The sequence below is a fragment of the Mesocricetus auratus genome, unplaced genomic scaffold (genome assembly GCF_017639785.1).
Source record: "Mesocricetus auratus isolate SY011 unplaced genomic scaffold, BCM_Maur_2.0 Super-Scaffold_100021, whole genome shotgun sequence".
In the NCBI taxonomy this organism is placed as follows: Eukaryota; Metazoa; Chordata; class Mammalia; order Rodentia; family Cricetidae; genus Mesocricetus; species Mesocricetus auratus.
Window position 1 is genome coordinate 21,356,113 of NW_024429202.1, and position 72,089 is coordinate 21,428,201.

Genomic DNA, 72,089 nt, shown 5'->3' on the forward strand with positions numbered 1-72,089 from the left:
TATTTAACAATGTGGTAACCAAAATAATTAATGATACACTATGAAAATATTAATAGCATACTAGATTTAAGTATTAGCTCCTGAAATAATATGTGTATGGGAAAATTTCCTGAGTATACTCCCCAATCTTTCAAAATCATTCTCTACTCTTTATCCTTAGTTCCATGATTACTATATATACTTTTACAATATAAATTTATATGCAAGTTTTCACCTGCTACAAGGAAGAATATTTTCTTTTTCTATATTAATTTATGAATTTTTGGTTAGAGGAGTTATACAAGCTCAAAGAACAGTATTTTTCATGATAGATATACAAATTGATTGCTTGATATATTTTCAGTTTTGTGGTACATAAAATTACAATTGGAATGGATTCCAAGAAAAACATGCCTTTAATTATTTAATATATATCACCAGGTTAATGTCTCAAAGTTACTATATACCTTTTAACTTTTACAATGTTCTAATTTAATTACTGAACCTAAAATTTGATTCATAAAGTGACACTATGATATAAGTATTTTGATCATTGAAAATTTCTATATCAAGTGACTAACTTATTTAACATATAAATTAATATTTTAAATTTCTTATTTTTACCTTTAAGTACTTCTTAGGATAACACAAAACATGATCTGTAGACAGTGGCTTTAAAAGTTGTCTTTTATTGGAAACACTGTATATGTATTCCAACAGTGATCCTAGACACACTTTGAATTTTACTCTTTTATTTTCTGACTGCCCATTTGATTGGCTTAATAAAAGGTCTATAATTTCGTTAACATTGATTGAGGTATATTTTAAAAATAGAACCACACTTAGAAATCCTAGTGTTCTCTTGGACAAAATGGGGTGAGGAGGAGTGAAGGAGAGAGAGCAGGGAGAAGAAGATGATGCAGAGAAAGAGAACAGAAATGAAGGGAGAGAAGAGGCAGAGTATAAAAGAGTCAATCAGCCCATGGAAATACACAGTTGTTAATTATAAAGGCCATTTAGCCCAGTATGGAAAGAGACTTGAATCAGCTTCTACCGGTTTGTGTTGGGGGAACTAGCAATTACAGGGACAAGGAAAGAATCCTCAGATCGGCAAAGAGTTTAAGAATAATCAAGAGTCAGCAATGAACCTCTGGAACATAATGTTTAGTGAATTGTTCTGCTTACAATCACCTGGAGTTTGGAAAACTATATTGCTTATATTAGAGATGCTACACCTCTTTTTCATTTTGACCCCTTTTGAAATTTGTAGTTTTCCCTGCCATCTGCCTGGGCCCTGATGAGTGTGTGAACCCCCAAATAACACACAAGACACTGTATTAATTATGAAGTTGTTGGCCGTTTGCTTGGTTTCTTACTGGGCAGCTCTGACTTAAGTATTTAAGCCATAATTGCTAGTCTAAATATTTCCATGTCGCTTTCTGAAGGAAGGTCCAGGTGTTTTACTTCTCCTGTGTCCTACATGGTGACTCTGTGTCTCTCTTTCCAAGAATCCTCCTCCACTCCTAGTACTACCTGTCTTGCTTCCTTATCAGCCAACAGTGCTTTATTCAAAAACCAATAAGATAAACATATACACAGAAGGACTTCCCCCATCACCCTTTTACTCTAGAAATGTCTACATTTCTCCAGCTATAAAGGCTCAGGGGATAGCTATACAAACCAAGACATTGATTATAATGAAATCTTGTTAGTGAAAGGGGTTAACTTCTTTATTCTAAATTTTTGGTAAACACTTGTTGCTGCAGGATGTAAAATACCTTCATTATATTCCAGATTTGGTCAATATTGGTGGATGTTTCCTTCCCGCACACCAGTTCCCAAATAACCTACAGGAGACTTATTATTTATAAATGCTCTTCTGTATAGCACAGGTCTTATAACTCAAATTAACCCATTTCTATTAATCTGTGTATTGCCACATAGCTGGTGGCTTTACCTGTCTTCCAGCATGTCCTATTCCCTCTGTGTCTCCTGGCAACACTCCTGACTCTTCCCTTCATCTTCCAAGAATTCTCTGTGTGTCAGGTTGTCTCACCTAAACTTTACTGACCAACTATTGCTCAATCATCTTTTTTGTTACTTTGTTTATCAAAACATGGTTTGTTTGTGTAGCATCACTGGATGTCCTGTAACTCTCTTTATAGCCCAGTCTTGCCTCGAAGTCATAGAGATCCACCTACCTCTGCCTCCCAATTGATGGGATTAAAGGTAGGTATCACCTTTCCAGCAGTCCAATCAGGTTGGTCTTTATAAAGAATAAGAGTAGTACGTATTTACAATGTACAAAGATTTTTCCACAGCAGGTCAATTTTTAAAACTATTTATAAATGGTACATCTGTGTGTGGGAATGTGCAAGAAATGGAAATTATTCTGAAATACCTCATATAGTCATATTATTATTGATTCACTCCACTTAGTTCTCAGTATTCATGTGGGAGACTAAAATGATCTAACCCTTTCTATTGGTCTCTGATTGATTGCACTACAACCATGGGAGTCAACCCATTCACACACATACAAAAATATGGAAATCACAAAATAATATATAACAAAATAATCTATAATGTATATATATAAAGTACATTTAGATATAGAATATATATGAATATAATTATTCTCTACAAACATTTATGAGTATTATAAATATAAGTATATTTATAGGTATGCCTTTCATTTAATAATGGAAGATTTTGCAGATGGATTATACTCTGTCTCTGTTCAGGGGTCACACAGTTTGAGCCTGTTACTTTAGTTCTCTTTAATCCTATTCAAAAGCTGTTACGAACCTCTCAAGCAAACACCTTTCCTCAAGTATTAGTCTCATATTTCTCCAAAGATAGAGCACCTAAGTGATTTGAAATCTTATTTAAAATGTCCTATTCAGCCATAGGCTTTGGCTTTTATTGAAACATAAATATAAAATTGTACCAGGGAGCATTGATAAGCTCTGTTAAGCACAAGACTGAGCCATGTCTAGTTGTAAAATAAAGTATTCACTTCTAGTATCTATCTGTGTGAAAATTGCTATTTGATTTGATACCTGGAAATTTTGATGTAAATAATATGAAGATTGGTTTCTCCCAGTCTCAGCTATCCAGAGTGGGTTACAGTTTAAACATTTTAACAATTTATTTTAAATCAATGGAATATGTATGTATATACACAGAATCTAAATAACTTGTTGAATAACAGATGATTTATAACAAAAATATCTTCACATCATGAATACAAATTCACTAATTATATATAACTGTAGTTTTACCCCATTAGTGCTAAATTAGCATACTGAGTGTACTTATTTATATTCCATATGTGTTAAATAAAACTTTTTTAGTCAAGTTTATTTTGCTTGGTCATAACTAATTTTATAGCATATGTCTGAAGAGAAAATGTTTATTAAGTGTGATACTATTTCACAAAAGAGACATAAATGAGCACACATTCAAAGAAAAATATCAGAGAACACAAAGTCAGGTATTTCCGTGTGTACGAAAATTATTCCAGGCTCCTTAGGTGTTTTGGAGTCAAAATTTCTTGGACGTTTCTAGCTGTAGTTCAAATGTCAATAATTTTGATTACTTTATATTGTAAGAATGAAAGACAGTTATAATTATGTTGAATGGGCAGAGAGGTCAAAGATGTCATTTCCATGCTTCTGGCTATTTGTTTGTATTTAAAGTGGTACATTTAAATTTAGTGAAAAGAGGTCTGCTTCAAGCTAGAGATAGAGCAGAGGCTCAGAATGCATCTTCCCATGGACACAGGGATCTTTCCATTTCATGTGATTGCACAACTTACAAAAATGAAAGCAACTGAAACAGTCCTCTTGAGCTGTTCAGATAACAAAGCTAGCTATATTGGTCCCGCATCTCTCTCTGCTTTCCTTTGGAACATCATTCTTACCACTTAGAGAATCTGTACATTTCTTTTAACTCCACTTATCTTATTCTCCCAGTATACTTTTCTGTCTGTAATAGCCTCCTAACTGTGTCCTTGGTAATGTTTCTTATTTGGTTATTTTTTTCTCTAATCCTTCAATCTTCATATTGCAGATAGTGTTCTCTGAAATAATTCGATATATGTTCTTTTTGCTATAATTAGATTCAATCATGACCCATCTTTCTGAAAAAAACTCATGCATGCACTTTGGAATACACTGAATGTCAACTTGTATAGAAGCACAGTGTCCGCATCACAGCTGCAGTGCTGCCATTGCTTCGAAGGCAATGCTTCTTCAGCACATTTTTATGGGCAAACAGTGTGCTGGAAGTTAGTGCAAATGTTATATTCTAAATCTGACATAAAAGCAATTTAGCAAAGATACAAAACTATAATTTTATACCAAATCTAAGACACGTGACCATTGAGTAAAATCCCTCTTCTAAAGCTGTACATTGTGATTTTCTTATATGACTTGTATTAAAGGAGGGAATATTCATTCTGACACATTATGCTACATACAATTAAGAATTAAAAGTAATTTCAATAGAGATTATAAATTGTTAATGACCTGCTAAAATTTTTCTCTCTCCAAATTTTTGAGATAGATAGATAGAGTGATAGATGGGAAAATTTTACAAAAATTTGTTATGCATAAAGTAGTATTGTACTGCTTTAAGAAAAATCTAAGATGGCAGGCAATAGTGGTTTACACATTTAATCCCAGCACTTGGAGAAAGGTGAATCTCTGTGAGTTTAAGTCTGCCTGGTCTGGGTTATATCACAGAAAAAAACTTGTCTAGAAAAATCAACAAAAACAACAAAAAGAAAACCTAAAAATAATTACAATGACTAATAAATAAATACTAACCACAAGTAACTTAATATTAAAATTTTTGAAATGGTAGGATACAACAATAGAATTTATTTGCATGCTGCATAAAGTAGAAATGAACAGTCTTTGTTAGAGGTAATATGAACACTTTGACCAACACAGAAAGGCAAACATGAATTGGAGAAGAAATTATGTATAAAACAAAAGCTGTTAATTCCTCCTAAATTTTTAGAGAACAAATGAAACTAAATACGTTAGAAAATAGTAATTACACAAACAATCTTGTTTTTCTCCTAGAAAAAAATTTGCCTCATCATTTTAAAATAAATTTTATTTTAGTTTTGACTCTGAAAAGCTAGGTCATCCCTACTAATATTCGAACCAAGATTATAAGAGCCAGAAGAAGTGGTGAATGCAAGGCAGTTACACATAAAACCTATAGTGAAGAGGACAGTATAGATATGCCTAACAGATATACAAGTTAGATACAACTCTAGCATGATGGTGGTGGTGTGGGAATAAAGTTTTATTTACTTCTGGTTAAAAAGAAGCCTTTTGAAACAAGATGGTCGTGCACATTTTAAGTTCATTAGGACTTCTCAGTTTCAAGTATTTCACACAGGTAATAAAATTGATGAAGTATTTTGTGTTAAACAAAATTCAAAAGGATTTCCTAATGAATCAATAGAATTCCTGCTTTAATAATATGTCATTACCTAATGATATAATTTTAACTCTAAATATTCAGTTAATAATGAAAATATCTTGGTTATTTAAAATAAATGAATCTAATGATTTCACAGTTGGCTAAGCCATTGAATATGGAATCTTGGACAGAAGTGAGTGTCATTTCTTGATCTCTACATAGTTATATCCGTGATATTTGAGAATGTACCTGTCATTTTCCAGCTTCCAATTCTGTCTTTAATTCTTTAGCTTAAGGTGCATTAGGTCTTCTTTTATAAAAGAAAAAGCCAACAGGGGAAGGATAAGACAGAAACAGAGAAGTGTGTACAAAATATATTGTCTTAGTTAGGGTTTCTATGGCAGTGATGGGACATCATGACCACGTAATTTTTTTATATTTATTATTTTTCATCTTACATACAAACCTCAGTTGCCTTCCCTCCACTTCCCCTGACCTACTACTTCCCCAATTTCCCTCCACTCCTCAAAGGGAGTCAAAGTCTGGCATAAAAGGTTGAGGAAGGTGCCGGGCAGTGGTGGCGCACGCCTTTAATCCCACCACTCGGGAGGCAGAGGTAGGCAGATCTTTGTGAGTTCGAGGCCAGGCTGGACCGACAGCTTCCAAAACAATACAGAGAAACCCTGTCTCATAAAACCAAAAAAAAAAAAGGTTGAGGAAGGAACAAGCCCCACTCACCACAACCCCTCACACAGGATCAAGGCTGAGCAAGGTATCCCACCATAGGGAATGGGCGCCAAAAAGCCAATTAATGCCCCTGGTGACACTGTTAGGCTCTTCAACCCAAACAGATCAAGCCAGATAACTGACATCTCCATTCAGTGGGTCTAGTTAGGTCCTGTGCAGGTTCCCCAACTGTCAGTCCAGAGTCCTTGAGCCTTAACTCTCAGCTGTCTCTGGTTTTCCCCATCATGATCTTGATGCTTCCCACACCTTTCTTGTATGATCCCTCCTCCCTCTCTTCACCCGAACTCCGGGAGCTTAGTCCAGTTCTTAGCTATGGATCACTGAATCTGCTTCAATAAGTTACTGGATTATGTTCCATAAGGACTACTAAAGTATTCAGGCACCCTCTCCACTATTGCTAGAAGTCTTACTTGAGGTCCTCATTATGGATTCCTGGGAATTGCCCTAGCACGAGTTTTCTCCCTAACACAATAATGGCTACCTCTATCAAGATATCTTTCATTGTTCTCTCCCTCCATCCCTCGAAATGGGCACAGGAGACTGAAAGACCTCGGCATCAAAGCGCCGGGCACTGAACCGAACCCTCTGCCCAAGAACCGGGGCCAGACCACTGGCTGCAAATGCAAGAGGTGATTTATTGAGTACAAAGGCGCCTGCGGATGCTACTGCAACTTGGGTGCAGAGCATACCGGGCTTGTAGGGAGCACAATATTTATAGAGTTTTAATGGTTACATAAGTATCAGCATAGCAACAGGCATTTCATTGGCTCATCTTGGGGGCAGGGGTAGTTCCCACGGACTAAGTTTCCTGGTATTACCTAATGAAAGACCCTGGCATGCTTCAGCAATTATTATCCGGGTCCCATGACTACTATGGAGATCATAGACACAACTGGGGGCAGGGGTAGTTGCCAAGGACTAGGTGTCCTGTTATTGCCACATAAAAGACCCTGGCACGCTTCAGCAATTATTATCTGGATCCCATGACTGCTCTGGTGACCGCAGATCCTGTTTGACATCCTGCCAGCTGGGCGAGGCACCTGGTCTGGGTTTTTTTTTTTTTCATTAGGCAATGGCCTGGCCTTGCTTTTCTTTTTCTAGGGGGTCCTGGGTAGGGGTCTTTCAGAGACCACTTCATAAATACAAGCATCAGTTAATAAATTGGACCTCCTGAAACTGAGAAGCTTCTATAAGGTAAATGACATGATCAATAAGACAAAAATGGAAGCCTACATAATGGGGAAAACCATTCATCAAATCCACATTAGACAGAGGGCTCATCTCCAAAATACAAGAAGAACTCAAGAAACTAGACAACAAAATATTAAATAATCCAATTTTAAGAATGCAGTGCAAATCTAAACTGCATTCTAAATACAAGAAACTCAAATGGCCAAATATATTCAAGGAATTGTTCAACATCCTTAGCAATTAGGGAAATGCAAATCAATATAACCCCAAGATGCCATCTTACACCTGACAGAATGACTAAGATCAAAGACACTGATGGCAGCATATGTTGGAGAGGATGTAGTTTCAGGGGAACACTCCTCCACTACTGCCATGAATGAAAACTTGTACTTTGGAAATCAGTGTTTCGATTTTTCAGAAAATTGGGGATCAATCTACCTCAAAACCCAGCAATACCACTCTAAGGCATATACACAAGGAAATTTCAAAAACTATGTTCATAATAGCATTATTTGTAATAGTCAGAACCTGGAAACAACCTAGATGTCCCTCAATCAAAGAAAAGGTGTGGTACATTTACACAATGGAGTACTACTCTCAGTGATTAACAACAAGAACAAAAAAGATAATATCAGGAAATTTGCAGGCAATTGGATAGAACTAGAAAAACAAAGTCCTGGAGGAGGTAACCCACACCCAGAAAGACAAACACCATATGAACTTGCTCAAAAGTAGATATTAGACGTAAAGGAATGAGTAGCCAGCCTATAATCCATAACCTTAGAGAAGCTGGATAAAAAGGGGGATCCTAAGAGGAACACACAGGGAAGCCCCCAGGAAATGGAAATAATCAAGTTCTCCCAGGTAAAATGTGAGGGACTAAAAGAGGGGTCATGGTTGGGAATATGAGGGAATGAGAAGGCCATGAAAATTCTTCTTTTCTCAAAATATTTTTATTTAAATTAAAACCATTCTTTTTTTTTCTTTTTTTGGTTTTACGAGACAGGGTTTCTCTGTATTATTTTGGAGGCTGTCGGTCCAGCCTAGCCTCGAACTTACGGAGATCCGCCTGCCTCTGCCTCCAGAGTGCTGGGATTAAAGGGGTGTGCCACCACCGCCCAGCCTTAGAACCATTCTTGCTTCACATGTTGATTCCAGATCATTCTCCCACCCCTCCTCCTTTGTTCCTCTACCAGTCCCCTACCCCACCCACCCCTCACCCAATCCCCACACCATTCCCCTGAGAGGGTAGGCCTTCCAAGGGGGATCTCCAGAGCATGACAATTCTTATAAAGCGAACATTTAATTGAGGTGGCTCAATTACAGTTTGATAGGTTCAGTCAATTATGGCAGGGGACATAACAGTGTTCAGGCAGATTTGATGCTGGAATTCAGAGTCCTTACATCTTGACTCAGAGGCCACAGGAATTCTACTGACTCACTGGGCCTTATCCTGCATATATGCAACTTTAAAGCCTAGTGACACACATTCTTCATAAGGTGTGGCCAAGATTAAAGGTGTGCCCTCCTTCCTCAATGTCTGGATTAAAGGCATGTGTCATCCAGCCTTCTCCAAGAGGAACTCACTTCCTCCAACGAGGTTATAACTCCTAATAATGCCACTCCCTATGCATATATGGGGGCCAAATACATTCAAACTACCATATATATCAATATCTTTAGTCACATAACAGTGTGTCATTCGCATTAAATTCCTTAAAAAGTAAACTGTGAGATGATGTGGACCAATAAATGTTTCCACCAAAATTGATCTGTGGTGGAAACTTTATGGTGTGCGTTGCAATTCCAAAGTCCTTTCCCTGTTTTACCAATCAAATTATGTGTAAAGTTTGATGTGGAAATGTTATTTGATTTAACATGGGCACTTGTGAATCCTGATTTTAAGAATATTGCAATCTTCTTTAAATTTCATTTTCTTGCCCTTACCTGGAAGAACAGAATGGCAAGGGCTTCAGACTATAACGAAACCTTGATGCTGGATCCCTGCCTGATTAGAAGTGACTGGCCAGCTGGAGACTCTGTCATTGGAGAATGCTTTGCTTGTTTGTTTCATTGTTGGCTTGCTTGATTTGAGACAGCATCTCACTTCATTGCTCTGACTGATCTGTTCACTATGTGGATCTAGCTTGCCTTGAACTCCCACTGATCTTTTTGCCCTGTGGCAGTGACTGTTCCCAAGACAACCACTAGTTAAATGTAGCTTAAAATTAATTCATTTCCCAATGTTCCTTTTTAGACAAGTCCTTTTTTGGATTACACCCAGAGATGTCATCACTTATATGAAAGAAAAGTCAACTCAGTGATTTTTATAATGGTATCTTCGGTTTTGAGGATTTGTGTGTGTGTGTGTGTGTGTGTGTGTGTGTGTGTGTGTGTGTGTGTGCATGTGTGTGCTTATGTGCTCAGATTATCTCCTTCTTTTCTTCCTGTCTACTCATGTTGAAGACTACTGCTTTTCTTTCTATTTTTCAGCCTCAGTCTACCTTTTGACCAAAAGGAGTTTAATTTCAGTTATTATTTCTAATAAAACCTAGTCAAACCTGTAGATATCCAATTCAGATATTTTTCCTACCTGTAAATTTCAAGTGCCATATAAGCTGTGGGGTTCACAATTATTCTGAACATGCTTATTGATACTTTGTAGAAATCCATGGAAGCCCAAAGTAAGATATTTTAATATTAAAGTCTTTGTCTAGTCAGATATATTCTCTTTTTCTATCTCACTGCATATGAAGATTTTCACTTAAAAATTGATGCTATTTTTTACAACAAGCACTCCTGCATCTTATGTGCCATCTTGGCAGGACTGTGTGTGTATTAGTCAACCACTAACCATGTAAGCATACACTGAGCAGAAGCCAACTCTGTCTATTCAAGGAGACAAGTACTTCTAGCACTTTTTCATGCTGAGCCTTTGCTATGACTTTAGTTTATTGATCACAGTGTTGCTTCATCTCTTCAGTACCAACATTAGCCAAGGCTTCAAGCTCTTTTAATGGCAGTTACACCATTTGCAAAGCTTTTATTTACGCAATTCCAAAACTTCCTCTCCAATTTTAATGATATTTCAAGGATATGACTTTCATCAAAGTCATTTGTGATAATCTTCCATTCATAAAATGAAAACCTTTGAAAACTGACTCAAGATTTTAATTTTATCGACATGAGTTATGTAGCCCAGTTTTGCTTTGGTCTTTGTGCAGGTATCCCAGATGACCTGTCTTTTACCAAGAAATAATGTTTCTCCAGGATTATTTCAGTTTTTCTAGACAAGTCAGTATTAACGTGTTTTTGACCCAGAAAAGATGATCAGAAATAAAAACCCTTTTTGGGTCAAAGATCTACAAGATCACCAACAGTGTAGTTTGTGGTAACCAAGTAAAACAGGATGACAGACATCGAGATTTTTCCATATTTAAGTAATAATTCAAATCTGTTTATATTAAATTAAATATTAATACTATACATTTTTCATCCTTCTTGTGATCAATAAACTCCCTCAGCTTCCTAATGACAATGATATTGAGGCTGACTACATAGGTTTATCACATTCCATAGACTGCTACCCACTTGTAAAAGGAGGTTTTTCTCCCAACTGTTAGTTCCTGTTTGGCCAATGGCTCAGGCATGTTACTGACTAGATTTCACAATTAATTTAACCCATTTCTATTTTTCCATATTTCACCATGTGGCTTGTAGCTTCTTCCCTCACATCCTGCTTCTCAGGCATCTCCCTGGCTCTGCCTTCTTTCTCAATGTAATTCTGTTTGTATTTTGACTGGTTCAATTCTTCCTGGTCCTTGGCCAAATCAGCTTTATTCATCAACCAACATGACAACACATATTTGCAGCATACAGAATAATATCAACATATATATATCTACCCCATATTATAACATTAAATGATCACATAATTTATAATTTTGTTATATTTTTAAATTATTCTCTCAATAATATTCTTCAATACATAAACACTATTATTTTTTCCATTCTGCAGATTTGTTTCTATTTACTAAACTACTTCTAACAATAAGTTTGGCCATTTCAATTTCAATTATTATATATTCTGTCTCAAGATTGATAGTTCTATATGTTCTAAAGTAGTGCTTGATTGCATCTGATCTTTGTGTTGTCAAAACTTATATATTTCATAAATTCAGAAAGCTTATGTTTCTTTGGATTGAAAAAATTTAAACATAAATTCACCATTAAGTAAATCATCTACTCTAAAACATCTCATTTTGCTAAGGGTTAATTTTGCATTATAGTAACTTCTCTTAGCTCACACAACACAATTTACAAGTAGTTGTAATAATCAGAAGAAGAAATGTGTACATATTATGCTCAGTAGATTTTTGATGTTAATGAACATATACATATTTGCTATATAAGTTACAAACATTAATAAAGTACTATAAGCAACATAGTATACTGAAATATCTAAGTTATAAGAGTATAAAATAAAATTGGAATACAGTAGGAAAGCCTAGAATTATTAGAAATAAAAATTTAATGTGGAACAAATATTTATAAACACGCTAGTATCAAAAGTTGTGTAAACGATTGAAATTTCATTGCAAACATTAGAATCATGTTTGAGTAGAATAGAAAATATCATCTAAAACAGTGGTTCTCTACCTTCTTAGCGCCATGACCCTTTATGCAGTTTCACATATTGTGGTGACCCCCAACCATGAAATTATTTTCAATGCTATTTCATAATTGTAATTTTGTTATTATTATGAATTGTAATGTAAGTATCTGCATTTCACAGTGGTCGTACATGACCACTATCAAAGAACCGTTCAACCACCCAATGAGTCATGACCCACAGGTTGAGAACCACTGATCTAGAAATCTATCACCCTGAAAGCCAGAATACCAATTTTTAAGCAAAATTTTTGTAACTACATAGGATTTGTCAAGAAACAACAGAAAAGGTGTCAGCTAATTCTGAGGATATTTATTAAGGTGTCTATGGATAAACACTGCTCATGTACACAAAAACATTTCATTCAAAATTATTGAATTTCAAAGGCAATCATTAGTACTCATGGAGCTCTCTATGTAGGTAATATATAAAGCTCTTTTTGGAGTATAATATGAGGAAGGAACTAGCTTTCCCCTTAATAATGTATTATTCAGTCTATAGAAGTACAATATGCAAATATAAGTCCCATGACTAAGGCATAATGGAAGTAAAGCTACTCAGAAGGGATAAATATAGTGAGTAGTTTCCCAAGTCTTACTTTGAATGAGTTTGAGGTCAACTATATATAGCTATATGGAAATACAAATTAAAAATAATAGGAAAAATTATAATACTAAAATTTAAAGTTGTTTTCATTCATGGAATATAAATTTTTAACATAAATAAAGCTGTATATACGTATAAGGAATGCTATTTGTCTTGACAATTTTAAAGATGCCAAAATTAGGCATGGTTGTTTTGTCTATGATATGTTCTCTGTGGAAGTAAAATTAGAAGGATCAGAGTAGTGTAATTTTACTACAAGCCTATGTGCCATGAAACTCTGACAGAAGTCAATCAAGCAAAAAGATCCAAAAGCCCAATTAATTCAATAAATACAGATAAGTTAGTTGAAGAGAATTGGGAAAATGGTGAAGAAATGATTTTTTGATTCATTTTTGTAGACAGGTGTAGAAAATTACAAAGTTCAAATCACATGAGTAATAAAAAAGGTTTTCTTGAAATTCTCATAAGCTTTCAGACATAATCACCCCCAATATGCCAACTCTTTCCAGATTTGCTGTCCTTCCTCATTCAGAATGATTGCAGTTCCAACCATTAACCTGATTATTTCATAATTCTTTTATATATATGTATGTATATATATATATATTATTTTTAAATTTAAATTAGAAACAAGTTTGCTTCACATGTCAATTCCAGGTCCCTCTCCATTTCCCTCTCCTCTTCCCGTGCCCTCCCACCAACCCCCCAATATCCCCTCATTTCCCCAGGGAGGGTGAGGCCCTCCATGGGGGTTCCATAATCTGTCATTTCATCCAGGGCAGGGCCTAGACCCTTCCCCAAGAGTCCAGGATGAGAGTGCATATCTCATTGTTGGATGGGTGCCCAAAGTCCATTTGTATACCCAGGATAAATGCTGACCCAAGGATCAATAGATTACCTAGGCCTCCTCACTGATACCCACATTCAGGGGGTCTTGATCAGTCCCATGCTGGATTCCCAGGCATCAGTCTGGGATTCAAGAGCTAACCCTTGTCAGGTCAGCTGTTTCTGGGGGTTAAACCAGCCCAGTCTTAACCCCTTTAGTCATCAGTCCTCCCTGTCTGTCACTGGATTTCTTGAGTTCAGCTCAGTGCTTGGCCGTGTGAGTCTGCCTCTACTTCCATCATAATCCTTATTTATCAGTAGCTGAGTAATTGACCTAGGAAAACTGTTTTCAGTATTTAAGGCTCTTATTTGTTCCGTGTAATAGTTGCAAAACTTATGGTGCACCCTTGTTGTAACTTCTACCTGAGTATTCTGACTGAGAAGATTGAATAGGGCTAGAATTTAGGTATATAATCAGTTTTATCATGTCACTGACACTGATGACCTTTGAAGTTTCCATTACTCACAAACTCCAAAGAGTTTTCTCATCGATGACTTTAAACTATGAATAGTTTAAATAGTCATACAGGAAGAAACTGTATGTTTTCATCCTAATGAAATAAGATTTGCTGTATAAGGTATAGTTGGTCCATCTAATACACATACAAGAAAATCTAAAACCAAGTACTTGTACATGCTTATGGGTTGGATAAAAGTACATGTCTTTTCATTTGTGATTTCTCATTGAAATGACAATATCATGATTGATTCTGAATGTTTGATGGCTACAGTAGTAATATTTTTTTAATTCATGGATTAGAGGGATTAATGTATTGCTATAGCATTTCATTTTCATTTTAAATATTTTTTGAAATTCTTTGGGTGAGAAATCATGTAACTCAGAATATTGTATTATGTATTAGAAAAACATCTCAATTTTCTGTTGGAAAATCATTTGATTTGTTATAACTCTAGGTTGTAACTGGAATTTCTTATGCAAGTTACTCACAATTTTTATCTTCAACTGAAAATAATTGTAGTCATCTGTCAGCATCTCTCTATAGCATAGCAGAATAAGCTGTTTATTTCTTTGTGCTTTCTTGGACTACAGATTTGATTCCGAGGTTATGTTTAAGTGTTTTGGGCATGGGTAATTACTCTCATTTAACAATATTTTTTGGTAGTCTCATATTTTAAAAAAATTGATTCACTATAACATTTAACCAATATTTAGTTTCATTTTTAATTATATTTTGTTCAATCGATGTAGTTACATAGAGAAATATGCAATAAGATAACATAATGACAACTCACATTATTATCAACAATGTATTACAAATTGTACATTTATATATATATGACTTACTGCTTTGTCTCTTTAAATTTGATTTATTATTTATATTATGACAATTTTATTTGTTGTAATTAGGGGTAGAGTGTGCTATTTAAATAGATCTACAACACACAAAATGAACAAATCCGTGTACCTATAATTTCTATCTCATTAACAATAATTTGAAAACTTTAAATAATGTAAAATAATTCTGTACGTCATTACTATTTGCAAGAGGCTTAATAATTCACATTTTTATGATAAAATGTAAGTTATTCCTAAATTGTCTCCTATCAATTATATACATTTCAGATAGAATGAAGATGTGGATTGAACATATTCCTGTAGTTAATTTCATAGCTTCAAATATATGTAGATTATGAAAATATTTATAGTAGTTCATAGCAGTAAATTTTTAATTTTTCTCATACTTATTCATTGACATTGAAGTGTCTTGCTAAAGCCACATTTTCAGTCTTTAGTAGATGCTATAGTGATTTTCCTCTCTTGCACTCTGTTTTATTTCCATCCTTGTCCTTCCCAATAAGGGAAAAGTTCTGCTAATGTACTATTTGTTGTTTTCTGAGATTTAAATTCTTATAATGCAAGTGATACAACTGGAGTTTGGGCACCCAGTAGATTTCCACACATAGTAGGCAGTCAACAAATAGTTATGAAATAAATTTACTGGCCAGGCTAGGTGGCTCAGCATGTAAAAGTACTTTATATGTATGTCTGGTGATCTGAGTTTGATACCCAAAAGACATTTAAAGCTTGAAGGAGAAAAACAACCTTTTATAGTTCTCTGCCTTCACACTTTTTGTGAACTTGAACTAGAGAAGTACCTGAATGAGTTCAATTTCACACAAAGCAGGGAGGCAACACTGACTACTCCCAAACCTAAATATTTGTTGAGGTCTTGGCGTCTGTTATGAAGAAAACTTAATAAGGAATCATACTGCGGTGACTGAAGGGATTATCAGAGAAAGATTTTTTCCCATAGAGGTAACAAAGAAAGACCTCATTATATATTTCATTTATAAATAATTTCAAAGATAAATTAATTTATTTTGTCTTATAATTTTCTCAGCTATATAGAAGACATTAAACAGTTTTTGATATATGGAGGAATGATCAAGTTTTAGGGCTACATGCTGGTGATAGAGCATTAGCAAAACATGTTTACACCCCTGAAATCACCCCAAAATAAACAACATTGTTGGTTTTATCTGAATATTCACCATTCCAATTTTGTATATATATATATATATATATATAAAAGAAAACATACATTTTACTTTCCTAAATAATTTTAAGTACCCAGTAATACCTATTGTTGTTGAAGGGGTGATGAATCTCACTGAGGTCTCCAAACTAGGAAATATAGTATAATTTACCGTGATAATATTTGGACTAAAAATAAGAACACAATTTAGTCATACGAACATATTTTCTCCTTCAGTTCTAAGAGTGTAACTTCTAGTGTGTTTATCTAGAATTCTAAATAATAGGAAAATTGATGCAGGTGATACATACTTTATAGGGCAATATTCACAAGTTATTATTTATTTTGCAAATAAATGGAATGCTTTAAGGATTCTTCTGTGTATAAATTAAGCATATAATGCATGTTCAGTTTCTAAATGTGTCTTGCTGGATGAGTCTATAGGAAGTCACAAGACAGGAGAAAGACAGGTCAGCAATAAGTATGTAGATGGTCAGTGATCATATATGAAATAAAGGGTGTTGTGTCAGTACAAAGTTTCACTATGCTCTGGAGACACCAGAGAATCACAAAGCAATTAGCCAATAATGTTAAAAAGTTATGGCTAATTTAACTAATGTTTAATGGTGCCTAGGAAAGCTGTCAGAGTTGATGAGACCAAAGATATTTTGTGCAGGAACAGACATTACTGATAGGGTCCGTCTCTCCTTTTAGAGTTTAATCAGTTTTTAAAATAATAGCTTTTCATTACAATCGCATGCAAAAATATGGTTTTGATTTTAATCTATTCAAAGTTTAAAATGGAAGGAATAAATTTGTCCATCACTGTTATATATTTCACAGATCATATTTATAGAACCCCTAAAATGTATTCATTTCTATGACTCTTAATATATATAGAGCACTGGCGAATATAGATAAGAGTCTACTATTTTATTATTTTATACAATACAAGCATATACATGCAATGATTTTACGTGTTTTTTTATGAATAGCAGTGAAGTAGAAGTAAATTAGCCAATGTTGGAAATGAAATGAAAGGATTACAGAGAACATAAATTTTCAAAATTGTTTCTCTGAAGAGTAAGAGCAAACAATGTTTTCCAAACAAAAGTTTTGAAGTTCCTAGCTAAAGGGCAATGCACATTTCTGTATGGGCTTCATGTTTTATTCATTAAGTGGTTTGAGCTTGTAGGAGAAATGGAGTTTTCTCACACAGCTTTTGTTATAGATCTTTACTCCGGGAAAACTCAGCTTCCTACTGTGAGAAATTTCACTACTTTTGAAAGTACAGAGTTTAAGTAATGCATGAGGGAGTGGACTGATGTACCCAGTAGAAGGACAACATCCTGTACAAAGAGCTGAAAAAAGAAAGCTGGAAAGAATGCACCAGTCACGTCATCTCAGCATAGTATCAGAGGATTCTTGTTCACTGACAAAGTTTTCACCAAACTCTTGCATCCACTCAAAGAATCTGGAAGATAATCTTCATAAATGTGTTTTAGGTGACAATATTGGGAAGAAATCCTACTGTTGATGCTGAGGTAGAAAAATCAGGAGCGCAAGGTCAATGTGATAGTCTCTCCAAGTTTTGTTTTGTTTTCAGTATCCATGTGATGTGTGTAGGACGATGTTTGGGATCTGGTTCTCTATCCACTTTATTTTCTTCCTGTTTCTGTTTCTACCCAGTTTTCTACAGGCTAGTTGTCCCATGAAATGACCTCCTGGCAATTTTCATGCCTTTGTCTCCTGGATTCCCATAGGAATTATGGGATTCCAGACACATGTGTCCATGTTTTACTGCCACTTCTAACAGCTAAAACTTCTTCCTTTGTGGGTAGTCAAGAGTGGTTAATGTCCACTCATAAATTACCATGGGGATCTGTGCAAGTGATTTCCAGCTATGCAATCTCTCCCATGCAAATGTGGCCTATGTAAATCAGGGCATTCCTGGTTGATCAATGATTCCATTCGTGCCTGCCTTCATTTGCACAGCAGGAGTTGCATGCTGGGAAACTTCATGCAAATGGCTCACACTAACTGTGCAAGCAATTCTCAAAAATGGAAACCGCTGCATCCCATTTGCTCTCCACTGCTAGTGGCACGTTTTTAACTGTCAAAGCTCATGTCCATTATGGTATACTAAATAAATATTTCTTTCTATATAACGGCCTAAAGGTTGAAACCATCCACCACTGCCCATCTCTATCCTCACTGCATTAGTGATTCATCTAATTATTCATATAACTACATGAATAATATATACATAATCTCAAACAGTACAGTGACAGATGATCATATACTAACAAGACTCTGGGCCATCTAGCTAGGTCCTGACACTCCAGGTAGTGTCTGGTTTGGGCTCACACTCTTGACATGGGTCCTAGGCTAGACCAGTCATTGGATGACCACTCCCCAAATCTGTGAATTCCTTGTCTCAGGACATTCCATAGGCAGGACAGACTCTAGGTAGAAGGTATTGTGGCTGGGTTGGCGTTCTATCCATCCACTGGAAGTTTTTCCTGGTCACAGGAGATTGTCAACTCAGACTAGATATCCTCTGCTGCTAGGAGGTGTAGTAGAGGTCGTCCTTACATTTTTCTGGGAGTTTGCCATGTCTCAGGTTTCTACCTGACCCTTTTCCATTTATTTATGTACTTTCCTCCACAAGTGACCTACTCCAACCACAGAATGTCTTCAATTTTCCCTTCCCAGGGAGAAATGACTGTCCTTCCCCCTTGAGACTTCATTGTTACCCAGCCTCTCTGGGTCTGTGAATATCCATTTATAAGCCAGCTAATACCATGTTTGTGTTTCTGTGTTTGGGCTACTTCATTTAGGATAATGTTTTAAGTTTCATCCATTAGCCTTCAAATTTCATGATGACATTGTTTATAACAGCTAAGCTATACTCCACTTTCGATTGAGGGACATCTAAATTCTCTCCAGGTTATGGCTATTACTAAATATTTGAGCAAGTGTTCTTGTGGTATAACTGAGCATTTTGCTGGCTCATGATGTATATAAATTCCTGATTTTTTGAGGAACGGTCTTATTGATATCCAAAGTGACTGCAGAAGTTCTCATTCCCACCATCAATGCAGGAGTGTTCTCCTTGTTCTACATCTTTTCCAGCATAAGCTATCACTTGTGTTTCTAATATTAGCTATACTGGCAGGTGTAAGATGTAATCATCTTCAACATATCCTTAAGTGTTCCTTGGCCATATGAGATTCTTCGGTTGATAATTCTCTTTTTATATCTGTACCTTATTTAATTGAATTATTTGACTTGTTGATATCTAGTTTCTTTAGTTGTTATTGTATTTTGGGAATCTGCCTTCTGTCATCTGTGGTGTTGTTGAAGATCTTTTCCAATTCTGTAGAATGACATTTTCTCTTAATGATGACATCCTTTGCCTTACAGAAGCTTTTCAGTTTCATGTGGTCCCATCTATTAACTGTCAGTCTTATTGTCTTTACTGTTGGTGTTCTGCTCAGAAAGTTGTTTCCTGCACCAATCAATATATTCAAGGTTATTTACAACTCCCTTCTATCAGGCTCAGTGTATCTGGATTTATGTTGAAGTGTTTGATCTACTTGAACTTGAGTTTTGTACAGGATGATAGACATGGATCAATTTGCATTCTTCTACTAGATGACATCCATTTAGACCAGCAGCATTTGTTGAAGACACTTTCTGTTTTCCATAGGTGTGTAGATTTATATCTGTATCTTTGATTTGATTCCATTAATCCACCCTTCTGTTTTTATGACAATGACATACATTTTTATTACTATAGCTTTATAGTGGAACTTAAAATCAGGATTGGTGATACCTCTTGAACTTCTTTTGTACAGAATTGATTTAGGTGTTCTGAATTTATTTTTTCCATATGAAGTTGAGTATTGTTTTTTCAAGCTCTGTAAATAATTGTGTTGGAATTTTAACTGGAATTGCTTTGAACCTAAAGATGTCTTTTGTTAAGATGGGCATTTTTGCTATATTAATCCTTCTGGCACATGAACATTGGGGATCATCCCATCTTTTGATATCTTCTTCAGTTTTGTTTTTCCTCAAAGACTTGAGGTTTTTGTCATACAGTTCTTCCACTTGCTTGATTCCAGTTACATGAAGGTATTTTATATTATTTGAGACTTGATACTATTGTAAAGTATATGGATTCTCTGATTTCTTTCTCAGCACATTTATTATTTGTATATAGAAGGGCTCCTGATTTTTTAGTTAACCTTGTATACAGCCACTTGACTGAATGTGTTTATTACCTGTAGGAGTACATTGGTAGAGTTTGGGGGGTTGCTTAAGTATATAATCATATCATCTCCAAAAAAATATACTTTGACTTCTTCCTTTCCAATTTTTTCACCTAGATTTCTTTTGTTGTCTTATTGCTCTAACTAGAACTTCAAGCACTACAATGGATAAGTAAGGAGAGCATGGACAACCTTGTTTTGTTACTGATTTTAGTGGAATGGCTTTAAATTACTTTTCGTTTAATATGATGCTGGAAATCAACTTCCTGTACATTGTTTTATTATGTTTAGGTATGTCCTTTGTGTCTCTGTTCTCTCCAAGATATCAGTCCAGGTCTTTCTGGATTTTAGTGTCTCCATTGAGAAGTATGATGGGATTCTACTAGGTTTTCCTTTATTTTACTTGAACTTTTCCATTGCCCCTTTTAATATTCTTTCTTTCTTTTATATATTTACTATTTTGATTATTATTGGAAGAGGGTATTTTCATTTCTGATATAACTATTTGATATTTTGTAAGCATCTTGTACCTTTTATAAGCATGCCCTTATTTTCTTTGGGAAAATTTTCTGTGATTTTGTTATATTATTCTCTGGGTTTTTGAGCTGAGTTTCTCTTTATTCTTAGGCTATTGTTCTTATGTTTGTTTTTTTCATAGTGTCCAAAATTTCCTCAATATTTTGGGTAGGAGGAACTGCAGCCAGCCTACCCAAGATGCAGTTGACTTGAACCCAGTACTCATGCTAGTTACACATATGGTTTCTCCAACAGTTTTGTGTTAAGAATTTTTTAAATTTAGCGTTTTCTTTGACTGATGAATCTATTATGTCTAGAGTACTTGGCATTCTCTCTTCCATCACTTGTAATCTGCTGGTGATGCTTGCATTTGTTTTTCCTGTTAGTTTAGCCAGATTTTTTCCATTTCCAGTATTTCCTCCAAATATTTTTACTTTATTGCTTCATTTCCATTTTTGAGACATTAACAGTTTACTTTATCTGTTTGTTTGACCTTCCTTGACTTTCTTTTAGTGATTTATTGATTTCTTCCAACTATTTTTATTCATCTTTTCCTAAATTTCTTTAAGGGATTTGTTCACCTCCTCTTTAAGGACCTCTATCATTTTCATCAAGTAATTTTTAAGGTTGCTTTATTGTGCTTTAGTTGTGTTGTACTTTTTGTTTAGGAGTTTTTGGAGAATACCTGGGCTCAGGTAATGCCATATTGGCTTTTCTGTTATTGATTTTGTTCTTACATAGGGATTTTAAGTATCTGGATTTAGGGATGATTATAGGTCCAGGTGTTGATTTCTGCATTTGTCTTGGATGGATGGCTGTTTTATTCCTTGGTTTATCTTCCTTCTCTGGTCTTCTGGCATAAATGGACAGGGATTATGCTGACTGGTATGTCTTCAGGCCCAGTATCATATTTGCTCTGTGGTTTGGGAGTATGGAGTCCCTAAATCCTCTGGTACAGCTGACAACTTCTTGCAACTTTGTTGATAAGGTACAAATCCCAGAAAGGGGTACATTCTGGGGTAACTAGGTCTATTCTGACCTCTGGTGTCCCTAGGACCAGCCTAGTCTCAAGTAAAGATGCTGGTGCTGTAGACCTAGATTCAGCCTGTACTCCAGTAAAGCTGAAGTCTTCTTCTAAACTTGTAGACCTGGGGTTGCTGAAGTCTTCGACTTGGACATAGAGCAGAGTGGGGGAGGGCAGGCAGTGTGCAGTCTGGAGTTTTTGAGTGGGATTTAAAGGAGGTTTGTTGGTGGTAGGTGGGTAGTGTCTTACCTGGGGCTGGAGTCAAGTGGAGGGGGTGCATTCTGGGTGATGGGGCAAGTTTCAAGGGGTGTTAGCTGGACTTGGGTATTGTCTTACTGGGGGTTCGTAGATTCTGTCTGGCCTCTGGTAAAGCCAAATCCTTCTTCCAAAGTACTAGGCCATGTTATGGTGCCAGGGGATGGAGGTACAGACTGCTATTTTTGGACAGGCTTAAAGGGGATTTACTGGGCAATGGGCAGTGTTTTCTCTGGGATTCCTGAGATCACTCTGGCCTCTGATATAGCTATTGGGGCCTGTGGGCCTTAGTGTGGAGCCCAGAGGAGAGAGTATAATTCAGGGTTGCTGTGTGAACTTTAAGGAGTATAGGATAGTAACAGGCAGTGTTTCATCTGGTGTTCCTAGGTCTTGGGTGGCCTCTGGTAAAGCTGGTCTTCTTCAGAACTTGTAGATAAGTATATGGAGCCAGGGGTGCAGGATTCGGGGTGGAGTGGGGCAGTGTGTGCAGTCTGGGATTGTTGGGCAGTCATAAAGAGGTTTTGTGGGTGGTGGACAGTGCCTTTTCTGGAGTTCCTAGGACTATTCTATCCTCAGATACAGCTGTTTGGGCTATGGGTCCTAGTATGGAGCTCAGGAGAGAGGGTCCTTTTGTCTCTTGTTAGAAAAAAAAGTCAACTAAAGAATAACAATAAAAGGAACTTGAATAGGATAAACAAAACAACAGACAAAAAGGGAGTTAAAAAAAGCAAAACAAGCATCCATATCCTCAGAGACATAGATTTTATGTACACGAATATCATAAAAATCACAAAACTGGAATCCATAATATATATGTAAAGGATATCTAAGATTAAAAATAGTGTCATGATTAAACGTTATGAGACAAAGACCTTCTAAAGGTATCATTGAGTTTATATTGTGTTTCCCTTCTACTGTTGGGGATGGGACATGCCCTTAAGCATAGTTTGTATCCTCAGTGAGATTCAGTTATAGAGAACTAATGTTTCATTTCAGGTGCTTATTGTTGGGAAATGTCATTCTGTAAATCTGTCTCTCTTATTGGTTGTTAAATAAAGCACTGTTGGAAAATAGGGAAGCAAGATAGGTAGGACTAGGAGTCATGGAGGATTCTAAGAAAGAGAGGCAGAGAGAGACACCATGTAGCTGCCAGAGGAGTAAGAGGTCCGGTCCCTTACTCCGGTAAGAGAAATAATTAGATTAACAATTATGGGTTAAATACTTAAGTCAGAGATAGCCAGTAAGAAACCAAGCAAATGGCCCACAGCTTTTAATTAATATAGTGTCCTGTGTGTTATTTGGGGGTTCAGACAACGCAGTAGTGCCCAGGTGACTGGCGAGGAAAAAACTATACAGTTTATGAGTTAGAGATAGCTTCTGGGTAAGTAATGGAGGATTAAGTCTACTGCTCTTGTCAGCACTGGGACTCCATTTGGTGCAGACCCTTGCAGGAGATATTATACACCAAATATACAAGACTTTTAATCACAGCAGGACCAACACATCTGAAGTCACAGAGACTTTGGCAACATTCTTCATGTTTTTGAGACAAAGGACCTTCAAGATACATTAACAGAGCTGCTTTGGTGGTTAAATAACACCCTAGTCTACAGGATTTATGCTACCTTGAATGATAAAGTTTCTCCTGAGGTTTAAGACCCCCTGCTTTACCCTGTTAACTTGAGGTTAGATCATGGGTCTGTAATTTTAAGACACTGCTCAAACTGAGTGGCCAGATATCAGAGCCTCAAGAAATCAGACCTGTGTCCCTTTATCCCTTCAGTGTATCATTTAGTTCTCTCTCTCTCTCTCACTCTCTCTCTCTCTCTCTCTCTCTCTCTCTCTCTCTCTTTCTCTCTCTCTGATAGAGAGTTTAAAACCTCTGGGCTGTTTGGGGTGTTATTACTTCACAGTCTCTAATTTATTGTCCTACCTTATACCTTGCTCCTCCAGGCTTTTGCTACATAGCCTATCCCAGGTTAAGTCATGTGGTGAGGAATACACCTCCAACCCTTGAAGGGATGTATAACTCAAATACTTTCTGTGGAGAATTTATCTGAAGGTACTTCTCTTGTTCTCCCACAGTCATCCTGTTCCCAAAGGCTCTCCTCTCTCTCTCTCTCTCTCTCTCTCTCTCTCTCTCTCTCTCTCTCTCTCTCTCTCTCTCTCTCTCTCTCTCACTGTCACTCTTCAGTAAAGACTCTCTCTGTGTTATAAATGGGAATCTCTTTCTACTGTTAAGGCCACATTTTGTCATTTATGATGTACTGTCCTTTTCAATACTTTCTCACTTCAAGGCTCAGTCATGGCTACGATGATTCTGAGGCCCTTTAGACAAAGCTCTGTTCCTGAGTGAATTGCCACAGCCCTCTCTTAGCTCTGTTATTTCTAACACAGAAGAGAGGTATTTATCTAGGTATAAGAAATCTCTCAAGGTAAAGTAAGTGTGCTTCTCCAAGGCCATTCTGTACTCAAGGAATTCTATTGTTTTGGATGCATTTTGATATCTACTAGGAATAAAGGTGAAAGAACCCACTGTTTTGCAAAGTGCTTGATTTTCTACTTGTCTCATTAAATCTTTGTTGGTTGAATGACTTTGACTGTCATGAAGAATATTACTTAAGATTATATAGAAAGACAAAAATTATGGGGCATAGGAAGAGCCCTATATCATCTGGTTTAGTTGAAGCATCCTGCCAGCTTAGAAGCAAGAATTCAGAGCTGGTTAACATAAGCTTTGAATTTGAAAGCACACATGAAATACAGTTTCTTTACATATAGAGATATATATTCTGTTTTAAAATAGCATTGAATTGTCCCAAAGTCTGAATGCTTATTCTCATTTGTTTCTCTTGATATCCTCTGTGAATGTGACTTTTGTTTTCCTACTTGCATTCCTGTGCCTAATCCTTCTATTTATTCATTGTAACATCTGTCTGAAAAACACTTAGGTGACCTTCAAAGAAGCTATCTCCTGTAACAGAAGTAAATACCTGACAACCATTGTCTCCTCAATGGGGACTTTTCAGAACCACCTGTAAAAAATTATAAGCAATACAGTAAACAGACCACATCTTTCCAAGAGTGCTTCCTGGGTTATGCATACTTATTCTTATTCTTCCTGTTCTTCCTGCATTGAAACCTGGACCTCAGGTCAGTTCTTCAAAGGCAGTTTCTGTGTGTGTGTGTGTGTGTGTGTGTATGTGTGTGTGTGTGTGTGTGTGTGTGTGTGTGAGTGTGCAAGCATGCTTTGGGATCCTGTTATCTGTTTCTGTTTTCACTTAAGTCAAAATGAATTAACCTTATGTATATATATATCAACATTAATCATATCTTTAATTGAAACCTAAGATACGGGTGGCCAAATCAAGCTTTGGGTAGGAGGATGGTTACAGGGTCAAAGGCAATTCTGGTGTAAGAATGTTTACTCTATGTAATCCTTGAGGTGGTTCTGCAGTGTTCCATGCTGAGGTGTGAACAGGTAATAATGTTTTGAGTCTAGTGAAAATTTTGGGTACCAAAGTGTTTTCTATCACAGATGAGTCACTGTATTCTAGAATGAGCAGAAACAACACAAATTTTGATATATAATGTAAATATTTCACAAAGGAAGAAGTAAAGTTAAAACTGTGCTGAAATTTGCGGTTTTCTTCTTGTCATGATTTCTCCTTGAATGCAGATGGTGACAATCTGATTGCATAAGTTACTTGTCAGTTGATGGAGAAAAAAAATGACTTTTACTGAGCTTTCATGTGATTCTGAAACACAAAGTTTTCCCCCCATTTTAAACACTAAATAATTCTGGAGATGAATTTTATAAGCTGAACAGAAAAGTTAAACTGAACTTAATTCTCTTAGCAGTTTTATTATTCAATGTTATCTTAACAGAAAACTCTTCCAAAATAAGACATGCAGAGCAACACATGAACAGTAGAGACCCATAAATATACATGTAGGGACAATAAAGATGACTTGGCAGAAGTCAGGATACATGGGAAATACAGGTTTGTAGGACGTCATGCAGACCATCACTTAGATCTAAAAAATGGATCTGGAGAACACTAGGTACTATAGGTCCTTGTTACCTATGAAAAATCAAAGCAATCTCTCAGTGAGGGTACCTGGGATGCTGGGATGCTGTTATTAATTCCCTTGGTGAACCTTAACTACTAGGGACAACAAACTTCTTATATAATTTTGCATCCCATGCTGATTCTTAATGAAATAGTCTGAATAATCAGTAAGATAATCATTCCTAGAAGCACACACCCCAGGGAAGGCATAGGAAAAGAGATAGCACAGATAGGAAAACCGTAAGCCCCAGACATGCCAGGACTGTGATTGTTGATGCTAAGCTCAGCCCACTCTTAATCTTAAAGGAGTATTCTTATTTCCTTGCTTCCCGAATTAAATACTACGCAGCTTATTCTGATACTGTATGTCATCTGAATTCTTTCCTCGCAACAGAAACTAGACTGCTTCTGGGATCAAATTGAGGCCTAGACAAAGTGGATCACTAACTCTTATACATCCTCATATTGGTCTCTATTGCAAAGGAATTTGATATGCTGTCAGAATTGTGTGAAATCACTTTCTGAAATTCATGTTACACCTGTGTCTGGGGCTAGATTTCATGTTTTTTCATTTGTTTGTTTATTTAACCAGTCCATGATTCCTAAGGAAATTCTAATACCTTGTGGACTCCTTCAATCCTGATTGTGGTAAGAAGGGACGCGGGTATCTCTTTGGAATATCTTCATTCTTGATGGAAAGATTTTCATATTTCCAAAGCAGGTTTATTGTAGGCTTGGAAATCATTGTTGCTGATGCAAATGAACACTTAAGATATCCTGCAGCTGATAAACACTTTCAGCAAAGTCACAGGAAACAAGACCAACTCAAGAAAATCATTAGCCCTACTATATACAGACAATAAATGGGCTGAGAGAGAAATCAGAGAAACATCGCCCTTTACAATAGCCACAAACAACATAAAATACCTTGGGATAATGCTATCCAAACAAGTGAAAGTCCTGTATCGCAAGAACTTTGAGTCTTTAAAGAAAGAAATCAAAGAAGACACCAGAATTTGAAAAGATCTCCTATGTTCTTGGATAGGTAGGTTCAACATAGTAAACATGGCAATCTTACCAAAAGCAATATACAGATTTAACTTAATCCCTATTAAAATACCAGCACAACTCTTCACAGACCTTGACAAAACAATAATCAACTTTACATGGAAAAACAAAAGACCCAGGATTTCCAAAACAACCCTGTTCAACAAGGAACATCTGGAGGCATCACCATCCCTGACTTCAAGCTCTATTGAAGAGCTGTAATCCTCAAAAACAGCTTGGTATTGGCACAAAAACAGACAGATAGACCAAGGGAATCAAATTGAGCATCCCGACATTAACCCATACACGTATGAACAACTGATCTTTGACAATGAAGCTAAAAGGTTACAATGGAAAAAAGAAAGCATCTTCAACAAATGGTGCTGGCATAAATGGATGCTGGCATTTAGAAGAGTGCATGCATTTAGAAGATCCATGTCTATTGCCATGCACAAAACTTAAATCAAAATAGTTCAAAGACCTCAACATAAATCCAGCCACACTGAACCTGTTAGAAGAGAAAGTGGGAGGCACTCTTGAACGAAATGGTGTAGGTGACTGCTTCCTGAACATAACTCCAGTATCACAGACACTAAGATTGAAAATTAATAAATGGGACTTCCTGAAATGGAGAAGCTTCTTAAGACAAAGGACATTGTCAGCAAGACAAAAAGGCAAACTACAGATTGGGAAAAGTTTCACTAATCGCACATCTGACAGAGGGCTGATCTCCAAAATTACAAAGAACTCAAGAAACAAGTCTCCAAAACACCAAAGAATTCAATCAAAATTGGAGTACAGAACTAAATAGAGAATTCTCAGTAGAGGAGTCTAAAATGGCTGAGAGAAACTTAAGAAAGTGCTCAACATCTCCAGCCATCCGGGAAATGCAAAACAAAACGTCACTGAGATACCATCTCACTCCTGTCAGAATGGCTAAAATCAAAGATTCCAAAGACAGTTTATGCTGAAGAGGATATGGAAAATGGGGAACACTCCTCCACTGTTAGTGGAACTGTCAACTCGTACAGCCACTTTGGCTAAAGAGTGGATAGAGAAAATGTAGTACATTTACACAATGGAGTACTATTCAGTGGAAAAAAAACAATGGAATCTTGAAATTTGTAGGCAAATGGATGGCACTAGAAGAGACCATCCTGAGTGAGGTAACCCAGTCACAAAAAGAGAATCACAGTATGTACTCACTCATGTATGGATTTTAGACATGAATCAGGGGAGTGCCATCATACAATCCCACTGCCAGAGAGTCTGGGAAACAGAACCTTCATCCAACAACTGATGAAAGCAGAGGCAGATACCCACAGAAAAACACTGATCTGAACTTCTGGTATCCAGTGTCAGAATGGGAGAAATGATGGTAAAAGGAATTAAGACTGGGCTGGTTTAACCCACAGAAAACATTGACCTGAAGAAGGGGGAGCTCAGATTGTTGGTTGTGTGGAAAGCATGGGACTGACCGAGAGAGTGGGTGTCAGTGAGGAGGCCTAGGTAATCTATGGGACCTTGGGTAGATTTATACCTGGCATACAAATAGACTTTGAATGCCCATGCCACAATATGGGATACTCTCTCAGCCTGGACTCTTGGGGAAGGCCTAGGCCCCGCCCTGGTCGAAATTACAGTCACTGGAGATCCTCCATGGAGGACCTTACTCACCCTGAGGATTGGAGTAGAGATTGGGTGGGGGATTGTGGGACCTGGTGGGGAGGGAGGGGAGGAGGAGAGGGAGAGGGAGCTAGGATTGACATGTGAAACAAGCTTGTTTCTAACTTAAATAAGAAAGATTTTAAAAAGATATCCTTAATAATGACAAGGCTTCATCTACTCTAACATATATTAGGATTAAAAACAAAAGTAAAGTAGAAAAATGGGGGCACCATTACCTAGACTACTACAGACCCACTATAGACAGAGGTTTAAAAAATAAAGTATTTTCAAATCAAGCATCAGTCCTGAGGTAGAATGTGGTTAAGCATGCCTTGTGTAATGTCAGTTGCCAGGGAATGCATTCTAATTTTATTTAATTAGTCATGGAACATTTTGCTTGTTTTCATCTAACATTGTACAGAACTATTCACCCAGAATTATTTACTCTTTAATTACTACATTTTATCCTGTAACCTTTCATAGTAGGTTTGACAAACATACTTTGTGCAGGGACCCACAGTAAACATTTTCTGTTTAGTGGAACATACTTTCCATTGCAACTACTATTCTCTGTCACTGTGGTGTGAAAGTAATAATCATTAATGAAAATAGAATGTGTGGCTGTGTCCAAATAAAACTTATTTATAAAAACAGGACATTAGCTAGACATGGCCTGCAAGTTAAGTTCTCCAACCTCTGTTTGAGTGGAAATGGAGGCCTTGAAAAAACATTTTGTCCACAGTATGTACTCACTTTTATGTGGATATTAGATGTAAAGCAAAATATAGCCAGGCTATAATCCACAAACCCAGAGAAGCTAGGTAAATAGGGAGGCCTGGGGAGGGCTTGAGGAAGGGAAAACAGTTAAGATCTCCTGGACAAACTGGAAGTGGGGTTAGAAGGATGGGATGGAGGATGGGAATATGAGGGATCAAGAAGACCAAGTTGGGGGAGGGATGGAGGCATAGAGCAACGAAAGTGACACCTTGATATAGGGAACCATTATAGCATGGAGAAACCTGGTGCTAGAGAAATTCTCAGGACTCCACAAGGATGACCCCAGATAAGACTCCTAGCAATCGCAAAGGTGGAGATGGTATCTGAACTTTCATTCCTCTTTAATCAGATTACTGACTACCCTAATTGTCATCATATCACCTATATCCAGTAACTGACAGAATCAGATGCAGTGCTGTGATCCTGTAGTTTAGTTGAAGAGAGGGAGGAAGGATCATATGAACAAGGGGTATCAAGAGCATGATGGGGAAGCTCACAGAGCCAGCTGACCTGAGTTAGTAGGAACTCATGGACTATGAACTGACATCTGGGAAAACTGGATGGGAGCAAACTAGGCCCTCTGAATATCTGTGGCTTGAACTGTTGGGGGCTCAGCTGGCAGTTGCAACAGGACCTATGCCAGGTGCATGAACTGATGTTTTCATTTGAGCACAAGTTACATGAGTCTTTAAGAGTCTAGTTCACCAGTACTGGCATTGTCTAGGGAAAATCCATTATATGCATCTTCTTACAGTTGCTCAGATTTTTGAAGGGGTATGTGATCCATCTCAAGTCAGTAGCTTCCATAAGAATCAGAGAGGACTTCATATAGTATCTGATTCTTCTGCAATTGAGTATTAGTAGGGATTTATGAGGCTTTAAGCAAAGAAAGGCCTAGAAGTGAGACACTGATTAGAACTTCCTGGAACAACAGTAAGAAGGGAAAATGAGCCTGTCCTCCCTCTTACCCACTTTCATCATTTCATGGTCCTCATTGTGGATAGACTTAGTGTACAGCAGAGAGAAAAAGTAAGGCAAAACCTCATGCAAGCATTCAGAACTAAGGTATGCCTGACAGGGTAGAAATTAACCCCAGGAAATGTGTGTGTGTGTGTGTGTGTGTGTGTGTGTGTGTGTGTGTGTGAACGTGCACTCATGCAAGCATGCTAATATGTGTGCGTATGTGCTCATGAGTGTGTGTAGATGTGAAGGAAAGGCAATAACAAAAGGCTACTAAGAGAGTATATTACTCCCATTACTCTGCCTGTGTCCATTTTCCTTCAGTGGTAAGGGGCCCCAAGATTTGGATTGTAATTGCAATAGAAAATATCTGTCTACTACAAAGAAAACACAACTCCAGGCTTCCTGATCATCTGTTAACTGGAATCTTGCATTTGAGAACCATCTCTTCTCATTTCCCCTCAGGAGGAACCTAACTAGAATAGTAGTAAGACAAAACCAAGAGAACAATGCCCAAGAATACATTCTCAAACATTCAATATCACCATAGCATACGGAAGAGGGTCACTAAAAAGTTCAGCTAAAAAGAGAAAGAGCAAAATGTTGGGTAGGTAGGGAATAGGAAGAATCTGGGTGTAATTGGGAGATGGGAAAATAAGATCAAAATACATAGTATTAAAATTAAATTAAAAAATAAAGATAAGTTTCTTAATACTAAACAAGAACTAATATTATGCAGTGGAAAACATCTTCATTGTCAGCCTTAATTGGAACTGGCAAAGAAGGAAATTCAATGGGTAATAAAAGACTGTCATACCCCAAATTTTACACCTTTGGATGTCTTTCATGAACATATCATTTAAAGATGAAACAGCTTTTATGAATATACCTTAGTAAGTCTGAGAAATATGTATTTTGAAGCTCTGCAGTCATTTTTTAATGCTATTTTGATTCTTTGAGTTTAACAATGCTATGAATTTTCTAGGTATTTTGAAACAGGCTGAAAACCAAGGTTTCTCAATGTATCTCAAATTTTTCTTCATAGTACTTCTATTCTATTTCTTTAGTTAACCAAGTCTCAGGTTTCACAATCACCAAGATAGGAAAACAGCATAATATAATGAAATTGTAATCATTTGTGCCTACCACCAAAAATAATTGGTATCTTAGCACCTGAAATATATACAAATTAATATTTTGTTATAAATATTTATTGTAATGATTTTGTTTCTCAATACCAAAATATCTGGAGTGGGCATGCTTTTATTAAAAATCTGTCTCAATCTGTTTATCAAGCTATTTATCACCCATTTAATGCACTAACATAATTTTGGGTTTCATTATTTTTAAATTTTTATATTTTTTATTTGATTATTTACTGATTTTGGTTTTTGAGACAGGGTTTCTCTGGGTAGCTTTGGAGCTTGTTCTGGCAGTCACTCTGCTGACCAGGTCTGCCTCTAACCCTCACATAACCACCTGCTTCTTCCTCCCAAGTTCTGGGATTAAAAGTGTGTGCCACCACTGCCTAGTACTAACATAATGTTAATTATTAGGATGTCATATAAATTTAAGATGAAAAATGCTAATGTTAAATTAAAAGAAAATAAAAGAGTTATTCTGGTATTATAATGTGACAATGAAAATAGAACACACAGTCATGAAAGCACAGTTTATAAATGTTTTCATTTTGCTAAAGAAAATTCAAAGAAATCAACCAAATTGCTAAAGTTGACTCTATACACACACACACGTAACCCTTGGTGTGTGCCATCATTGTTCCAATGTGCATAACATATTACTCATCTTTAACAAACCTATTGACAGCTCAGAATAATTCAGAAGAATGCTGCCAAATTATGACAATTTTTTCAGAATATTTGTTTTCTACTTTGATTTGTTAGCAAAATAGGGATTGTAAATGCATATTAACTACAGCACTGACAATTCTTCCATTAAGCGCTTTTGGAAGCTACAAAAACAACACATTATTGAATATGTGTGAGCTAAGAAAATGAAGTACATTTGTATTGCAGACTATGTAAAAATGAACCAGCAAGATAGTTCAGTGAGTCACGGAATCTGCTGCTAAGGCTAATAACATTAATTTAATCCACGGCTGCCACAAAGTAGAAGGAAGGAAGTGGTTCTCTAAGATTTTCTCTCACTTCCATATAAATGCCATGGTATGTACATGAATACACACACACACAGAGACACACACATACACACACACACACACACACACATATATATGTATACATATATTCACATATACATGCATACATTAAAATAAATAAATGTAGCAAAAAATTTAATATTAAGAAAAGTGAATTCAACTTTGTGTGGAATAAATATTAGTGTCCAAGTTACTCATGGTAATGAAAGGTATCCTTAATACTGTGGCTATTACTAAGAATTAGTGGGAGAGTATTGCAATCACATTATGCATCACATGCTTAACTTACTGGATTGTTTGAACACATTTGTATAAATTTGCTGATGAGTTTACATTTCAGAATCTCAGATGAGGAATACGGGAAATCCCACAGGTTGAATACAGATCTCTAATTCTGTTAATTCATTGAAATGTCCAGGAAAATAATTTGGAATGTCCACAATTGCCCATGGCATATCTGCTCAGAATGATCGTGTAAATTTTTCAGTCATGAAAACTTGATGTATTTTCATTGGCATCTAAGCAAATGTTCCAGAAAACTGGAAAGAAATGTACAGAATAGAAAACTACAGTGAGCTATAGCTACTTCATTATTAATATTTGAAAAATATGAATACAAATTTGCATATTCTGTCTTTTGAAGTATTCATACATATCATACACCTTAGAATACATTTTCACAAATTGGAATAGTCTTAAAATTTATGTTGCTAGTCAATTTTCTAATAATAGATATGCAAAGGATGTGAAAAACGATCCTAGAAATTTGTGTCTTGTTCTTTTAGCTTTCTTTTGAGAATTCTGTGTCAAACTGTATTGGCAAAGTTCAGTGACTCTCCTATGTACTGAAATCGCCAGTTTTCTAAGTAAATAAAGCATACATTGAAGATACTCTTAGTGACTGACATCTTAGGAAAAGGACTTTCTTCTAAATACTCTTCCTCTACACAACTGACTACGAGGTACAGGGAGTTAACTAGTGTTCCATGTTCTATTCCCAAATGCCAAGATCCCCTTCATAATGGAAACTGGACCACAGGTATTCACATGTTACAAATGTATGGTCTATTACTGATATGCTTGCTATTAAAATTGGACGAGACTGACAAATTAAAACCTTTATCTCTTTTTGGGTAAACTCGAATTTGTATGCTTCATAGCTTGTTTGTCCCTTAACATCGGTCTTGGTCTCTGGAAATGGGAGATTCAGATATGTTTAACTTTGTAGAAAGATGATAGAGATTAATGAGAAGGGATAGAATGAAAATCATTGTCAAAGATAGTGATCTGATATGAAACAACCATTACTATTATTGCATATTTTTATTTTAGTGGAGAAATAGCTATGCTGAATAACTAACCAACCCTAAACCACTCCAAACAAAATAAGACTATTTGCTGACTATTTGTATTAGGAATATGTCTACCTTTAAGTGTAGTGTTAATCTTTATTATGCATCAAGAATAAAATTCACTACTACCAAATAAGAAGAAATGTCAAAGTATGATATATATTTTTAAATTTATCATTTTATTCATACAGGTAGGCCAACATGTGTGTATGTGCACTACATGTATGTCTCATACCTATGGAGACCAGAGAGGGTGCTTAAATTCCTGGAAATAACATTAAAGATGGTTGTAAGCACTTATGTCAGTGTGAGTGCTGGAAATAAAACCTTGGTCCTCTTCAAGAGGACCACTCTTAACTGATAGATACCTCTCCAACCCCACCAAGTACAATATCTTCAAGTATACATTCGGTACATTTTCCATATGTACACCACAATTGTACCCTCTATGTGTTTACTTTTTACATGTAGATACTAATTTACAAGGGCTCAAAAGGAACATTATGTATCTTACTAAGTATAGTGATACATTTCTTAATAATACATGTAAAAGTCATTTTAATAATTCTGAATGTATGTTTTTTTCTATACAATTTATTTAATTTGAAAGCTAAAACCATACGTACTTACTACCTCATTACATTCATTCTCTACTTTCTGGTGATATTTTGTTTCAGGTATTTATTTTGTGGCACAAAGCTTGTGTTCTCAAACAAGATGCATGCAGTCAGGATGAATCACGTGTTAATATATTCTGTATTTATATTACCAATATTTAAATTACCATATGTGTATATTTATCCTAATCAATTTTAAGCCTTTACTTGTCTAAAACACAATTTATGATTAGCAAGCTCCATGCCTGGAGATAACTTATTGTGTACCAAGTGTCTAAGTGAAACTCAAAGGAACAAATTTCTTTTTTAATAATATTAAGATGATAAATGTTACATAAGGAAAGTAATTTTAAAAATATAAAGGGGACAGGTATGGTGACACAAAACTTTGATACAAGCACTCAAGAGGAACTACAAGTTCATATCTATGATATCAAGACTAACCTGATCTTGTGGTCTATTCAAAATATTTCAAGGCATCCAAGGCTAAATAGACTGTCTTCAAATGTGTGTGTGTTTGTGTGTATGTGTGTGTGTGTGTTAAACAAAGTACAGCAGAGTATATCATCCCCAAATTTTAAATATAAAACAAAATATTCTCTATCTCATTCAAATACAGTTTAAAATATAATATTATTATGTCTTTCACTGAAAGAGAAATTGTTATAGTACTGTATAAAATGGATTTATTCATTTTAGTTATAGAGGAAAATACCAATGGTTATATTTTGAAGAAATAGAAATAAAATTGATCATTATTAAGGTATTACATTTTAATTTGCTCAAAATTATGACTTTGGCTAAGTTTATACATATGTATTTTAGAGAAGGTGTTAAACTCATATTAATTCTGAAAATAATTTCAAATTTTCATCGATTGACAAATTAAAGTAGTTATAAATTTAACACAGTTCTTTTGAAAATGTACATTAAGAGCTATCAAGTGCTTTGGCTCATTAAATTCACTGTACCAACATTTGTTATTTGGAGATAATGTAGGCAAAGAAGCTAACTAAGTGAACATATTTGCAGTAGCATGATTTATAATAGCTAAAATCTGGAACACTAAGATATTTGTTGAAATGTATTTTATATGAATTAATAATTACATAGTTAAAAAGCAATTCTGAAGTCTGCCGAATAAGGAAACCTGGCATGATCCATGAATATAATCTTTAAAATTATACTATTATACTTATGCTATGTAAATATGCACAAATCTAGATGAATGGGACAGAGAGGTGAAAGCATTGATTTATTGGGTCATTGCTTTCTTTTCCTCTTGCAATAATACATTGCAAATATCAGCAGAGATAAGATGTGTTTGAGGCTTATATTTTACCAAGATCTATATTTATATTATGCCATGATATTGGTACTCAGCTCAAGATTCATACTAAAATTATAACTGGCAACAGCTTATTTCTTTCTTTCTTAACATTATGTATAACAGTCAAGCATTTTCAATTTCTGGAGATTTAGATTAGGTGAAATACAGCCTATAGTTTGGCCATCATTTTCTGGTTGGAAAATCAGGCCTCACAGAGATTTACTATATTGCTCCACATCACATAGCAGTTATGTGGCTGAAATGATATGTGAATCAAGTCATATCTAATTTCAAAGTCCTCAATTCATCTACCAGGAGGAAATGTGTAATAAATAAATCTGTCTATTAGACACTGTAGAGTTTTCTATGAGGAAGTAATGTAGGGCCTGTCAACACGTATCTACAGCAGAATAGTTTTTCTACAGAGCAAAAAGTTCCTCTCAGCACACACCTCACTATAGACATTGACTTATTCCCTTTAAGCATATTTTTGCAAATCTTTTGAAGGAAAAGAAAAAGACAATCTTCACATCACATGAACTTTATTCATTTAATTCACTTTAAATTTTTCATGCTTGTATTCACTACTTCAGTAAATATTTTAACACTCAAATAATGACATTTTAAAATACAAAATATATTGAGTTTTCAATAAACTAATAATATATTTTATTAAACAATGATTTTTTTTTATGTTGTTTGTTTTAAGCTGACTTCAAAGTTACTTGGCATGCTTTGTTTTAATCATCCACTTCTGAGGCCTAATTTTAAGGCATTTGAGGCACTCATTAAGCATACAAACAAAAAAACAAACAAACAAAAACCAAGCGAAAACAACAAGGGCAAGTACAAAAACTCAGTGGTGGATGGTGGAAGACAGAGGACTGATGGACAGAGGCAAGAGCAGAGCAGCGAAGTAAGGTGCAGATTTGGCGAGATGACCTAGTACTTAAGAGAACTGACTGCTCAAGAGGACACAAGTCAAATTTTCTGCACTCATGTGACAGCTGACAACCATCTGTCACTACAGTTCCTTGGGATCCAACACCATCTCCTCTTCTTTGGGGCATAAACTGTGAATGTGTTGTGCAGACACACATACAAAACCCACATACCTAAAAAATTAAAAAAAAATAAAACCCCTGGCAGAGTCAACTTTTCTCAAGGGAGAGGGGGTGAAAAACGTTCACTGTGGAAATTCTAAGTCACAACAGAATTATTTTTTTCTTGAAAAGAATAAAGTTATCTTATTCTGCAAGCTGAATAGTGAATTATTTATTGCTGGCTTTCAGCATATTAACCAGGGTTCATATGAAATGTCTCATATCAGAACATAGGGAAATGTTTTATTCTCTATGCAAACTTGAGTATATTCCATTTTTCTTTTCTCAGATGCTGTGGATTTACTAAATAGTGTGAGTCATAGGATGTGGATTCAGGGAACAAACTTGTGTCCTTTGGCAAAAGCAGATAGTGTTCTAACTGCCAAGCAAATCTCTCCAGAACTTGTGATTTCTTTCATATATATTCAATTTTTAAAACTGCATACCTGCAATATCTCAACTTCAAATATCATGGTTACATTAATTATGGAACAGATAACAAAACACATTATTTAGAATTCAGATGTTTGTTTAGTGATTAACATTAAAGTCTATTTCTTCTTGACTCTTGACTACAAGTGTTCCTTATTCTGTATAATTCTGGCTAGCTCCCAGACTGAAGGAGTAAAAGACTTCTTGTATCTGGAGTTAGACTGTTGTGGATAATGGAAAAGTCCTAGGGATTTTGTATGAGGGGCAATACAGTTGTCATGACATGTGACAAGTTCCCAGAACCTACAAAAGGCAGATACCAATGTTCCTACCTTAATTAACATTACCTTTGTATTTGAAATATTCATGTCCTTCTCCATACACACTGTCTCAGTTTCTCCTCCTCCATCCCATTTCCATTCAACGATTTTCCATTATGCTTCCATGCATGATGAAATACATGATGTGTGTATGTGTGTGAATATATATATAGTATTCTTCCCACCAGCCACTTGAACCCTGCCACTGTCTCAGCCCCCAAATAACACACAAAACACTATATTAATTATGAAGTTGTTGGCCATTTGCTTGGTTTCTTATTGACTAGCAGTGAATTAATTTTTAACCCATAACTGCTAATCTGAATATTTCCACATGGTCTCTTACGAGGGAAAAGGGTCTGGAACTTTTACTCCTCCTGCATCCTACATGGTGACTTCCTGTGCTTCTCTTTCCCAGAATCCTCCTCAACTCCTAATCCCACCTATCTTGGTACCCTGTTGTCCAACAGTGCTTTATTTGCATATACACAGAAGGACTTCCCCCCTTAATCTCCATTTTTCGGTACAAATAAACAGAAAGGTGTTAACTTTAACATAGTAAAATATAAAAAAGGCAGTTATTAAGCAGGAACTATAAATGCAATATCTACTCTTTTAACATTTAGCAAGATTTAAAGAAAATATCATCTATCCGATCTTTGTGTGTCTGAAGTCTTATATGCAGCTTATCTTTTATCATAACTAAGGAAAACTGTAATTATAACTATCTGTCTTCAACTCCATCAAAGATCACAGAAGGATAATATGTAAACACTAGGATTGACAGAGACATCTTACTACCTGAACACTCACCTGAAGTTCCTCTGTAACATTGGGTCATCCATCTTCAGCCCACAGGCCAGAGTGTGTCTGGAAGACTTCTCAGCAAAGCAGGAAATTTTAAACTGCCCCCTTGCATTGGCAGCTTATAAGTCAGTCCTTTCTCTGTGCCCTTCAGAATGTCTGGCAGACTCTTCCATGAAGCAGGAAATCTACAGGAATGCTCAAGATCAGCAGTCATTTTCCTATGGGTCCTGCATGTCCAGTTTTAACAACAACTGTCAAACAGTCCAGACAAAATCAGTTTCTTGCCCAAATGACTAACCTTGCCATGTTAAAAGCAAACTCCATAACTAGTTTCTTCGATGTCCATCTCCCTCTCAGACATAAATGGTGTGTCAGGAGAAATTGTGTCTCACTGTCATGAAAAAACCTAAACCATTTAAATGTCATATATTCTGCAGATATTTGAAAGGTTTGAAGAATATCTATCCATCTCAAATATATCTCTGTAAATTTAGAAAACCTAACTAACCTAACTACAAGTTCTGACTAAGTAATTATCTATAGTCTGTGCTTAATTATACATCACATTTTTATGTTTTTATTTAAATTAGAAACATACATGCTTCAAATGTCAATCCCAATTCTCTCCCATGCCTAAGAGTAGAATTGCTGGGTATTCTGTTAGACTGATTTCCAAAGTGGCTGTACAAGTTTGTGCTCCCACCAGCAATGGATAAGTGTTCCCCTTTTTCCCCATCCTCTCCAGCATAAGCTGTCATTGGTGTTTTTGATTTGAGCTATACTGACAGGATTAAGATGATATCTCAGGGTTGTTTGATTTGCATTTCCCTAATGACTAAGGATGTTGAGCACTTTCTTAAGTGTCTCTCAGCCATTTTAGATTATTCTACTGAGAATTCTCTATTTAGTACAGTCCCCTAATTTTTAATTGGGTCCTTTGTGTTTTGGAGATTAGCTTCTTGTGTTCTTTGTAAATTTTGGAGATTAGCCCTCTGTCAGATGTGGGGTTAGTGAATATCTTTTCCCAGTCTGCGGGTTGTCATTTTGTCTTGCTGACTGTGTCCTTTGCCTTACAGAGTGCCTTAATTTCAGGATGTCCCATTTGTTAATTGTCAATCTTAGTGTTTGTGCTACTTGTGTTGAGTTCAGGAAGTGGTCTCCTGTACCAATTCATTCAATGGTACCTCCCACTATCTCTTCTAATAGGTTCAATGTGGCTGGATTGATGATGATGTCTTTGATCCATTTGGAAATAAGTTTTATGCATGGCAATAATCATGGATCTATCTGCAGTCTTCTACATTCCAATATCCAGTTATGCCAGCACCATTTGTTGAAGATGCTATCTTTGTCGAAAATCAGCTGTTCTTAGGTTTGTGGATTAATCTCAGAATGTTGAATCCAATTCCATTGGTCTACCTGTTTATTTTTGTGCCAATACCAAGCTGTTTCCAGGACTATAGCTCTACAATAGAGCACGTCAGGAATGGTGATGCTTCCAGATGTTGCTTTGTTGAGCAGGGCTGTCTTGGATATCCTGGGTTTTTTTGTTTTTCCATGTAAAGCTGAGAATTGTTTTTCAAGGTCTGTGAAGAATTGTGCTGGAATTTTGATGGGGATTGCATTGAGTCTGTAGATTGCTTCTGGCAGGATTGCCATTTTTATTACATTGATACTACCTATCCAAGAGCATGGGAGCTCTTTCCATTTTCTGGTGTCTTCTTTAATTTCCTTAAAGACTCAATGTTCTTTTGATACACATCTTTCACTTATTTGGTTAGTGCTACCCCAAGATATTTTATGTCATGTGTGGCAATTGTAAAGGGTGATGTTACTCTGATTTCTTTCTCAGTCCTCTTACCGTCTCTATATTTTAGGGTTAATGATTTTCTTGAATTGATCTTGTATCCTGCCACATTGCTGAAGGTGTTAATCATCTGTAAGTGTTCCCTGGTAGAGCTCTTGGCATCACTGATGTAAATTGTCATATTCATCACATTTTTAAAAGATCACTATAAACACAATTCTTAAACAAGAAGAAAAATACATGTATCACAAATTTGTTTTAAGTTTCTATTAATAAATGAATATACATACCAATACAAAGTATTCTTAATTATATCATATTCCCTTTTATTCCTCTTAGAAAGAGATTTACTGTGATCATTACTATTTATAAGTAACCCAATTTAAATGAAAACAAAATTTTATAATCAATATTTGGGAATTTTGGCTTTGTTTAGTCCAAACCGCTTCCTGCTTGATGGGGGCGCTGTCCATACCATGGGGATCTTGACAAAACACAGAAACCTGGTCAAGTCCTTGTTTTTGTAGTCTGGATGGCTGTATCATCCCAGATGTTTCAAATGCTAGACTGCTTCAGGAGGTCTTGCTTCATCAAACCACAGAAGTCTGGAAGGAATCCATAACTTTCCAATTTCTGCAGAAACAAATAGAATCTTTTTTCCCAAGTAACCTATTCTTATACTTAAAATTTGAAGTCAAGGCCTTTTCAAAAGATAAAAGTTGGATTAATTCAGCAGCATTTATAATCAAGTATATTTCAGCAGTTGTTCCTTTATTAGCAATTGAACAACTGAAAAACACAGCAGCATACAGTATCCAGACTCTCTGTGTATTTTCCATCTTTATGTAGCTTAAATTACTCCATATCTTTTACTTTATTTTTTCTCTGAGACAGGGTTTCTCTGTGGAAATCCACCTGCCTCTGCCTCTGGAATGCTGGGATTAAAGGTGGGTGCCACAACACCCAACTACACTCTTTGTTGTTGGTTTTTTTTTTTTTTGCATCTCATTTCTTTTTCTCTCCCAAGTCTACCTATATTTTTATTTCATCTGAATCTGACTTTAACTGTAAAGCTTTACATTTTTCTGGCCACCTGTCTTATATAGGCTAAAGAAAATTGCAAAAATTAAAGTGGAAATATCTTCTGGATTCCCAACAAGGCAGGCATAATTTTGCCTTGTGCACACTGCCTTAGTCTGTGCCGACATCAAGCAAATTTTGCTGGCTTGGAGATGTGGTCACTGCTACTACCAACTGCTCATACACACCAATCATGTTTGGTCATGGGGCCTCTTAAAAGAGCCCTGAGGTTTTGCAGCTTATGCTAAGTCAGGAAGTCTACTTTAGGGGAGCTACATGAGTCAGCTTGTTTCTAGCAAAACAGAGCCCACCCCAGAAAATACTGCTACCGAGAAGCCATGCTTGTCTCTGTTCTTTTGTTTCTAAAATCCCTTTTAAGCTTTTGTCATTTTACGTGGAAATTCATATCCCGCAATGACACCTTATGTAATGTGTATTCTTCCCACCAGCCACATGGGTCCTGCCTCTGTCTCAGTCCCCAAATAACACACAAAGCACTATATTAATTATTAAGCTGTTGGCCATTTGCTTGGTTTCATATTGGCTAGCTATGAAATAATTTTTAACCCATAACTGCTAATCTGAATATTTCCACGTGTTCTCTTACCAGAGAAAAGTTCTGGACCTCTTATTCTTCCTGCATCCTACATCGTGACTCCCTGTGCCTCTCTTTCCCAGAATCCTCCTCATCTCCTAGTCCCACCTATCTTGCTTCCCCATAGGTCAACAGTGCTATATTTACATATACACAGAAGGACTTTCCCCATATATGTATGTATGTATGTATGTATGTATGGTGAGTGTGTGTGTGTGTGTGTGTGTGTAGGCCAGGAATTTACATCATTGTCTTCCCCTATTGCTGTCCACTTTACTTTTTGGGAGACTGTTTCACAGTATGTGAAGTATATTAATGTATCTGAAAGAAATGGTGATCAAGCTAAAAGTAATCCATTTGTCTCTGTTTCCTCATCACTGAGGTTAGAAACACTTATCGCCACAGAATAAATATTTTAACATAGAATTAAGGGAGAGAATTCAAATTCTCTTGCTTATAGTACATTGGTCCATCTCCCAAGTCTCTGAAATATGAAATATATTGATACATATCTGCAAGTAAATAAAACCATGTAATCTTTTATGTTTCTGTTGCTGTCCTCTGTCAGTACTGTCTCTCCCCAACTCATTTTAGAACCAGTCCCCTAACTCACTCATCTTTCTGCTTTCCCTCTATATAGCACCCCCTTTATTTGAATAAAACTTCTGTGGACTTACTCACCCATCTTTCCACAATATCTACACTGCAACCATTATTCCTTGTCACCTTGTCACACATTCTGTGTGTCTCATGAATTCCTGTAGGACATGTGTTTTAAAACTGAGATACAATTTATTCAGCATTTTGCTTCATTTTCTCCTCATAAATTTTTATAACTTTAAAAAATGCACACTTGTCTCTCAGTAAGAGATACTGAAATGTAAGAGGAACAAATGGATTTAAATGTGAAGTAAATACGTTCAGAGAGAACCAGCTGCCTGGAGTTCCAGGTAAGTTAAAGGTTATGAATCTCTGCTGAAGGATTTTGTAGTTGCAGCTGGCCATAGAAAGAGGTTATGGAAAGAGAGTCAATGAGCAAATATGAAGATGGATTTACAGTGCCTGTAGGGTTCGGGTAACAGTTTTCTATTGAGTCTGTAACAAATCACTACAAATGTAGTGGCTTAGAAACACAAATTTTTTATTTTATAGGTACATAAGTCTTACACAGGTTTCACTTGGCTTAAATTAGGGTGCCAGGAGGGCTATGCTCTCTAGGATGTGTCACCTTTGAACTAGCTGTGTGGCATTATTCCATTTACCACAATGCTGCAAGGATTCAAAGGAATTATTTATGGTACAAAAACCCTCTGGCAAAGCTAAGCTTCCTATATGTCAAGGAAGAATTATGGTTGGGATATACTCTGGCCTGAAACCTAACAAAAATATAAGCTTAGACATGAAATTGAAAAGGTAAAATTAACCACAGCCTTTTCTTTGTTTTGTTTCACTTCTTCTTGTAGCAGAAGAAATTTATCACTGCATGTTTTTCACATTCTTTCTGTTAGAACACGGCATATAGTGTATTTATAGTTTTGAATGAGATTAGAAGAGTCTTGGAGAAAGAAAAAATGAGAAAGCATAAATATATCATACATATTTCTCTATCAAATACTGTACTCCATAAACAAAATAAAGGTAGTAACATTACATTAGTCTCATTATATAGCTCTGTTATTGCTAATTCCATAAATCTGGTCAGTGGAAAACTTCCATTTGTTCTTTATTAAAAAAATTCTATTTGTGAATGAACATTCTGCCTTGATTTATGTATGTGCATCAGATCCATGCCCTGCGCTTTCAGATTTCAGAATCCTGGAAATGGAGTTATAGATGGTTGTGAGCCCCTATGTATGTAATAAGAACCAAAACCAGGTGCCCTCCTATGGCAAAAAGAGCTTTTAAACTCTGAACCATCTATCCTTTACATTTTTCTTTGTTCTGAATTTAAGAAAGCATAAATTTAATGAATATCTCTGGTTATTTATAACAAGCCCATTGCATTCAAATTGAGTGATTTTCAGAATTTTCTTTGACTCACAATTTAATGCCTTCAGGACACCAACCCACAGCCATGATATAACTTTGACTCTAATATAAATCCATTATCAATAGTCCTTAAATGTTAATTGGTAGCCAATTTCCTATGGTGGGACATCATGCTCAGTCTTAATTTGTGGGAGAGTGGTCAGCCTCTACCCCAATTCCTTGTGCCAGACTCTGTTGACTCCTTATGGGAGCCCTTAACTATAAGGAAGAGTGGATCTGGGGGTGGGGTAGATGGGGAAGTGAAGGAGCGTGGAAGGAGGCAAGCAGGAGTAGAAGGAGAGATGGGAGGAAGAACTGTGGGGGGATTGCAAAATGAAATAAAAAATTAAATTAATGGAAAAAATAAGTGGTAAAATTTAATAGTTTACATCTTCAGTAAACAGAAAGCTTATTTGAAATCTGGAGTGAAAGAATATAGGATAAACAGAGTTTTAATCTAACATTTAAAGAAATGTCCTGCGAATATGTTCGGACATTCTTAATTGTTTTCCCAGAATTTCACAATCTGAAAAGGAAAATGTGAATAAATTATTCACTAAAGTGCAATGTTGATAAATTTGATGTCTATTATTTAAACTAACTTTTCTCACAACCTTAAAACAATCTTTTGTGGCACATAGTATTTTTTCGCAAATACTTGTTTTCACTTGTTTATGACAATACCATGAAGTTGATATAAAATGCCACCTCATACACTTTGTGATACTGGAAGGAACATATCTCAGAGCTGGGAACTCATTGATATTAAATTGGCCTCCAGTCTCTCCACTCACCCTCCTCCATTTCTGTGAGAATCTTTCTTGAGCGTTCACCCACAGGTTGCTGACTCTCTCTCTGCCTGCCCCATGGCACCTATGAGAGGAAAGATAAACCCTGACTTTCTGTATACAACATAGCTCTCTTTTCCAACATTGTGAAGGATTGCCATTTCACTCATTCATTGTGGTCAATGGCAAATCAACTAACCAAATACAGTTTTTGTAAAGTTACTTTTTAATACGAGGCAAATATTTTATTTGAGTTGAGGGGACACAGGTATTATGTATGTGGTTAACAACTGCCTTCCTGATGTGTTCGGGAAAAAAAATTTGCCTTGTACTCAACCATTGTCTCTGGCTCTTGCGGTTTTTCTACACCAGTTCCTGTTTTGAATCCAGGCCCTAGGAGGGGTGTGATATAGCTGATCTTTTTTAGGGTTCAGCTTTCTGCACTTTTTTGTTTTCTGTACTTTGGCTAGTTGTGAGATTTTATGTAAAATGTTACCTACAGCAAATAGAATATTCTACAAATATCAGCTGACGTAGTAACCTATGGGTACAATGATAAATCATTAAGAAATATTTTTTATATCATGCTGAGTTACAGAAAAAAAATAGTAGCAAGTTCCTCACTAAGCTCTATCACATACATGGAGCTTGACATAAATCAGAAAGTGGTTGGTTATTCCCATGGTATTCATGTCACTATTGCAACAGTCAACCTGTCTCGCTAGGCTAGATTTTATTATACATCTTATATTCCCAGTTGTGTTAGCTTGATTACCAGTTACATTCTCAGGAAGTGTGCATAGTGTCTCCCAACATTATTAGGAAAGCTAGCCAGTAGGGATGAAGGTTCCAGGAAAATTCTTGAGCTCTCTATGTTCTGTGGCCTTGAAAATAGCCTGAACTGTTTACACATCTAGAAGCCTCCCAATCAAAATAAGCAAATTAATGTGAAGTGGGCTTTATATTTGTGTGGCATCTGCTAGAGTCAGTATTGCCTTTTTATATAGTAATTCCTTTTTAAACCATTTGTACATGAAATGTGTGTGTGTAATGTTCTGTATAAGTAATTTCACACATGACTCTTTTAAAATTCTTGGATGTTATTTATCTCTCTCAGTATTCCTGCCTATACTCTGACTTCCACCAATCACCCAAGTTTTACCCACTCTGCTCCATTATTTCATTACAGTAGCACGGCAAGTTGAGAAGCTCCCAGCAGTTGATAGCTTCTGGGAATCAGAAAGTCAGTTTTCTTAAAGAATGTAGCTTTGGGTAGGTTCCCAGTGTTCCAATGTAAGGTCACACATTCAAGAATATGTAACTGGCAAACTAAGCAATAATGGAGAGACTACATTAATACACCCTCCTTGATGATAGAGTTGATGACTACCTTATATGCCATCCTAGAACCTTCATCCAGGGACTGATGGAAGCAGAGACAGATACCCACAGCTAAACACTGAACTGAACTCCTGGAACCTACTGACAGAGATGGAGGAGTGATGAGCAAAGGGTTCAAGACCGTGCTGGTGAAACCTAGAAAGACAGCTGACTGGATAAGGGGGAGCTCTTGAATCCCAGACTGATGGCTAAGAGGCCAACAGGGGACTGATCCAGACTCCATGAATGGAGTCTCAGTGAGGAGGCCACAGAAATCACTAGGGCCTTGGGTAGTAAGTAGATCAGTGTTTACCATGGTATATGAATGACATTTGGGAGCCCATTCCAAATACAAGGATGCTCTCTCAGCATGGACACATGGGGAAGGAAGGGCCTAGGTCCTGCCCTGGATGAGATGACAGACTTTAGAGATTCCCCCAAAAAGGGCCTCACCCTCCCTGGGGAATAATGTGGGGATTGGCTAAGGGGTGGGGGGGGTGCTCATTGAGGGACAAAGGAGGAGGGATGGGAGAGGGAGCTGGGATTGACATGTGAAGCATTCGTGTTTGTAATTTAATTTAAAACATATATTAAGGAAAAAAAGATTATATGGTCAACACAAATTGGGCTTGATAAGTTTAAAAAACATAATGATGACAGAAATGTGTGACTAGGGAAGGTGTGTCAATCTCTAGAGAGATATGAGAGGAAAGCAGATATTTACAAAAGGAATTGTATGGACTTCTTTAAAAAATATATGAAAATGAAGTGCAGTTTTACCAAAAACTTTTGTCTCTCATATTCATCAACAATACCTGCCATGTAGATTTACAATGCCATGTTGTGTCAGCAATGAAGTTGGAAGCTTGCCAATCATCTGTAATTGTTGTATATTATCATTGTTATTATTATTAAGTTTATTCATTTGTTTTAAAACCTGAGTCTAGTTTTACCTCTCTTCTCTCTCCCATACCCCTTGCCACCCCATAATCCACTCATCATCTATTTCTGTTCATAAAGTTGCAAAGCTTCCAAGGGTGTCAACCAAGCATGGCATATTAAATTAAGGAAGGACTAAACTCCTCCCCTTTTAATAAATCTAGGCAAGGCAACCAAGTAGCAGCAGTAGATTGCTGGAAGCCAGCCAAAGAATCAGGACAGGTCTTGCTTCCACCACTAGAAATCACACATGTACATCAAGCTACACAATTGTTACACATAAGAAGATGGCCTAGGTTAGTTCCATGTAGTCTTCCTAGCTGTTAGTCCAGAGTCTGTGAGCTCCTAAGATCCCAGGTTAGCTGTTTTTGTGGGTTTTCTTGTGATGACTTTGACACCCCTCTCCCCCTGCTCATACAATCCTTGCTTCCTCTCTTCCAAAGGATTCCCCAAGCTCTTATAAAACAGCTTTTCCTCAGAATGTAAAAGGATATGCAGTCTCATGTGACATTCAAAATATATTCATTTCACATTTCTATTTGGATTGAAAAAAACATTTTAGGCATGACTCTATACAACATAGTCTTCTTCAGTAATAAATTAAAGAGGGGTCATCATTTAGCATATCAAAGAGAGTGACATAGTACATTAAGTAAAGAAAAAGAAATTTATTTATGAACTTTTTTTCGAGAGAGTGTCTAAGAAATGTAAGTAAAAGAGACCAAATGTCAATAGGTGGTTGTTAAGTATTGAGTGAAAAAAGATAAAGGGGAAAATTATAATGTTCACAAACAAATTACAAAATACACACATTTGGGGATGCTTATGTACAACATAATTACAAGAGTAAATGCTGCTTTGTGTACTGCATGCCAGGAGAGCAAATATAGTTTACACAAAACAAATAACTTTGGGCTAAACTGGATTTGGTAAGTAACCTCATTTTGGTAATAATTTCATAGAATGTTGTTACAAAATCACCATGTGATACTAGTTGGCAAGCCTGTGTTAAGTGGGGGAATTCTAATAAGACTACATGGAAAATAAGATATACAGGTAATCTACAGGTGTTGAGAGACAAGAAATCAGTCTACTCCAGCCAAGAGGCCCCTAAGGATGTAGCCATAATTAAGGAGGAAGTAGTCTTGAATTTGAAAGGGTTGAGAGAGGCACTGATGAGTTGGTGAGTAGAGACTAAGGGGAAAAATGATATAAATATAATACAGTGCCCATGTATATAACTTTCAAAATATTTGATTATCATAAAATCATCAAACCTGACACAGTAGCACATGCCTTTAACTCCAAAACTTGGGAGGCAGAGGCAGGTGGATCTCTGTGAGTTTGAGGCCAGTCTGGTATACAAAAGTGAGTTCTAGGATACCTAGGACTGTTACTCAGTTTTTCCCTGTATGGAAAAAACAAAAACAAAACAAACAAAAAAATAATCAAAAAACATATCATATGTTTTTCCATTTTTTATGTCTCAATTAAGATAAAGTGTATAATATAAAATGTCTTTATATTATTAAAATCATAGTAATTTTAATTGATAATCAATTAATTGATTCTGAAACTGTTGTAACTACATTCAGCAAGCCTTCGTTCTTATAAAGTCATACTTCTAACAATTGTATAATTTTTGATAGTGTAGTAGTAAACTTCTCTTTTCAGTATAGTGTTATTTTTTTCTTTGGACAGACCTATCCATTACTATTTTACTACATGCCACTATCACTATCCTATTTTCAAACATTGAAATTATGGTGCTGTAAGTACGAAGTCATCATGTGTCAAAGTGAATAAGCCAATGAGAAGAGGGAGCTACTTCCAAGAAGACATGATAATAGCATGTTACAAATTAGAAAGATCAAAAAATCACACCCATGCCGGGTGTTGGTGGATCACGCCTTTAATGCCAGCACTTGGGAGGTAGAGGCAGGCAGATCTCTGTGAGTTCGAGGCCAGCCTGGTCTACAAGAGCTAGTTCCAGGACAGCCTCCAAAGCCACAGAGAAACCCTGTCTCGAAAGACCAAAATAAAGGGAGGGGGACCTGGAAAGAAGAGAGGAGGGGAAGAGGAAGAGAGTTGGTCATGGGGGAACAGGAAGTTGAGGGGGTGGGGGTAGAATAGGGGGAAGAGGGAATCATAGGATCGAATACAGATCAGGCACCAGAGCGACCTCGAGTGATCTAAAGGGATAACACCAATTGGCACGCTAAGCAATAGTGGAGAGACCACCTCGAATGCCCATTCCTGATAATGAACTTGATGTCTATAACCATCCGGGAGCCTTCATCCTGTGACTGATGGAAGCAGAGGCAAACGCACAATTAATCACTGAACTGAACCCAAGGAACCCAGTGACAGAGAGAGAGGAGTGATGAGCAAATTGGCAAAAAATGGGCTGGCAAAACCAGCAGAGACAGCTGATCTGAACAGGGGAGAGCTCTTGGACCCCAGACTGACAGTGGGGAGGCCAGCATGGGACTGATCTGGACCCCCCAAATGTGAGTGTCAGCGAGAAGGCCTGGGCAACCTATGGGGCCCTGAGCTGTGGATCAGTGTCTATCCCTGATATACAAACAGTCTTCGTGTGCCTATAGCACAAAGAGGGATGCTCTCTCAGCCTGGACTCTTAGGGGAGTGCCTGGACCCTACCCAGAGTAAAATGACAGACTCTGATATCCCCTATGTGGAAGGATTTGGCAATAGGGTCGGAGGGTGGGGGGAAGGGGAGTGCGGGAGGAGGGGAGGGGGAGGGAACTGGGATTGACATGTAAAACAAGCTATTTAAAATTTAAAAAAATGATAAAATTAAAAAAAATCACACCCATATATGGAGTCCAGTAACTTTCTAGTTTAGGGTGAATATTTTTCATAATAGTAACTGTTCATGAATTTTCCATGACTGACTTCAAATAAGGATCTTATATTTACTATAAAGACATACAACCTGCTAAACAAACTGTATTTTTTAAATCAAAGCAGAGAATATGCTCATCCTTGCACAGTATTTGAAAGAAAGACCCTGACAATAAAATCAAGTTCTGTATAAAGTAAGAAATGTGAAAACAATTGATCATGGCCTTTAGGAGGGTACAGACTAAATTTTGTGGTTCTTTTCAAAAGCTCTGCTGCTTCATTAATAGATAAATCCATACTTCTTTTATTGATCTTTATACAGTATTTGAAATAAAGACCCTGACAATAAAATCAAGTTATCTATAAAGCAAATAATGTCAAAAAACTGACCATGGCCTTTGGGAGAGTGCAGACTAAACTTTGTGGTTATTTTCAATGTGAGGTGCACTCTCACCCTGAACTCTTGGGGAAGGGTCTAGGCCCTGCCCTATATGAAATTACAGACTATGGACACCCCCATGGAGGGCCTCACCCTCCCTGGGGAAATGAGGGAATAATGGGGGGTTTGGGGGGAGGGCACAGGAGGAGGGGAGGGAAAGGGAGAGTGACCTGGAACTGACTTGTGAAGCAACCTTGTTTCTTATCTAAATTTAAACTGAAAAATAAATAAATAAAAAAGATATACTTTTGTTAATATTTTATTGTCTTATATTGCTAATATGCACATATGCATATATTCATAGACACACACACACACAGCTCCTGCACACATAAAAATTTCCACATGTTAGTTAAAAACATGGTTCTTAATGTCTCCTCATTGTGACTCATCAAATGAAAACCATAACAAATACAAAAATATAATTTTTATTTTTTCCTTAAAATATTAATAAGGATCCTTGTGAATACATATATTTACCACATTTTGTGTTCAATTATGTTGGGGAGTTGTTATTGTGCATACACTAGGAATAAATATAGAGACAAGTTAAACTTAGACTCATAAGTCTCCATAAAATAAGAAGCACTTGTACAGAACAGTCAGGGATTGACAAAACTCAAGTAATAAAAGTATTGTCCTAAAATATATGTGTTAGGAATGCTAGTGAAGGTCAAAATCTTAGAAGAGTACCAAGCGATAGTTTTTATTTTATATGTAAAAGATTTGTATGTGTGTCTAGTTATAGTTGTGGTTTAAATAATTTATCCAATCTGTTCTCTTTATAGACTGGAACCATTTGAAGTCCTATGTAGATTAAGATTTAAAAATCTGGTTATCTTTTGCATTACATATAATATACACTTACAGGTGAATACATAGCATATTTGTATTTCTGAGTCTGGGCTACCTCCCTCACAATGCTTTTTTCTAGTTCCATCCATTTTCCTGCAATTTTCATGATGTCACCATTTCTTACAGGTGAGTAATAGTACATTATGTAAATGTATCACATTTTCTTTATCCATTCTTTGGTTGAGGGGCATCTAAGTTGTTTTCAGTTTCTTACTACTATGAATAATGTTGATATGAATATTGTTGAGCAAGTGTTCTTGTGGTATGATTGTTCTTCCTTTGGGTATATGCCCAAGTATTGTAGTGCTGGGTCTTGAGCTAGGTTGATTCCAAATTTCTGAGAAACTATACTGATTTCCAAGGTTGTTGTACAATTTTGTAGTCCATTTAACATTGAGGGAGTGTTCCTGACTCCACATCCTTCCCAACATAATCTGTTCTCAGTGATTTTTGTCATAGCCGTTCTGGAAGGTATAACATGGTATCTCAGAGTTACTTTGATTTGAATTTCCCTGATGGCTAAGTATTTTGAGCAATTCCTTAAATGTCTTTTGACCATTTGAGATTCTTCTGGGGAGAATTCTCTTTAGCTATGTACCATTTCTATTGATGTTTAGTTTCCTGAGTTCTTAATATAATTTGGATGAGGGGTTGGTGAAGATCTTTTCCTATTCTATAGGCTGTCATTTTGTTTAAATTACAGCTATCTTTTGCCTTATATAACCTTTTCAGTTTCAGGAGTTCCCATTTATTAATTGTCAATCTCAGTGTCTGTGCTACTGGTGTCATATTTAGGAATAGGTTTCTGGTGCCAATTCACTCAAGCCTAAGTTCCACTTTCTAGTCTATCAGGTTAAATGTAGTTAGATTTATGTTGAGGAATCTTGATCCAATTGGACTTCAGATTTGTGCACATTGATAGATATGGATCTATTTGCAATCTTCTACAAGTTGACATCCAGTCATACTAACACCATTTGTTAAAGATTCAATCCAGCTACAGAGAAGCTGGGTAACAAGAATTATGCTAAGAGGGATGTATGGATCATCCTGGGAAGGGAAATTAGTTGAGATCTCCTGGGCATTATAGGAGTGAGAGAGGGAGGTAAAAGAAAGGGGAGGGAGGATGAGAACGTGAGGGATTTGGATGGTAGGGGAGGCAGAGTGGAAGAACAATGAAAGAGATATCTCAGTAGAGAGAGCCATTATGTGGTTAGGGAGAAACCTGGTACTAGGGAAATTGCCAAGAATTCACAAACGTGACCCCAGCTAAGTCTTCTAGCAATAGAGGAGAAGATGCCTGAACTAGCATTCCATGACAATGAGATTGCTGAATACCCCAACTATCATCATAGAGCTTTCTTCCAATAATTGATGGAACCAGATGCAGAGTTCCATGGCCAAGCACCATGCTGGGTTCTGGGAATCCAGTCAAAGAGAGGGAGGAGGGTATGTGTAAGTAAGTAAGGTCAAGATCATGATGGAAAAATCTACAAAAACACTTGAGCCAGGCTTTTGGAGACTCATGAACTCTAGACCAACAGCTGTGGAAACACTATGGAACCAAACTAAACTCTCCATATACGGTAGTCAGCTGTGAAGTTTGGACTATGTGAGGGGCTCCTGGCAGTAGGATAAGGATCTAGCCCTGGTGTAAGAGTTAGCTTGTTGGAACCCATTCCCTATGGTAGTATGCCATGCTCAGCTTTACCGCATGGGAGAGGGGCTTGGTCCTGCCCCAACTTAACAAGCCAGAATTGGTTGACTCCTCATGAGTTTCCTGTGGGATAGAGTGGACAAGAATGGTCCGGAAGGAAGGCAAGGTGGGTGGTGGGAGAACTGGGGTTGGAATGTAGAATTAAATTTAAAGAAATAAGTACATTATAAAAAGATTTTAAATGATAGTGATGGTATAATTTAGTATTGATGTTTGGTGACTATTGTGTCCTCTCTCTTAAGTCTCGGTTACTGAAAACCCAATCCTCTGACAAAGCCAATGGTCCACATATGGTATTCCAGTCCAGTCTGAAAAGACCTGACTGCACCTTCCTTACCTTGAGGCTTGGGCCAGGATTTGCATTCTGTGCACACCCCAGCCTGCTCTGTCCACATTAGACCCAAAAACCAATAAAGTCCATGTACCCAGCCCTTTTTACAAAAATATAAACAACATGAAAGGTTAATGCAGTTTTGCACACCCCCTAAATCCATCACTCTCTATTCTCCAAGGAGAAGTATCTAATGGATCACTATGACACAGTGTCGCACCTGCTGTGCGGCCTGCATCTGAGAATGTAGCAAGGTGGTCGGGATAGATGACACAGAGACTGGTCGGTTGCTTTAAGAAAACTTTATGCTTCCCAAGTCAGCTTAGAAGGAGACCCCAGTCCGCTTAGGAGAGAGAAGTCTCAGGAGAAGTCTCTCTAAGAAAAAGGAGCTTCCCTTTTTAAGGACTTCTGCCATTCATCTACATACCATTCTTTCCTCCTGGCTGGTGGTTTAATCTCCGGCCCCAGAATCGGGGAGACACCACAGGGAAACAGGAAGAGGCATCTAGCCGTAGGGGGTGTGAAAGGCCTGGTATTTCAGTGAGCAAGCCCTTATCTGAGCCCTATCAAGAGCTTTAAAGCACTGAATTGTTTTCAGTAAACATTACACAGATGCCTGCTCCCAGGCCGAAGGGGAAGTGGGTTTCTGCTCAAGGTCTGGTGTCCCCACAACACAGATCTAAAATGAATGATTATGAATATTATCAAAGAATTTAATGGGTTTAAAGAAGCCATAAATTAGTGATTAGCTCTATAAATACACATTCATACAACACTGAAATGGCTCAGAAGGTTGAATGTTTTTATATGTGTTCATAGAAAAGTATTTACATAAGAGGAGACCATGGATTTGGCAAGAGGCAGACATGGGAGGAATGGTTGGAAAGGTGGTGATGAGATTGTATTTAAATTAAAAGAATAAAAATGAACTGTGTCATTAAAAATAAATAAACAGAAAGATTGAATAGTTTATGAAATAATGGGATATATTGTACATGACTGGGAGGAGCAGAGGATGGTGAGACTATGTATAATGAACGCAATGACTGGTGAAGAAGATTGTCAGACATGGAGGCACAAGCACACTATTATCACACTGACAATCAGGACAGAAAAGAAAATTGTCAAAACAATTAAATATAATGTGTACAGAAAATACTGGGAGTCTCTGATTTCTCCAATTGATGCAGCATGAAACTGAAAAGCTGCTAAGCAAATTATAACATTTCTCTGCATATGCTCCTAAGGAAGTTGCTAATACATATTTCTTTTCTTTTTATAAGAAATTTTTGGTAGTGTCATTTAAGAACTGATTTAGTGATACATAAAATGAAATAACAAGGATGAGGTGATTTATCCTATCACCCTTAGAATACAGACTCTCCTGACATTCTATTAACACCATGAAGTAACTGTTGGTGGCATCTTCCCACCCTGAGACATCAGTGTCAGTGGGGGTTTGAGCAGTAAGAGTCATATAAATAAGTGACCTTGGAGGGTATGAAAATTTAGGAGAATGATATCATTTTTCATTAGATACCACAAGTTATTATTCTTTCCTACACTCAAAAGAAAGAGCAGTCACCATGCCTAATTATAGAGACTTTGGGGTTGACGTGCATTCTGATTTGAATTAATTATTTTGTCATCATAGACAGGAATATTCATGGAATTTGTCTCAGATCAGTACAAGTTCTCTGGCATCAACTAATGATTGGTATGAAACAGTTTATGCAAGCAGAGTTATACTGTGAAATTTTAATCTTTTCCTGACTGAATATATTTGTCCATTTTGGACTACTACTTAGTCTTTGTTCTCCATTGTTGATTTAATTTCAGACAAATTCAGTGTCTGTTCATTCATATCATGAAGGACACTTAAACCATTTATTTGAGGATGAATGATGATATGATCTTCCCTCTTCCTATCTCTATCACATCCACAGAGAATGAACTATATTGTTATTTACAAAACAAATATTATTATTCAACATATTTTCAGAGACATACTGGAAATGCTCCTGTCTAATTAGACTTAGCTGTGAAATCTCAAGTCTGTAACAGATGTCCTCCACAATGACAGAGGCTTGCAAAAGGGAAAAATTAATAAGTTTTTGAAGTTACTTGCTGGCATCTAGTTCCTCATTTTTTAAACATATTCGAAAAAATCACAACTGTGTCTACTATTTTTTGACCCATCAGCATTCAGCAGTCTCATAATTGGGCACTTGGAATCTGATTCTTTTCAAGAATCACTTCAGTTGTTAACCAATCTATCTTGTTTAGCAACAGAACACAATAATATCCATATCTGAAGAATACAGAGAGAGAGAGAGAGAGAGAGAGAGAGAGAGAGAGAGAGAGAGAGAGAGAGAGAGAGAGAGATTCAGGGACCATTTCACTTTGTGGATATCCTCTTTGATTTTTACAATTTATAACTAAAGAGAAATAAATTCTAGTTTCTAACTATTCTTTAAATTACCATTAAAATATTACTGTGCATTTTTATATTGTTTATTATTTTAAAATGTTTAAGTAAAGAAAACATTATTTTTGCCTTTGTGTTTCTTTTTAGTTTATATTGATTGTTTACACAACCAAAAGTCCTTTCTATTAGGTCTTGTAGGGAAATGGATAGAACTAGAAAATAATCTAGGACTGAAGTAACCTAGACTAAGAGAAGAAATTCTTCTCTCTCATCTGTGGTCCACAGCTCAAAATCTCTTGATGAAAGTATTACCCAAAGTAACAGCAGAATCTAGGAAAGAAAAACTGTTCCTGTGTGGGGGAATGGGCATGGAGCACTAGGGAGAACACCAGAATACAAGTTATATGAAGGGAAGAGTGAGGGAAATGGAGAAGTTTATTAATTGGGAAAGGAATTGGGAAGCAATACAGGAGAAGAGGGAAGGAGTAGATAAAACAATATACAGATAGTTGGAAATGCCACAAGCAATCATATTATTTTTCATTTCCTCAAATTATATATAATATGTAGATATAAATATATGCACATAACACACACATGCACAAAATCAAAACAAAAAATATATACTTAAAATGAAGTTAAACCACTTGGGCTGATGTTACTCCCCACAAGAAGGATAGGCCTTCTAATAAAATCTATGGCATCAGTCATGAAAAACTCCCACTTGAATTGTTGATGAAAGGAGTCCAAAAAACTCTCAAAACTATATAGTATAGTACTTTGCCCTTAGTTGACTTCCAGAAACAGAAGGTAAATAACTGTTATGCTATACCATGCATTTTGAACTCAGAACTCAGAGAATCTATGCTGGATCTGACTTGAAAACCCCCTCCCTGAGAAACCATCTTTCATAGTAATAGGTACTGCTGAATAAGATATCAGTATAGGGAATTACCCAAGAGATCAACGCAGCTGTGAAGCCGGTGTGTCACAATGATCAACGGTGAAGATTTCTGGGAAGGTGCACCTTGGCATTCACACCCTAATGTTAAACATGAGCTGTCTAATTAGGAAAACCGTGACTAATACTCAGATTCTAGCCAATTACTCCAGGCTATTGAGCTCATGGACCTTAGAGCAAAGCCTACCATAACCACTTTACTAGATCAGTATAATTCTTCAGTGAATTCTAAATATGTATTCCTATATGCACATGTAAAGAGTAGCTCCCAACCCACACCAAAAAGCTTCTATTTGCAACAGACTATTATGGAAAGCTGTAAGTGCTCCAACGACAGAGAGCAATAGATCATGGGACAGGATTGTTTGTATGTCTACATCAATATCTATCACTTATGTATCTTATCTATATCTGTATATATTTATATATCTGTATATTTCCATATACATCAAGTCATACTACATATGTACATATATAGAGGGAAATATATACATATAAGTAGACAAGGTATATGATAGATAGATAGATAAATAGATAGACAGACAGACAGATATAAAACACAATATGGCTGGTCACACTTGTGAGGGAGTTTTGCTTAATTAGATCATTTGAAGTGGGATGGACCACTTCTAGTCTGATCTTTGAGGTGGAAAGATAGTCCTTTATTCCACATCTTTTTATGGGAAAGACCCATATCTAATATTGCCTACACCTTCAGCAGGAAAACTATATAAAGGATGTGGAAGAAGGAAGCCATGCCCTTTGCCTGCTTGTTCTTTCCCTCGCTAGTAATTCCATTCTTTCACTAGTACTAGAGTATATTTCTTCATGATTCCACCATATAAGGAATACCAGCTGAGATGTTTGACTCCTGTGCTGAGCAACAACTGGATTCTTGAACCTTTTATTCATAGGCAGCCAATATTGTTTTAGCTGGACCACAGACTTTAAGTCATTCTAATAAGTTCCCTTTATACATACACATACAATGCACACAATGTATATAGTATATATGCATACATATTAATTCTGCATGTTCCCTTACTGTAGATAACTGTGATTCACATAAATATGTACAGTATGTGGTTAAAAGCATCTGTACAGATAAAAGAGTAGAAATAAAATATTTTCATGTGTATGAATTCATTCAGCATGAATATATCTAAAGTCATTAAAAGAGATTTTCCACAAATTACTTTTGTTATAGACAAAAATTGAAATTCAGCTGTCTTGAATGTATTCTGTCCTTATTTTAGATGAAAGGCTTTAAGTTATGAGCTGTCGAAATTCATAGACTTATTGAATCTTCAGGTATGGATGCATGTTAGATAATATCTAATCTCACTTCCTATGTCAGGCATGTATTTTGCTGTTAATATATTTCTCCCCATTACCCTTCTAGCATTTTCTTCAGTGATTAGAGTATCATTTTTAAGGCAGGTCACCTCATTTTCTGCAGACTGAAATATGGATTCTCATAGCTGTGACCTATTGATCTTTGTGCTGCTCTGCTGGACTGCCTTTGTCAAGTTTAATCACTCATTCACATGTCAGTGCTCTGAGTGACTAATGACAGCTCTTAGTTACCTCCCGTATGGAGGGGTAAACAGTTGCGATGGAGGTCCCTCAGTTTTTCCTCTAGCCATGCTTTGCTAAAATTCTTGATATTGAAAAGCCTTCCTTTTGAATACACCTCAACTACTAACTATCTTCTTAAATTACAAATTTTGAATACATCTAAAATAGTAACTTTCTTCTTAAACTACAAAGTAGATATTAATACACTCATGCTGCTTTCAGAGTCCTGTGGCTGTCTTATTACCATGTGTATTATTTTCTTTCTTTGGAAATCAACTAGAAATATCTCTGGATTATTAATATAAGATGTCCCTATAATATTAGATTTGAAATTTTATTTTAAATATTTATTTTATATAGTTAGAGGTAATTATACAAGCTTCATTTAATGTTATATAATATTTCTTATGTGTAACATAAGTAGTGTTGACTTAAGAATGCCTAAGTGCATATTTCTGTTTAGGTAGTTATTTAATAAATCATTCCCTTAGTTACATTGTTACACAATAAAAATATACTTATATTTTATAGTATCTTTGTCTTAAGTGCTACATTGATTCTACATTTCATATTGACTATTAAAAGAAATGGAAGTCAATGTATATATTCTAAAAATGATGATATTAAAATTAACAGTCTATTTATCCATTGGTTACATACACACATTGTAAATAGTTAACACTACCTGAAACTTTTTGAAAATTATACTTTAGTGATCTATGTGTAAAGTTTCAATTTCCTTACTTCTGTCTATATCATTGTTTTTAAAAATAAGTAAGATTTGATAACCACTCACAAATGAATGTTGACTTTTCTTCAACTCACTAAAGAAACAATTTACTCTTAATTAAGGTTATCATGCATGCCCAGCAGTTGACCAACAGAAAGTAAATTCAACAGAATTTTTGGAGGTTTTGGAGGTTTCTTGTCTCATAATGCCATGTCAGGAGTTAGGGCTTTCACTTTTCAATGATTTTAATTTTATTGTCACTTTTATCTCCTTTATTATCCTACAGGTCCTTTGCATATATATTATGACTTTTGTTTTTGTGCTTTGATAGGATTCCTCAGTGTATGAATGAGTCGGTTTCTGCTTCTGTATCTGTTTCTTGTGCTCTCTTCTTTCTGTTTCCTTGTTTTGTCATATCCCAGCCTGGTTTGTTTTATCCTATTATATTATATTGTATTTTATTATTATCTGTTAGGTGCCCGTTTTCTTTTTATTCTTATTATATACATTTCATCCCAACCACAGTTTTCCTTCATCCACTCCTCCCAGTTGCTTCTCTACCTCCCCTCCTCACCCATCCACCTGTCATATATATCCCTTTAAAAACAAACAAACAAAACAAAACAAAAAAAGAGCAGGCCTCCCAGGGTTATCAACCGAATATGTAATAGCAAGAACAATAAGACTAGGCTCAAACCCTCACATCAAGGCCGGATGATGCAACACAGCAGGAGGGAAACTGTCTCAAGAACAGGCACAAGAGTCAGACAAACTCCCATGCACAGCTTTAAGAGTCCCACAAAAAAAACCCATAATGTATATGCGGAGACCCATACTAAGTTTGTGCTTGTTGCCTTAGTCTCTGTCATTCCCTAGGACCTCTTTTTGCTTGATTCTGTAGACTGTTTTTTTTCCCTATTTGATCCCTACAGTCCTCTCCCACACGTCTTCCAAAGTGTTCCCCTGGATTCACATAGTGCTTGGCTGTCTGTCTCTGTATATGCTACCACCAGTTGCTGGATGATGCCTCTTTGGTGACAGTAGGGCTAGGCACCGGTGTATGAGTAGAGCAGAATATCATGAGGAATCATTTCATTGACATTTTTTATTTTTCTGTCATGTTTGGTTCTAACCGGGGCCTCTGAACTGCCCAAATTCAGTGTCAGAAGTATGCTCCATCTTGTGGTGTAGTCCACAAGTTAGATTAGTTATTGGCTGGCCACTTTCACATGTTTTGCACCACCATTACCACATCAGATTTTGCAAGCAGGACAAATTGTGGCTTGAAGGTTTTGTGGATTGGTTGATATCCAAGCCCCACTGCTAGAAGCCTTTCCTGGTTGAAAAAGATGACCAGTTCAGACCCTGTATGTCCAATAACTAGAAGTCTTCATTGGAGTTACTCTTGTAGATTCCAGGGTTTTTCATAGCTTTCCAGTTCCACATCCCCAACATAGATGAGCCCTGATTAGAGCCCTCTCTCCAAGTACTCTCTCCCTCCACTCCCCCAACTGATCCATATAATTTCCAGTCCCACCTGCCCACAGTCCCCCTGCAAAAGTCTATATTTCTCTATTTTAGGGAGTTCCGTGTTCCACCTATTGGGCTACATGATGAGGGATATGGAGCCACACCAAGTATACCAGGAAGGGGAGTCGTAAGATACTCTATTAGAGAGAAAGAAGTCACTTACATGAGAAGCCGAGAACTGAAGTCAGCACTCTGCTCGTCTCTGACCTTGACCACAGGCCCAAGTGAGACCCCTCCTTCCTTGACCTTTATCCCTGCCTTCCCCCATGTCCGATCATACTCAAATGAGCATGAGATCTCTACCTACAATTCCCCTTTTAGTCTAAAGAAAAGATGTAGACTTGAAACAAACTAAATACTCTCAAACATATTTAAAGCATATATACATAGAAGGTGACAAACAAATTATAATCTACCCAAATTCTATTCTAAGAATATCTATTGCAAGTACATGAGATCTCTACCTAAACCTACCTCATGTTACTTCTGGGTCTGTAGGTTGTAGCATGGCTATCTTTTACTTAACAGCTAACATTCAGTTACAAGTGAGTACATATCATGTTTTCCTTTATGGGTTTGGTTTACAGCAGGTTTTTCTTCTCTCTCTCTCTAATTGGGTAGCCTGTCACCCTTCTCCCAAATAATTACACAGAAACTCATTCTAACTTATGAATGCCTGGCCTTAGCTTGGCTTGTTTCTAGTCAGATTGTCTTAACTTAAAGTGTAATCAGACTAGTGACTATCAAATTGTTATCATAGAACCTTTATTTAGTGAATGATGGGAGCCAATGCAGTGATCCACAGTCAAGCACTGTGCCAAGCTGTAGAAGTCCAGTGGAAGAGAGAAGAGACTGCATAATATGGGTGGTGATAGGATCATGACCTGGAATCCCACAGAGAAACTCACCTGAGCTCATGGGAACTAAAGCTTCTCTGGACCAACAGCTAGAGAGTCTGCATGGGACTGAACTAGGCCCTCCACAATGTGGGTTAAGATTCTGTGGCTTGGTGTGTTTGTTCATTCCTCTAGCAGTGGAACCAGAATCTATCCCTGATGAATGAGTTGGTTTTTGGAATCCATTTACTGTGGTGGGATGCCTGAGTCACCCTTAGTTCAGCGGGGAGGAGCTTGATCCTGACTCCATTTAATGTGCCAGGTTTTGTTGACTTTTCACAGGAGGCCTTGCCCTTTCTGAGCAGAGGATATGGGGAGAGTGAACAGAAGGAGTGAAGAGAGGGGGAATGGTGATTCATATGTAAAATGAATAGAAAATTTAAAATTAAAAAAACAAACAATTATCCCTTCTACATGTTGCCTCTGGGATTTTTCCTTTCTCTATTTCTATGCATGTTTTCTTCCTTCCTTATTCCATGTTTATCATTGTAGTTCTGTGGCTGTGCCTGATATCCTCTTCTCCATTTCTCACTCCCTGTCACATCTCCTTTTATTTATTCTTTCTACCTGCAAGCCCTGCCTATTTATCTCTCCATCGTAGATGTTGGTCATTTAAACAAATGCAACATAAAAGAACAAAACACATCTTTGCATCATTAAACAATATTTCACAGCATAGAAGAATGTAACACATCATTAACTAATTTTCTACAAGGGTTACCATACTCAGAATGATTTTTTAGAGTTGCATCCATTGTTTTGCAAATTTCATGGTGCCTTTTTTTTTAAACAGCTGAGTAGTACTCCATTGTGTAAATGTACCTCATTTTCTTTATTCATTCTCCAGTTGAAGGACATCTAGACTATTTCCATGTTCTGGGTATTTGTGTTTTAATGAAAGACATATGGGTATGAATCCAGGTGGTAAGGGAATAAAAGAACTGAAAGGAGTAAAGGGAGAGGAACCATAACCAGGGTATATTATAGGAGGAAAAAAACAGATAAAAAACAAGAAGGTCTCAAACATGGCATTAATTATCTGGTTCTCTATAACCAGTACACAAAATGATGTTTGTCTGGCCCAGACACACTTCTCAAAAGGGGTTTGGTGAAGGAAATGTGTGTGATTATCACCCTTTTAGATTACAAGGTGAATATTTAGCATAAATATTTATGTCTGATAACCCCTGTTTTGAGAGGATTGGCATTCATCACCCCGTTTTCCACTAGTGCTGGGGCTGTGGCCTCTCTTGTGGTCTAATGCCATCAAACCTACAGGACAGGCCCCAATTCACCAAGGCAGCTACTACAAACATGGGTATTCTTCTTTAAAATCTCTTCATTATTTTAGGAAAATCAAGGAAGAACTAATGATTCACCCACTTTATCTAACATGCAAAAATCTTGTGCTTGGTCTCTGTATTTAAAACAATATATCGAATACTAACTGGATTTTATCCTCTCCTTTCAAAACAGCGTATGACCATCAGGCATTCTGCTGAGAACTCCTAATACTATGAGGCTAGAGACACAGTTTTCACTTTCTCCACCCTAACCAAGTCAGATAATCATAGGTGGAATCATAAAAGACTTTTGAGATCAGAAATAATGGGTTTGAAAATACTGTGCACAGAATTAACTGAAGTTATTTTCTACATACTTGGAAGTTTTGTTTTGGAAGAGAAGGAGGGGAGGCTATTTTCAGAGAATTTTTATTTGTTTTTGTTATTGCTTTGCCTTTTACTTAAAAAATTTCCAAAATAATAAACGGATAATAGATAATCAAGCATATATATATATATATGCTTGTATATATATAAATCAATCTTTCACAGTGAGAAAAGTATATCTTATTTCCGGATAGATTTTATATTATAATTGAATCATACTTAAATAATATTTAATGAGACTTAAGAAAACAAAAATGAACATGATTTCCACTTCAGAGGGAGAATCAATTTCTTAAGTCCCACGGTAGTAAATAACAGTATATATATATATATATATATATTGAGATATAGATTGAGATATTTGTGGATATTGAACTTCTATAAACAGTTGTAAAAATGTGTCAATTTTTAACAACCAGAAGATATCCTTAAGAGAACAAAATAGGAAAATGTTACTCAATGCTCTGCACTGTACTCAAATTCAAAGGTTAAACTAGAAACCAGCATCATGAAAATTAACATGACTATAACATCATAGTCCTTTTAATTGTAATGCCTTCAGCAGGCAATTGTTTCTCCATGTGCAAGAAATTTAAACAAGACAATAGGTTAGGAAAGTTATTTTTTATTGCAATGTATATATCATCTATAAAAATAGAAATTCACATCATCTTTCTAAAACATAGTAATGAAAGAGTACTGTATAAGTACTGTTAGTTACTTTCTCACACACATAATCTATAGAAAAATTGGTGCCCATTAAATAAGTATGACAACAAGGAAAGTAGGTGACAAATGTGATTCTGCATAAATATTAAATTGATCTAGAAGATAATGGTGGGTTGTATCACAAATTGAGTCCTAATGTTTCAGCATAATTAATTACCAAGTTCAATTCTCTAAACAGAAATATATGAAGTAAATCATTTAAAATCAAGTATTAAATAATGGGGAGTAATCAATAGTGCTTTCAAACTCAGGCATAGGTCAAAGTTAAATGCAAGAAAAATGGATTTTAAAAAAGCCAAATTTTAAGAATCAAGAAGCAATGCCCTATGGGCAGCTGACCTCATTTATTAATATGTTCTATTAGATTATAGGTTAGTCCTTGTATAGACATAGAGTTTTGGCTATCTCTTAGGGTCAATGCTCCTGAAGAGATGCCACTGATATCTGGTGTCTCACAAGGTGAAAATATTTACTATCCAGAAGCTAAAGGAAACAATATGCTATGCACTAAAATTCCACAAACTCACTATTCCATATAATGCAAATTGTAAATTTATGGTATGAGTTCCCGAGCATGCTGTCACTTGATCTCTAAATTACACATAATGTATTATGGATAACTAAATGCTATGCTTTCTTCTTTGAAGTAGTATAGTTATACTTGTTTGCTTGTATAGATTCCCTTATATTTCCTTCATCTTATCTAATTCTCATTTATGGCTTGATGTTATCACTGAAAACTGAGCTTTCTTGATTTGAGTTAAAGTTGTTGGGGAAACTAAACTCACACAAATGAGAGATACTACTAATTATGGCTTCAAGAATAAATGTGCCGAAGACGGGCTAAAGAGATATAGGCCTTAAAAGCCAAAGTAAAATTCCATATCCCTTTCCCCACATTAGAGTCAATGTGGGTGTAAATTACTAAATAGGAATTACTAAACAAATCACACAGAAGTAAGCTATACTTATAATCTTAAAAAGTATTTTTGTGTGGCATTTTCCAAGTAGCCATGTAACGTCAAGATATAAATAAAATTAGTTCATTGTGAAAGTAATCTAAGTGTAAATATAGTAACTTCCTTAAGAGATTATGTATGGTTTCTCATCAGACTTGTTGGCATTTCAAAGTAAGTCTTAATATTATTTGCTTCCTTTCTTAGTCTTTGTTTCCAAGTAAAGAGATTGTGAATTGAATGACTTGGTGAAATGCATAGTCTTGGTTGTCCACTTGACATCCAGGGAAGAAGAAACCTCAACAGTGGGATTTCCCTAATAAGATTGCCTTTAAGTATGTCTATAGAAGAATTTTCTTGATCGCTATTAGATGTAAGAGGCACTGTCCCACCCAAGGTATATGGCACTATCCCTAGGCAGGGCTGCATTGGCAATATACAAAGACTAGCTTTGCCTGAGCCAAAAGAAAACCAGTAAACAACATTCTTTAGTGGTTCTAATTTAGGGACTACCTTGATTTCTATTCTTATAAACTGAGTGCTGAAATGAATTATTTCTCCCAGAGTTGTTTTTAGTATGTGTCATCACATCAATAAAAAGAGAGCTACAATAGTTGATAACCCTTGTCTTATAACAGCATCAAGTGATATTTACAGAAAAAAAGACAAAATTTTTTGGCTATGTAAGTCAAAACTGAATATTCAGACTGATCCTAGTAAACAATAACTCAGCCAGCAGTACTGACCCCTGGAAGATTGACTGAAACATGACAAACATAAAACTACATTATGACTTTGATTTGTAATGAATGTTACCAGGAATTTGCTTGGTCAATACAATTTTTTTCTCAGTAATTTGGAAAGAGTTTTAAAACAAATTGGATCTAAATCCTCTAATAAGCTATTGAATAAAGACAAAGGATTTCAAAGGGCCCTGAAGCAAACTGGAGAATCACTGATCACTGCTGCATGTCTAGTGTCCAATTTAAAAAGAGGAATTGTTTTGAATCTTTTCACTATAGACTCAAGCATGAAAATAGCAGTTATGCTCAAATGCCCTGAGAATGTGAAGAAATCTCATGAAAATATAAAAGATTGAACCGGAATGTGAGCAGCAAATCATTAACAATTGTTATGGGATTAGAGTGGCTTGTGAACACATCATTCTATCATATTAACCAATTTCTTTGAAGAAAGTGCAAGTTCCATAAAATAGATTTTAATTAGGTACTCAAGCTAGAGAAATTATCTGGGATGCAGGCACAAAGTACAATTGAGAAGAAAAATTCAGCTCTCATTATGATCACTGACAAGAAAAAAAGAAATGAAAGAGGAAAGACGTGTGGGAGGAAAAGAATGGATGAAGAAACACATTTTGCACTGACTTCTGCATTCTCTGGGAGGGCTAGGACTGTCCTCAAACCATCAAATACTAAGAAGTCATTTCAAACACGTTGGAACATGCTGTCTATAGTAGGCAACTAAATCTGATTGCATTGCCAGGTTTCTTTTGCTTTAGTCAAGAAATTAGAATCAAGGATGTCCTACCTAAGTACACAGGTTTTGGCTCCACAGAATTCTAAGTGTAATTCATCATTGTTATTTACAGTTGAACATTATAACCAGTGGGTTGTTCTCTTCTTACCTACTGGATACATATGAATTACTGTTTCAAGTCCTCATGCCTTAGATGTCCTCATATGCACAGAGGGAGAAAAATAAGCAACTCTGTTTTTCCCTTGTGGTCGATATTGATTTAAATACTGCTAAAAAGCACCAGATTATCAAACAAAGCACACAGGAAGAGATGTGCAATGCTATTATAGTGGGAACATCAGCTCAATAAATGTTTTCCTCCTCAGGTTGTTTTGGTTATGGTGTTTCATCACAATAATACTAACTCTATGACAAGCGTTTTTTTTTTCTTGATTAATATAGAAAGAATCATACAACAAATTACCTGGTCAGTCTCCATGATGTTTATATTTTAATAACCAAAACTGGAAAATTATCCAACAGATACTGAAAATATTGTATGTGCTTATTTTATTTTTTGTCAAAGTTGTTAAATACAGTGTATAAAATAAATTTTAATAATGCTTTAATTTTAAGTGTACACATTGTTTTTTATGTTCCTTAGGTAAAAGTAATTAATGAAGTAGTTAGCAATGTACAGGAACATGGTGATGTAAACAAATGTATCGCAATGAAAATGAAATAAATTATTATTCAAAACTCCAAAGAGTGGGGTTATTTAATAACAACAACATCTTAAATTAAAAAATCCTATGTTTCATTTTGGTGAAATTTTTGTTATCCCAAAAACTTGCTAGGGCTTCTATGTCATAATGGGTAATGTAAACCATGAAGACTTACAATGTTTGCTAGAGCAACTTTCTCTATACACTGGATTTTTGGTTGTTTGTCTGAGGGCACATGTTACTTTTCCCAGATGTACTGACCTGGTGTCCTTCCCAGCTAAACATCACAAGGCTCAGGTGTATCCTTAAAACTTATTGTTTATTTAATTTTATTTTTAGAATGAAATTATAGTTGATAATATAAACATACTTTTAGAGCAGCAATATGAAAAATATACTAAGTGCCAGCACTTACTGTCTAAACCAAGGTCACATGATCCGGCCATAAGGAATTAAATCAGCCTTGTTGGAGGGTCCACAGCAAACACTAAACTGCAGCAATTTAATTGAGAGCAATCAGACATTTTATGTTCTAATCAGAAACTGAATATACTGTCAATTGCCAGAATCAATATAGTTGTAGTTGCTAGGATACAGTGATATTTTCAAACTTTATAGGGAACACAAGATTAATGTCTAATACCAATTGTTCTGTCATGTTTCCATGTTTCCTTGAATTCTGAGGGAGCATAGAGAGAAGCACAAAGTAGCCTGAACTCTTCACTGCCTGAGGGAGTGCATCAGTCTCTCAGAAACTGGAAGGCATGTTGCAACTCAGTAGCCATGGACTCTTACCCAAAATAACTGTGATACATGGCTCTCAATGCAGTTGGCCAGCTCAACTCCATGATTCCCTGAAGTTAGAGGCACCTCCTTTTGGGGATTTTCTCAGTCTACATACTAAACACACTGTTTCAGGATTGGAAGACTTTATGTGCAAACCCTGATTGTCACTGTAGCACTAGAAAACTAATGGAAACAAATATATGGCCTTGGTTCATTTAACATGCCCAACAAAATACCATTGATTAGCTAGCTTGTAAACACAAGAAACTTGCTTCTGTTTTTTCTGGGAGAAGGGTCTTATGAAAAAATAGGAAAGATTCAGGTTTTTTTTGAATGTGTTATGTTCATTCATTGTGGGACATTTCTTTCTTCTGGTTCCTATATGTCACAAAGGATAAGAAAACTCATATGGGCCTCCTCTAAAGGGGTTTTATATTGTTTTTGAGGGATGAATGTTCATGATCTTTCAACTTCCATTGTTTCCAGTTCTTTGTTAAAAATATGTATGTAGTTTGTATATGCACATATATATTCATGGTATGGTGTGAGTATATGTGTAGTATGTGCATATATATAATGTATGTATATGTGTATTTATGTATTACTGTGTGTATATATGAATGTATGCAGTGCGAGTGTACATATGACTATAGAAGGCAGAGGATTTTCCTTCTAAGGAGACAGTTCTCTCCCACCACCTATGAGAACGTGGGGATCAAGCATAGTTTACTATAATTTCACACAAACTTCGCTATTCACTGATAAATACAGAAAGCCAGATCCCACTTATCAAGATATCATTTGTGAACAAGGCTTTCAACATATGAATCCTTGGCAAAGCATGTATTTTTGTGTTTTTGAAAGAGAGAAAATCTCTGTACTCATGTGTGTGTGTGTATGTTTGTATGTGAGAGATTGATGTTTTTATAACAATGTTTTTGTAACATGTGAATAGAGTTTGATAAATACCTGTGTCTATGCTGTGGAGGCTAGAGGTCAACAGTAGATGTATTCACACTGTAGTTTTCCACATGTTATTATTATTATTTATTATTATTATTATCATTTATTATTATATAAAAACTCTCACGGAACCTGTGGCTTCATATTTGGCTTAGAATGGTTGATCAGTGAGCTCTAGAGACCTGCTTGACTTTGTTTTCCCAGAAGTAGAATTACAGGTACTTACATTCATGGCCAGGTTTTCCATATGTGCTCAGTACTCAGGTCCTCATATTTACATAACAAACATAACTACAAAGCTATTTCCTGTCCCAGTGCATTGATCTGTCTCTGTATGCACAATCACAGGTAAAGTCATTATTAATGCAAGGAAGATAATAGAACAGGAAATAGAGTTAGAACTAGGGGTGACATTTCATGTGGACTTTAAATACAGAAGTAAACCAGGAAACAAGGACTAGAAGACAAGTCAAGGAATAGTTATAGTATTTTAAATATGTTGTAATATAAATTCAGTTTTCAGGAGAAGAAATAATCTTCCTCAACTTCTAGTCTCCAAATTTCTAGTTCACATCCTTCAGAACAATGCCATTATCATCATACTGTTGTTCTCTGTAGTTAATGATTGGAACTATAATGCACACTTGGTAGCGTGGATTTAATGTGCATTTTAGAAACAAATAACTATTATCAGATTTCAAAGAAAGGTATTAGTACATGCTTCTTTTATTCTGTGTCTTCTCAGGTGGCAGTATGCATCTCTTTGCTAATCTTCTGTTAATTACCTGTTTTTGTACATTTCCTAGTGTAATCATACAACTAGCAATGCCTTGAGATCCTAACCCCTACGACTTACCTCCTCAGATTTCATGGTATAAAATTTTGTATTCATTTTCAAAGCAGTATTTTTTAATTTTCTGTTTTGTTATATGTTTGATTCACCACTTATTGCCATGGGTAATAATAACAAGATTTGTTAACATAATACAGCTTAGAATTTCATTCTCTATTTTCTTCCTAGACATTTCTTTATTATTAACTGTTTTCTATGCCCAAACGATTCTTCTGCATTTTTTAGTTTATTTCAGAAACAACAGTTTATATGCAGGAATATAATTGTTTTAAGGAGCTTCACATGTTACCTTTTTAGGTTATCTTTGGACTTTTATTATATATAGATATAGATGTAGATATAGATATAGATAGACAGAGAGATAGATTGATTGATTGATTGGTATAGATATTTTAACTGGTTTAATCTTAAGTCTTCAAATGTTGGATTTTTAAATGATGGCAGATCTCTTTAGCTAGGTATTTAACTTCAAAGTTTATTTAAATGTTTTGAAGCTGGTGCCAACTTTATTACTACTCAGTATCTTGCATGCCTTACCTAGTATTTTAATAAAAATCTCGTAGTCTCGTAGTCATACTTCAACGAATGGCATCTGTTGTTGTTCAAGGAAATATTTAAGAATAGTGTTTCTTAATAAATAGAATAATAGGCTACAATTTAGTTCATTATAATTCATTTGTGTATACTTACAATTATAAGACTGAACTTATGCAAAGCAAAAGAATAACTTTAATATCAGAATACAATAGATATGTTAATTCAAATTTTAGAGGACAATTGGGAGAACAAATGATTATGTAAATTTTTATTCAAAAAGAAATTTAGGGAAAATAAATGAATTAAACTGCTCTAAAAAATCCAAAATAGCAAATAGCAAACTCCTAGGTTGAGGCTAGAGAAATGGTTCAGCTGAGAAATTCACATACATCTCTCTGATATAAGACCTGATTTGGCGGTGGTGGTGCACACCTTTAATCCCAGCACTCGGGAGGCAGAGGCAGGCGGATCTCTGTGAGTTCAAGGCTGGGCTGGACCTATAGCCTCTAAAACAATACAGAGAAACCCTGTCTCATTAAAAAAAAAAGACCTGATTGGGTGTCTATCAACTGTGTGCTAAAGCCATCTGTTATTCCTGCTTCAGGAATCTGATTCTCTCTCCCATCCTCCAAGGTCATGTCCACTCAGGTGAACAACCCCCTGTACACATAGACATAGATACAATCACTCACACACACACACACACATACACACGTACACACACATACACACACACACACACACACTGAAAGATAAGTTAAAAAATTCCTTGAAGTGTTTCTAAACATAGATTTATAAAGGCTAATTTTAAAAAAGGATAATGTGATGACTATTTAACAGCACCATTTAAATATTTAAAAATTGATAATTGGAAGAGCATTTTGGAAAAGTTTTGAAGTAAAAGTAAAATAATGGGCAATGTTTAATATGGGATAAAGGGTAACATTGCCTGTAATGCCATATGTTAATTAATCTCTTGATAACTTGATACTGATTGGTTTATTTAGAAACAGAAAAATGCTGAGAGAAACAATAAAGGCTTCCCAAAGATTTTGGTACCTCCAAATAAAAAGCAACTTTTACTACCAGAGGATGTTTGAGGAGTAAAATAGTTAAACAAATAAATAGTGACTTAAATAACAACTATATTGGTTGTTGTATATGATTTTTCTATATGGATCATTAGAAATACAGTAATTCATTATTGGTGTAGGTTTGATTGCACTATGATTATGAATATTTTGGTACTTAATTTAAATTGATAGCAAAATATCATAAAAGAAACAGAAGCCATGTCGTAAGCCTAGCAGATAGAATGGTTGTTTTAAGCTGCATTGTGCAATCTCTAGTGTAGGGAGAAAAGTTAAATCCCTAACTACACAGGGAAAACAAAACACATAACATTTATCTTGCAAAACCTTTTCCTGATATGTGACAGAGAGTTTAAGCTGCTCATTAGTCTTTTATTAAGGCAATCTAATTCTCTTGCTATGGGTAGACAAAAAGATGCAGGAGTTAAAAAGACATTATTTTTCTAGTACTAACAGAGAAACACTTAATACATAATACACTTAATGTGCTATGATTTACCCAAAATACCCCTGGGTTTGTTCTCAACTGGCATTTCTTGGCATCTCATGGAAACCACAATTGGAACATCTGTGCTGTTACTGAACAAAGCACTTCCAAAAAG